Source organism: Panthera onca, chromosome A1 (assembly GCF_046562875.1).
Source record: "Panthera onca isolate mPanOnc1 chromosome A1, mPanOnc1 haplotype 2, whole genome shotgun sequence".
Taxonomy (NCBI): domain Eukaryota; kingdom Metazoa; phylum Chordata; class Mammalia; order Carnivora; family Felidae; genus Panthera; species Panthera onca.
In genome coordinates this window covers 10,886,584-10,958,672 of record NC_138339.1, presented here as the reverse complement: position 1 = coordinate 10,958,672, position 72,089 = coordinate 10,886,584, and the positions used below count along the sequence as shown (strand labels likewise).

At 39.8% G+C, this 72,089-nt stretch overlaps 2 long non-coding RNA genes across 2 annotated transcripts; both read left to right on the top strand.

Annotated features, from left to right (window-relative positions):
• The first annotated feature begins 23,640 nt into the window (after window positions 1-23,640).
• LOC132680686 (uncharacterized) lies at window positions 23,641-55,490 on the top strand. The gene is made up of 5 exons (XR_009610666.3): window positions 23,641-24,986; window positions 40,957-40,991; window positions 48,427-48,510; window positions 48,775-48,834; window positions 55,360-55,490. It is a non-coding gene; the product is annotated as an uncharacterized LOC132680686 (long non-coding RNA).
• Window positions 55,491-62,521: 7,031 nt separating this feature from the next.
• On the top strand, window positions 62,522-63,871 carry LOC132680097 (uncharacterized). The gene is made up of 2 exons (XR_009610510.3): window positions 62,522-62,597; window positions 63,348-63,871. It is a non-coding gene; the product is annotated as an uncharacterized LOC132680097 (long non-coding RNA).
• Window positions 63,872-72,089: the final 8,218 nt, after the last annotated feature.

Below are 72,089 nucleotides of genomic sequence, written 5' to 3'. Positions count from 1 at the left end.
AATCTACCAATATTACTAAAGGAAAGGGGCTGAGCAGGTGGGGAGGAGACCTGGCTCTTGATCTAGTCCTGTGGCTGGCATTGTGCTTATTCCAGACAGCCCTCTTTGAAGTGGTTGCCTCTTTGAAATGGATGCCTTGAATATCAAAGCTTAAGTCAGGCACCTGCATTATAAAAAAGAGAAACCAACTGTTACTGTTAACCAACAGGTTATACAACAATAATGTATGGTGTATAATATATATAATATATGAATAGAATAACTATATACACACTAAATTTTATGTATAAAGTCATGTATTTTACACACTCTTGTACCATTTGCTTTTTTCCATTCAAGAACTCCTTAGACAAATGACAAACTGGGAAAAATACTTATGGTTTAGTCACAGAAAATGTGTTAATATCCCTAAACATATTACTCTTCTAAAACTCGGGAAGAAAATACTCCACCACCATTTAGAAAAATGAGCAAGGAATATAAACTGAAGTTCCATAGAAAAAGAAGTGTTACTAACCATTAAATATGTAAATAGGCTCAACCTCATTCATTCTAAAGTGGATAAAAATATAAATTTACACTGTGACACTATTTCTCACTTATCAGGTGGACCAAATTCTACAAGTTTGACATATCCTCTGTTGGCAAGCAAGTGAGAAACAGGCATGTTCACACATTGCCGATGGGAATAAAACAATAGACAATCTTATGGAGAGCAGTTTGTCAATATCTAGTAAAAGTGCATATGCATTTACCCTTTGACTCTGCATTCATATCTATGAAATGTCACTTCAGTGTTTTGGAAGATACACTGGAAAAAAATACAAATTTATATCTGAGAAAAGGATTTATCGTAACAATAGTCATGAGCAAAAAACTGAAAATAATATAAAATTTTTATCAAAAAAGGAGTTGTTGAATAAGTGCACAATGCAGCTGTAAAGGGGAATGAGTAATATCTTCATGTACTGATATATTTGGTGTACATATATATGGACATATGGATCCGTGATACAAATTATGGGCATACCAAAACTATGCATATAAGTATATTGCTTTTTTTTAGGAGTCTCTATGCCCAATATGGGGCTCAAACTCACAACCCCAAGATCCAGAGTCGCATGCTCTATCAACTGAGCCAGCCATGCACCCCTAGAGTATATTGCTTTTAATTTTAGGAATCTTAGGAATATATATATATATATATACACACACCAAAACCCATGCCAATGGCAGTCACCTATTTGAGGAGAGGGATTGTTATGGACTTCATATTTTTTCCTTTAAAATTCATATATTGAAATCCTAACCCTTAATGTGATGCTATTAGAAAGTGGACCTTTGAGAGGTGCTTAGGTCATGAGGTGGAGCCTTCATGAATAGGATTAGTGCCCTTATAAAAGAGACCCCAGAGAGCTTCCCTCCAACCACGTGAAGATACTGTGAGAAGATGACCACCTTGAACCAGGAAAAGAGCCCCCGCTAGACACCAATGCTGGAGGCACCTTGATCTTGGACTTCCAGCCAAGTGTGAGAAATAAATGTTTGTTGTTTAAGCCACCAGTTTGTGGTATTTTTGTTATAGCGTCTGAACGGACTAAGACAGAAGAGAATAGAGAGGACCGTGGAAGAAAACTAGACTTCTCGGAATGTGTCTTTTTATTTTTTAAATAGTTTTGACTGTGGGAGCATGAGAATGTTTTACATAATTACAAATAAAAATTAATTAAAAATTCAAAAGGCTATCCTTAAAATAGAGGAAGAAAGGTAGAAAGAAAGAAATTTTGTTGTTTTTAAACAAATAGACACAATGGCAAAACAAATATATAATTATAGTAATGTCATTAGCACCCAACAATTTTGTCATAAGAAAAAAGATTCTCTCTGTAAAAAATTTTTTTAATTAAAAAAATTTAAAAGGGGTGGCTGAGGGTTCAGTCAGTTAAGCATCTGATTCTTGATTTCGACTCAGGTCATGACTTTAGGGTAAGGGGATCAAACCCCGAGTCGGGCTCTGCTTAAGATTCTCTCTCTCTCTCTCTCTCTCTCTCTCTCTCTCTCTCCCTCTGCCTCTCCCCCACTCTCTTTCTCTCAAAAATAAAAAAAGATACAATCATAAAATTAAAAGTATCACTATGAACTCATGATTTATTTTTCTTTGCCAATGTGTACGTTTCCAGAGAAAAGAAACAGAAGTTGTGAACAACTCAGTTTTCTTAGACTCCGTTTGTAAGAACTACATCATACTGAAGCTAACTAGAACAACTTGAGAATGTATAATTGATGGTCTGAGGACAGAAAATGCATAAGATATACCAAGAACATCTTGTTACATTAAAAAGTAAGGAAGGGGCCCCTGGGCGGCTCAGTTGATTAAGTGTCTGACTTTGGCTCAGCTCATGATCTTGCGGCTTGTGCGTCGGGCTCTGTGCTGACAGCTCAGAGCCTGGAGCCTGCTTCAGATTCTGTGCTTCCCTTTCTCTCTGCCCCTCCCCTACTTGTGCTCTATCTCTCTCTGTCTCTCAAAAATAAATAAACGTTAAAATTTTTTTTTTTTAAAGTAAGGAAGATATCGAGGACTGCTGGGGATTGTGTTACAGGAGAGAAACCGTCTTAAAAGGATGCATTTCAGTCAAAGTGGGGCAGTGTGTATACCAAAAAGAACAATGATGACAATGGATTGAAATAAGATTCACCTCGATGGATTGATATGCAATGGATTCAAGTAGGTTAAAAGTCTAGGGCATCATATTGTGCTATCACTACTTCCCCACCACAAAGCCTTATTGGTCATCATTGGAGTTTGCTAAGGCAACAACCCATTTTTCTGAAAGCTGGTATGTAAAGGAATAAGTCAAGTATTCATTGGCTTGTCCTGAAATACGGTATTTCAGGGGATTCAAATAGTTGATAAAAGAAAGGTTTTTGTTTTATTTTGTTTTGTTTTGAGAAGAATTTCATTCAACGTGTGAGACAGGAATAATAAAGTTGAAATGTCACTCTTTGGAATCTCCATTAAAAGGAAAGACCAGAAGCAAGGAGGTTAATTCAGACGCCAGAGAATGGCCAGATAGAACCAGGTAAGAGCCAAAGACAGCAGAACCTGATATTCTGAAAGGGAAAAAAAAAATTGGGGGTTTTGAACTTCTGGGTCCAGGTAATATGGGATAAAAGTACTTTATTGTGTGTTTCTTACTAGCAACAATGAGTAGCCCTCGACTAAAATGAATAAAACAACTATCAGAAGACTCTGGAAGGTAGAAGAAGTAGCCATATTGGGTAAAAATCTCTAGACCCACAGAATGACCTGGCAGTGTGTTCTTGGAACTGTTTTCTTTTGCTTCCCACTTATCTCTCCCTGAGTGCTAGAAAAGCCTGAAAACCAGAACTGCTATTGGGAGAAGACATTAAGAGCCCTAGGATGAGCCCATTCTTTCTAGTGAGATGACCAAGAGAAATATCTATGGAACAGAACCTTTTTGACTTTCTCCACCCTGCTTGAGGTGAAGCACAGCAAAGAAGTGATGCCTTGTCCCCCCCACCCCAAGTTTCAGCTTTGGATCCTACTGGGCAGAGTCCTGTGGACTCTCCCCACCCTGCTGCCAGGAGCCCCAAAGGTGTGTTCCTCCCCCTCCCCATGGGCATGGTGGACCCTGTAAGACAAAGCCCAGTTGACTCCACCCTATACCAGCACCTCCCCCTACCTGCCCCCACCACATTCCGCTCAACTTTAATAATTTATCTTTCGTCATGTGAAACATGAAAATTATTCTAAAAGTCAGAGGTATACAAAACAGAATGTTCAGAGAATATTACCCCACTTCTATTGTATCCTATTTCCATTCTCCCATTTTTCCACCCTGTTTTTACTCAAGTCACCAGTCACATTAGTTTCTGGTTTATTCTTTCACAAATGAGCAAGTATGTGTATATTTTCTTGTTTTCCTTTCTTGTGGTTTTTGAAGTCTTTTTGAGTAGAATAGAAGCACACCAATTCAATGGAATTGGCTGTTGATTGGTTAACTGGAAAAGAAAAGAAAAACAATGTTCAGAGACAACAGATATCATATTTGATTAGACACATTGTATTCTAACAATATACCCACAGGAATACATTTACAACTTTTGGTGTAGGGACAAGGCCTTTTTATGAGCATACCTCAACTATTTGGAGTTCCAAATTACTTATTTTTTACATAAAGCACTATGATCTGTAAGGTCAATAGAGAGAGAGGTCCATTTGAGAAGTACTCAAAAGTTCACATTCTTGGTTCAATTTATCAAGCTCACAATTCCCCGCCTTTTCACCAATTTACACTTTCATTTTATTATTGGCTTATGTTTTTATTTTGGTTCAGTTTTGGGGGAAGACTTTTTCTGGGTTCCTGACCTGAAGGCTTATAACTTAGGCTGGGCTCCCCGGCCGCAGAGCGTGAGGTGGCAATTCTTGTAAAGCTAGTTTGTTACAGAAGTGTTCACAAGAGCCTGCAGGGAGCGAGGTAGCAGGGAGGGAATGGGAGAGGTCTAAGTTCACCCAGCCTGACTCTCTGGGGAGCTCTGTAGCATAAATCAAGCAGGAATGGCACCATGGTCTGTCCTAACTTGTGACAAGGACGCAGGAACTTTGTGTCCCAACGTTACAGTGTAGTCCCTCCTTCTCTTTGGTTTCGCTTTCCAAGATTTCAGGTACCTGTGGTCAACCTTGGTTTAGAGGCAGATGATCATCCTCTGACAAACGATCAGAAGGTTAATAGAAGCCTAACGCTATGTCACATTGCCTACGTCATTTACCTCACTGCATCTTATCAGGTAGGCATTTGATCATCTCACATCGTCACAAGAAGAAGGGTGAGTACAGTACAATAAGACATTTTGAGTGAGAGAGACCATATTCACATAACTTTTATTATAGTATATTATTATGATTATTCTGAGTTATTGTGAATCTCCTACCGTGCCTAATTTACAAATTAAACCTTATCATAGGTGTGTACATATAGAAATAATATGTTATGTGTAGGGTTCAGTACTAACCATGGCTTTAGGCATTCACTGGGGGTCTTGGAACGCATACCCCACAAATAAGGGAGGATTACTATAGTCAGCCATTGGCTCCAATGGAGCCAGTGGGAGCTGGGACATACCTTCAGGCACCCGTGGGTGGGGAAATCATCTAAGGGGAGCCCACTGCAGACCCGTGCAGGGGTAGGTCATTAGCAGGAGCACATGCCACAGCTGATAGAGGGTCCCTGAGGATCTGGGCAGGGAACCCACAGACTCTGCTGCAGTTAGTTTACGCATTCCAGTCCTTGAACAATAAAGGCATTTAAAACTCTCCCCTGGCTGAGAACCGCTGGGATAAATAAAATATATTATTTAAAGAAAAACACTATGAGATTTTTCTGTTTATTTTTAACTGCCTCCCTTAGGTTTTGAAATTTGGTATTTTCATTTTTGTTACATTCTGAATGCTTCAGCACTTCCTGTAAGACAGACATTCGGTGAAATGCTTTATTTCCGTGATCTCATGTAACCCTCATAGTAGGTCTCCAGGTAAATACTATCCTCATTTGCATTCTTCATTTGAGAACACTGAGGCAGGCAGGGTGTTGGAGCCTGGATCCGATGAATTCAGGCATTCTGATTTCAGAGTCTTCCTCTCTCTCAACCTTGACCGCAGGACTTGCCCTCAGGTTCTCTGTGCAGGTGTTGTCTTAGTCCAATCTTAATGCCTGTGTTTTGGGTTCTCTTTGTGGGGACTTGTCATCAGCTTGATTGCATCCGTTTGAGAAATCTCTTTGAGAAATCTTTGTTTTGGTTTGCTGGTGAAGCCCTCTCTAACTCAGCTTTAATTGAGTCTCTGTTGTGTTTTACTTCAGTCACATCAGTGGGATATTGATTTCAAAGAGAGGTGAAAGCTTGTGATCTGTCAGCTCTCCAGAACTGGAAGTTACCCTATTTTTTCCCCCCAAAATATCTGAATTAAGTGCTGTCTTTAGGTTTTGGTGGGACTGGACATTATGCAGAAGACTTTCTCCTTGTGTGCTGTTTTGAAACCTATTTTCACCAAACTTTTTATTCGATTCCCGAAAGGTTTACATTTGATTGCTAATTTCTTATTATTGGTCCCAACTTCCAAAAGTCTGTAGTCTGGTTTCTGTCTTGTCAACACTCATCTCAAAACCAAAACTCATCTCTGAAGTAATTAGGAATCTAGAAAACAACTTTTATGCCCTAATTGGACACATTCTAGAAAGCAGCACGTTATGGAAAGTGGCAAATCTTTCTGCATTGTGAAGAACAAGCCCTTAACTTAATTGTTTACAAATCTTTTGGTCAATCAAGATTATCCCTGTTAGTGCTGTTGCTGTTGTTTAACAACAGAGATAGTGACAGTGACTCCTACTTACAAAACACAAACTAAATATGACAGAAAAGAATCTCTTTCTTCGCCTATATCTGCACTTTTCTACTTTAACAGGTTTACTTGATCATTAATCCATTACATTTTTTTTTCAATCTCCAATCTTGTTATGAATTTTTAAGCACTATGCATTCCCAAAAGTATTGGCCTAAATTTATATTGCCCATCTTTTCCCATGGGGACAGCTTTCATATAAAAGAAGATCTTGTCCTTTATCCTGCCATCATTTTGTGGCAATACTTGATTTTATGAAGTGCTCTATTGCTGTTAGATTTGGCTAAAAAGATTTTGATAAATAAAGAGGATTTCTCGGGGCGCCTGGGTGGCTCAGTCACTTAAGCCCCCGACTTCGGCTCAGGTCATGATCTCGGGTTGGTTTGTGAGTTGGAGCCCCACATTGGGCTCTATGCTGACAGCTCAGAGCCTGGCGCCTGCTTCGGATTCTGTGCCTCCCTCTCTCTCTTCCCCTCCCTTGCTTGCTCTCTGTCTCTCTCTCTCTCTTGAAAATAAATAAACATTAAAAAAATTCTTTTAAATAAAAAAAATCAAGAGAATTTCTCTTAAGCTCTTAAATGATTTAGAGACTTATATTTTTGCCTCCCCCCCCCCCCCCAAATGTCCTTGGTATGAAAACCTAGTGAAAATAATCCAAATCTAGACTAAACTTAATCAGGACCTCAGCAAAGAATGGGTACATCACTATTCTTTACTAAAGAATTCTTTACTTCTTTGTTCTGACTTTAGGGCATTTGATGGCAATTTCCTTCTACTGTACATTTTTCTTCTGCAATATTAATAGCTACAGCAGGTTGCCGTCTTCCCACTGCAGGGACTTGGCACCAAAAAGAGCTGTGATGGCAGATGTACTCTCTCTTCTCCCCACGTAGAGTTATTCTACTTTTTCACGGAAAAAGTTCTGGGATTCAAAATTAAAGAAGTAATGAGTTTTGAAGAACAAAGCTCATATCAGCTGCTTAACATCAACTCACCATTCTTTTTTTTTTTTTATGTTTATTTATTTATTTATTTAGAGAGCAAGCAAGCAGGGGAGGGGCAGAGAGAGAGAGGGAGAGAGAGAATCCCAAGCAGGTTCTGCACTGTCAGCACAGAGCCCGACGGGGGACCCGAACCCATGAATCATGAGATCATGACCTGAGACTAAATCAAGAGTCGGACACTTAACCGACTGACCCATCAACTCACCATTCTTTATAAGACTAATGGAAAAGTATCAACACTCCATTTAATACTGCTCATAATAAATAGTCATGTTGCTTTCCATTTGGATAGCACATTTTGGACAACGTGAACAGGGGAAGAATGCTGTTCCTGCTTTGCTCTTTGGTGCTTAAGCCTTCTGTGTAACGTTGTCACTGGCCCTTTACAAGCCAGGTGTATCAGTCAGAAGTCTGCAAGGAACAGAATTCTGCTCAAGATTGATCAACTGGAGAGACGCTAATGACAAGTGTAGAGCCCTGGCAAGATTGAGAAAACCAGAAGAGGATGTTGGGGCACCCAGGGTTAGCAGAGTGGGAATCATGAAGGACAAATGGAGGGAAGAATGTTCCTGAAGTCCTAAGAGAACTAGAGCAGTGGTGAAGCCTTCGTGATGGGGTTTTGGGGTGATGGTGGGTGTTGAGAGCCAATGGCCAAAAAAGAATTCTTGAAGACATCTTTGGTGCAGAAAAGGTGATTTTATGAAAGCACAGGGACAGGACCTGTGGGCAGAAAGAGCTGCCCTGGGATTGTGAAGAGTGACTGATTATATATCTTCAGGTTGGGAGGGGGTTAGGGACAGCATAAGTCTCTAAGGAATTTTGGAAGCAAGGTTTCCAGGACCTTGAGGGGCTAAGTGTTGTTAGGAAAATGTCATTTAATACTGTTTAGTAAAACTTCAGTCATGAGACCCTTCAGATGTATATCAGGGGTCATATGCTTGGCGTATATTGCCAACATGTACTTGGGGGTTAAAGATAAAGGAGGTTTGCAAAGGAATTTTTATGTGTTTAAGGAGACTCAGAGGATCCTGGGTGTGGGGGTCAGGATAATGTTAAGCCAGGATTCCTTTTTGCCCCTAGCAAAGTGTCATCACTGAAGCAGCTGAGCCCCTGGAGGGAGGTCACTCCTCCGGTTTCAAGGACTCGTCAGTGGGCCGTGGGCAGTAAGGGAATTTAATTTCTCATTTGCCTTTGTTTCCCACGTCACCATGGCAAGCACTTAAACCCCCTTCCATCTTGATGAGGGTGACATTAGGGCTCCAGGAAATGGAGTCTATGGTTTCTGGAGATTAGGCTAGGGGTAAGATTGTCTCTTTCAAGCAGTTTACTAAGTTCTCCATACACTGAGGGAGACTCCTGTGCTGCATGACAGTGATCTCTATCAGTCAGCCATTTGCTTTCTTTCCTTTCCCCTGATCTTCTGCAGCCGGGAGCGTCTGAGGAATATCACACATATCCTACCAGCGGCGGGGGGTGCGGGGGGTGGGGAGGGTGCTGTTAGCCTGTACTTTGCCCTCATCTTGCCCCATGCTCCCTCATCATTGGCATTGAGAAGATGCTGCCATTGTGGGAACCACAGAATGGAAGCAGGGAGAGAACAGAGAAGAAATGCGCCAGCCCCTGTCTTCTGGCCTCCCTCTCTGGCTGGTTGCCTCCCACTTCTAAGAAGCCAACAGCAAGGGAGCCCTTATGATTAAGTCTTTAAGGATCAGACTTCTGGGGCACAAAGCCTGTAGGCAGCCGTGGGAAGAGAAAGAATGGGAGATGGGGGAAGGGGAGGAGAATTGGCGACTACGCAGCACACAGGGTAGTATTTTAGATATTTTAAATAAGTTCCCTCTGTCATTTATCCCCAGAACAGCCTGGCAGGTTCTCTTGCCATTTATAAGTGAAGAAAGTAGAGATCGGACCCCTTCAAATGTGTTCAAGGTCACGCAGGTAAAGAGGAATGGAGCTGGAATGCTCACCTACATTTGTATGTCCTCAAAGATGGTGTTTTTATACTCTGTGTAATGCCAATTTTAATACATTTTGATCCCGGACCATACCATTTTCTGCTGTAAATTATTCAGCATAAATAATTGTCTCTGAGATAAAAATCAGACTCTTTAGCTTGGTATGAAAGGACCTTCAGTATCTGGCCCATTTCTCTTTAAAAAAATTTTTTTTAACATTTATTTATTTTCAAGAGACAGAGAGAGACACAATGAGAGGGGGTAGGTGCAGAGAGAGAGGGAGACACAGAATCCGAAGCAGGCTCCAGGCTCCGAGCTGTCAGTGCAGAGCCCGATGCGATGCAGGGCTCGAACCCACCAACAGTGAGATCATGACCTGAGTGGAAGTCAGACGCTCAACCGATTGAGCCATCCAGGTGCCCCAGTATCTGTCCCATTTCTTCTTTCCTAGCCTCCCCTTTCCCCTCATCCCAGCACATAAATCTGCTGGGCAAATAATGAGACCCTCAGGGGATTGGAGGAGCTATGACAAGTTTTCAGTTATTGGGATAGTGAGTAGAGAGAGACAAAAAATACTAACAGGTAAACCTGGAGATATTTGGGGAGAAAAAGGAACAAAGGCACAATACAAAAGTCTCTGGAACTTCAGTTAATAGCCCGAAGACAGACATTTGGCTTTCTCCCCTTTACTTCTTGCTTCTTTGTACATCCCCACTTCAGAAGAGAGAAGAAAAGGAATTGAGTGAAAAGAGAGAAGAGGAATTCAGTGAAGAGGTGAAAGACGAAAGAGGGCAGTGGGTTAAGTAGATAGAAAGGCACAAATGAGAAAAACCAAAATGCAAAACCAGGTGCCAGGAAGGGGAGCCAAGCAGGTGTTCAGAGAGGACCGAGGGGGTAAAGCTGCTGTCCTGTGGGAAGTTGGGTGGCGGAAAGAGGGGGGGGGGGGTGCAGACTTGCCCTGCTTTTCTAGCTCACCTTAACTCAGCTAAATGGACTGGAATAAAAGTTGTCGAGTGTTATGTAAATGAGGTCCGCCTACAAAAAGACCCAGTGAGAAGGCAAAACCTTCCTTGGAATAGAAGCTGATGCAGCAGTGAACCGAAAGATTGAATGAAAATAGCCAGCTTAGGCGATGGTTGAAAGGCCTAACACGTGTTACAAAATTTTGCTACTTAAATCTGCTTTTGGTTTCATGATTTCCCCAAGCATGTTAAAAATTAATATTGTGAACTTCCAGGTAAAAAAGAATTAGAAGTATGAAATTTTGCAAGTGTCTTCAAGTGTTGGGAACATTTTGTGATGCAGAATTAGTGAAGAGCTTTACTTGACTAATAATGTGAGAACAGTAACAGCATATTTGGCATATGTGGGTTTAAAAATATTATTCTTAGGTAGCATATGTCATGGGGGACTTCAGATATGAAGTAAAATTTTTTAAAAAATTGTGGCAGCATTTGAAGGAATTAAGATTTTCATTTAAACATGCAAACACCCCCAATCTTTTTCCCTAGTTATAGCATGAGGAGATTTGGTGTAATTATAGTCTGGGGCTGTTGTGGAAGGAAAAACAAATAACAGGCCTCTTTTTTTTTCCCCCTAAGAAGTGAAGGAAACATCTAGAAAGCTTTAGAGCTACTCGCTGTGCCAGCAGTAATAATGTATGTAAGTTTAAATAAAGTATTGAAAGCACCTTTTGCCCTCTAGTGATAAAGGATTTTGCTATGCATTTCAGCGTGGTATTTAACTTTTCATTTGGCAGTGGATAGAAAATCTCTTTTCCAATGTGTATGGAGCTTTGACAATTGTTTTTCAGAGGCTGTATTGTAGATTAGAAATTGGAGTCTAGGGAGTCTGGAGGAGGCCATATGCCAAGAACCTAAACTGCAAAGACTTTTTTTTAATTTATTTTTTTAACTTTTTTATGTTAACAGCAGATTTGGAGTCAGCACTTAAACTTGGTTTGAAAAGTGGTAAATTGAATCCTCGGGCCAGTCTGTTTACCTTTTTATGTGTGGAAATGGATACTAGAAGATTGTTTTTGTTTTGTTTTGTTTTTTCCTCCTACACTATCAACAGTTTTCGGAAAGAGAAAATAAGGGGCTACAAAAAGGCATATTCTTTAATTATTTGCATGATATTATTATTATGTTTTCCCATTTATTAGCATTTATCCATACCCTGAGCAAATAATGTGCAAGAAAATAAAGATGGAAACATACAGCAGAACATAGGAATATTGGAAATATTAACTATTATTTCTTTTCTCTGGGCAATTCCTGATTGCAGAGTAAGCCAATGGAGAGGTGAGCTTTGGACAAACAAGGTGGGCTTGGTTTTTCCTTTTCTGCATAACAGAGACCACGACTAGATTTGAATCTGAAGGTCAAATTGTACCGTAGCTGGTAATAATTCCCAAGGGTCCAAAACAAAGATATTACTGAAATAGTAATATCACATCCAAGACAAGATGAGCGATAGTGATTTACAGTGAGATGATTTCTTCAAATATTTGAGAAGCAATCAAGTAATTTTGGTTAATTTCTATATGGAACTTATTTTCTGACACAGGCATCGACTTTACTAGACCATAAACTTTGGGATTCAGAGTCTGTGTCTTATTCATTTTTGCATCTGTAGCTCTTAGCCCAATCCCTGACACGTGTGTATGCTTAATACACTTATTATATAGAAATCTATCTATATTATGCCTGGTCAGAGAGAAAAGGAAGCATGGACATATAACTGAGTGACACACAAGACCTCAAGACCTCAACACAAGACCTCAACACACACACAAGACCTCAACCTCCTGAAAAGATAATTTCACCCACTATATGCCAAGAGGGTAGCAGAGAGTCCCTGCTCAGCATCAGACATACAAGTTTGGTTTCCAGGAACTCTGGACACGTGGGGCAGTCCTGGAGGGAGATGGCGGGTGGAGTCCCACAAAGGCAGATGGTAGAAACAGTGCAAGTCACATATAACTGAGTGGACTGACTCATAGCTCCATGTGTAGTCATGCTCCCGAAATTCTTGGGAGTGAAATTTTAAGGAGACTGAGATATCCGAGTCGTTGATATCAACATAATTCTTTTGCACTCATGGATTGTGAGGTCTAGGAAAACTTCGTAATAGATTTGCTATTACCACCTAAGAGTTAGACCTCACCTATGGCATCAGTTCAGAGAAACTTTCAAAGGGCACGTAAGAATTTTCTTTTAGACAGCAGGTTAAGCCTGTTACAAAGAATGTGGTTACCACATATTGATACTGACTGGATTTATCTGCTCCTAATTGTAGAATCCTGGCTTCTGATTTACTTGGCCTCATTGACCTGGGGATGAATAGCCTTGTTAATGAGGATGGTTCTCATTGTCATATCCCTAATGTTCTTGTCATAGCACCTGCTTTCCATAAACAATTGTTGTTCCCTAACACTAATGCCACTAATTGCAATATTGAGGGTTAATAACAGTCATGAGTGTTAGTTGATTCGCACAAATTGATTTGTGTGCAAACTGTTGAGAGAAAACATTAATAGAAGAGCACAGGAGATTTTTTTATTTAAGAAAATCTGATCTGTGTACACGAAGCTTATAAAATAAATGATTGCTGAATAATTGATTATGAAAAGATCCTCCATGGTAATTTAAATGTTGATTACCAGATATATTAGAAATACAATCCAAAAAATTTTTATAGCATTTTCTACAAAAATAACCTCAAACTCTTATGGAGGTAGCCAAAGATGGATAAAAAAAGCAATGTTAAAAATTATGTAAAATATCTAGTGGTATTTTGAAAATATGTAAAGAAATGCTTCTATTATAAAGGCACAACATCTTCTCGACTCTAAAATGTTATGTACAATTTAATTATGGCACTTTGAAAAAACCCCGAAATACTATCATAAACATATACATGTGATATGTTAGGCATTCAGAAACAATAAGGTATGAAAATATGCACTTATTAGAATCTAGGACATGTAAATTAATTGCAGAAATTGTGGAGAACTTAAATAAATGGAGATCTCTTCCATATTCTGGAGGGAAAGACTAAATATAATAGTGATATCAATTTTTTTTCAAAATTAATCTAAAAACGAAGATCTAAAAATAAAGACTAAGGAAACTTGCATGGAGTCTGACAAATGAATGCCAAAGCTTATTGTAAACAATAGCCAAGAAAATTTGGAAATTTGGAAAAAAATATAATCCTAACAGATTATATTACAAAGGCCGACTTTGTAAAAAAGCAATAGTCACATGGATCCAAGAAACAAGACAAAGTGCAAATGTGTGTGTTTGTGTGTGTTTGGAATATGCCAATTTTGTGTATGATAATACTGGTATTTCAAATCAGCAGAGAAAATTCATATTATTTAATAAGTGGTTTAAGAGAGCTAGGCTCCTATTAGGAAAGAAAATGAAATTATTATATCACTATATTTACATATTAACTTCAAGTAAAATGTATAAATACAAAAAATGGAATTGTAAATATTCCAAAAGACAATAGAGACAGACAAATTTATAATCTTAGGTTGTGGAGGTCCTTCCTAAACATGACTGAGCACCAAAAAGATAAAATGAAAAGGGCCAATTGATATAAAAATTAAAAACTTGCCTACAGAAAAAGACACCATAAAAAAGTTAAAGTCAGAATGAGACAAAAAATACGCAATATATACCACCGGTAAAGATTAACATACTTAATAAAGTGCTCCTACATATAGAAAAATGAGAACAGAGTGCAAATAATACATTGTAAAAGAATTACAAAAGGCCAGAAAGCAAATGAAAAGAATATCAAATTCATTATCAATCAGAGAATTAGAAACTAATGCAATTAAATTCTATCTTTATTTTCCCTTTTGGCTTATCAGGATGCAAAAGATATTAAAAAAAAAAAAACCCTAAGTACATATAGTTGGTAAGGATATGGAAAAACAGGACATTATACTGCCTGTAAGTGTTATAAATCTACTTCTAGAAATTGGTTCCACATAAATACTTGCTGTCTTGTGGTTCCCCTCGGGAAGGACGTGTTCAACCCCCCGCTCAAATTTGCATCAGATGCCTAGATGCCACACATGTACTGAGAGAGTATGATAAAGTTTATTACTTACATAATAAGGCTTTCAGGGGATAGCAGGCAGGTTTCCAAGCAAGTCTGAAATGAATTGAGAGCAAAGTGAAGTCGTGGCTTGGGTTTTTATTGTGGTTAGTGGGTGGGACTGGGTAGAGGGTGCTTGTGTGGGAGACAGAGGATGCATATTTTGAATTTTCAACTAGCACCAAGGAAGGGAAAACATGGTTTTTACTATTAATTTCCCCAGAGGTGGACAAGAGAAGAGGGTGATGTGAGGCTTGAAAGCTGTCAGCAAACATCAAAAAATGGAGTTGGTCTCATTATACTTGTGTATACACTCATATATACATTTACTAGGACATTCGTTATGGTACTGTTTGTAATAATACAAACAGTGGGGCGACTGGGTGGCTCAGTCCGTTGAGCATCTGACTTCGGCTCAGGTCATGATCTCATGGTTGGTGGGTGTGAGCCCTGTGTTTGGACTCTGTGCTGACAGCTCAGAACCTAGAGCCTGCTTTGGATTCTGTTTCCCTCGCTGTCTGCCTCTCCCCTGCTTGTGCTCTCTCTGTGTCTCAAAAATAAATAAATAAACATTAAAAAAATAATACAAACAGTGACTAAGTGCTGGTCCACACATACTATGTAATATTATGCAATAAGAAAAAATATGTAATGGAGTACCTCTGTGAGTCTGGATGGGGAAGATGTCCATGGTATGTTATTGAGTTAAAAAAAAAAAGTATATATAGGCATATGTGTATAGCATAATCCTATTTATGCAAAAAATAAAAATGCACAATTTAATGTGATTTTTCATTATATGATTAATATAAGATCAGAATTACTTGGAGGCCCATCTAGGGATGCTGTGTGATTTAAAGAAACATGAAACCCAGCATGCAAAACAATTAAATAATTTATACCTTCACCATCACTATTGGATGTTAGTGATGCCTATTGGAGGGGAAAACAAAACAAAGCTTAAGAGTAGCTGGAGATGAGATGATGGATGATGCATTCATAGCATTAAGTAACAACAGAGCAAAATTATAGAAATTTTCTCAATACTTCATCTACTAATTTTCTCCTGACATTGCAGTGACATTCTAATTTTTTCTCCTGTCTCCTTCTCCTACCCCTCCAGGCTTCTCACAGCACAATGAAATTAGCCAGCCAGAATCATTTTAATCTCTCTGGGAGCTGCTTCTTCTTCTTCTTCTTCTTCTTCTTCTTCTTCTTCTTCTTTTTAACATTTATTTATTTATTTTGAGAAAGAGAAGGAGAGCAAGAGAGGTTGTGTGTGCACAAGTCGGGGAGGGGCAGAGAGAGAGGGAGAGAGAGAATCCCAAGCAGGCTCTGCACTGTTACATGGGGTCGATGCAGGGCTCAAACCCATGAGCCATGAGATCATGACCTGAGCCAAAATCAAGAGTCAGACACTTAACCAACTGAGGCACCCAGGCACCCCTAGAGCTTCTTATTTTTGTATGTATTATTTCCCTTCTCCCTTCAGAAGCTCACTTCGACTCCTTACGTGACAAGTCCACTGACATCTCTCTCCCTCACTCATGACTCCCAGCACCCAGACATAACTACCATTGTATTTCTTGCAAGATAGTTTAAAACAATTTTATAGGGGTGCCTGGGTGGCTCAGTTGGTTGGGCGTCCGACTTCGGCTCAGGTCATGATCTCACGGTCCGTGAGTCCCAGCCCTGCGTTGGGCTCTGTGCTGTCAGTTCAGAGCCTGGAGCGTGCTTCAGATTCTGTGTCTCCCTCTCTCTCTGCCCCTCCCCCACTCACGCTCTGTCTCTCTCTATCAAAAAATGAATAAACGTTAAAAAAATGAAAAAAAAAAACCAATTTTATAAATACATAAGATTATATATATAACTTGGTATCTGTTTTATATTTTGCATTTTTAACATTACAATATTTTTCTTTATATCATTAAATAGACCACCATAATTGAAAACAAGTTGTATGAGTGTATTTTCATAGCTATATTATCATGCTGCAATCATAATCAGATGAGAAGACTTAGTCAAACAGAATGTAAGTAACTTGCCCAAACTTGGGAAGTTGGTGAGCGTGGGAGTCATAGCTGACCTTATACAATCTGCCTTTAGGACAAGGTCCGAACCCCTGTACTCTTCTCTTCCCTGGGAACAAGCTACTATTGAGAAAATTCTCCTTCACTTGTGTTTGGGAATTAGTTAAGGGATTTTTAGAGAGTGTAACAAGATGTTTCGGTTACTCATGACACCCCTCAGTTATAATTGCACCCCTGCCTCAGGGCACCCATTGGCAGTGACATGTGGCCGACCTCTTTCAGCTCTTATAGTCTAAAAGACAGAGCATAGTGGGGCACTGACTGGCCTACTTTGTGCAAGACTCTGAAATCAGTATGGGAAATTCTTCTTGGCCAATAACAAGAAATCTAAATTCATATTGCCAATGAGAAGTATATGAATACTAATCCCAGAGTTGTGCCCTCCTAAGGGAGATGTGTTTTTATTGTTATTACTTTGTTTTTGCTTTTAAATATAGCCACCTGTGTTATCATTTTTTATGCAACTCAACAGCCACAGGACACTATTTGGAAAATATTAAATGTTGTAAAATGCTTGTACCGCACTGTCCTTTATTTGTCCTTTGGTATGTACTTAGTGAGTTATATTCATGGGATAGTATTTACTATCCTATGCATCTATAGGAAAACCAAAGTAGCTCTTTGTAAAGATTAATAATTTTCACAGATGATACACTCTTTGTTGCCCAGTGAACTAAAAACATGAACAAATAATTTTTGGTTCCTAGTTGTCATAATCGTTTTGTGCTACAGTACAGCTGTAGCTAACAACTTACCAAACTTTCCATTATAGCATTGTTTTTCTAAGGATATAACTCAGTTTGTCAAATTTCCCTCCAAGGCTGAAATGTAACTTATTGTACAAGCTATTAAGCCCGGAAGCAATTTTGTTTTGGAAAAAAATTAGTTTGACCATTTTTTTAAGCTCCAAGAGGGAAAAATAAATATGGAGGACTTTTTTTTTTTTATTGCTGTTCTTTAGCAGCCTTAAAGAATGGCTTTGTTACATCGTATGATTTATGCATCCATGTAGAGAACAAGAACAAGAAATTCTTTTTCACAAACAACTTTGTCTTTTTTGAAATAAAATACAGTGGAGGAAATCCGTCTGTAGTTGATAGCTAAAATCTTTTATTTGGATGCAGCTAGAGAGCACTAATTTTATCATAAGATTTAAAATATTATTAGAGTAAGTCACAGAGAGTTCAAAAGGTAACTAATATTACCTGCTGTGAATTACCATGTTAAACATAGGCAGAAAGACCTTTGATATCTGGGACTGAATGCAGCTAAGAACATGACAATTCATATTTCAAGACACTTTGTTTATGTTAGTTTACCGAACTGTTTTTATACGTATTAACTTCTAGGAGAGATTGCTTAGATAAAATGGACCCGGGGCAATACTCCATTCTTTTATCAAGTTAGACATAAGGGTCATATAGGGACTATTTAATACCTAGTGGGTTTCATTTAATTCTGTCCATCAAATCCTACTCTTAAGCTGAATTAATCAAAAGATTCGTTAAGAATAGAACTCATAAGCATAAAAATCTAAGCTGTGTATATTCACTTTCCTGGTTTAATCAACCCTGTGAAGGGATAACTGCTTTTTATTTTATTTTATTTTTTTAATTTACATCCAAATTAGTTACCATATTGTGCAACGATGATTTCAGGAGTAGATTCCTTAATGCCCCTTACCCATTTAGCCCATCCCCCCTCCCACAACCCCTCCAGTAACCCTCTGTTTGTTCTCCATATTTAAGAGTCTCTTATGTTTTGTCCCCCTCCCTGTTTTTATATTATTTTTGTTTCTCTTCCCTTATGTTCATCTGTTTTGTCTCTTAAAGTCCTCATAGGAGTGAAGTCATATGATTTTTGTCTTACTCTGACTGACTAATTTCACTTAGCATAATACCCTCCAGTTCCATCCATGTAGTTGCAAATGGCAAGATTTCATTCTTTTTGATTGCTGAGCAATACTCCATTGAATATATATGCCACATCTTCTTTATCCATTCATCCATCCATGGACATTTGGGCTCTTTCCATACTTTGGCTATTGTTGATAGTGTTGCTATAAACATGGGGGTGCATGTGTCCATTCAAAACAGCACACCTGTATCCCTTGGATAAATGCCTAGTAGTGCAATTGCTGGGTCATAGGGTAGTTCTATTTGTAGTTTTTTGAGGAATCTCCATACTGTTTTCCAGAGTGGCTGCACCAGCTTGCATTCCCACCAACAATGCAAAAGACATCCTCTTTCTCTGCATCCTCGCCAACATCTGTTGTTGCCTGAATTGTTAATGTTAGCCACTCTGACAGGTGTAAGGTGGTATCTCATTGTGGTTTTGATTTGTATTTCCCTGATGATGAGTGATGTTGCCCTTTTTTTCATGTGTTGGTTGGCCATCTGGATGTCTTCTTTAGAAAATTGTCTATTCATGTCTTTTGCCCATTTCTTCACTGGATTATTTGTTTCTTGAGTGTTGAGTTTGATAAGTTCTTTATAGATTTTGGATACTAACCTTTTATCTGATATGTCGTTTGCAGATATCTTCTCTCATTCTGCTGGTTGCCTTTTAATTTTGCTGATTGTTTCCTTTGCTGTGCAAAAGTGTTTTATTTTGATGAGGTCCCAGCAGTTCATTTTTGCTTTGTTTCCCTTGCCTCCAGGGATGTGTTGAGTAAGAAGTTGTCGCGGCCAAGATCAAAGAGGTTTTTGCCTGCTTTCACCTCGAGGATTTTGATGGCTTCCTGTCGTACATTGAGGTCTTTCATCCAGTTTGAGTTTACTTTTGTGTATGGTGTAAGAAAGTGGTCCAGGTTCATTCTTCTGCATGTCGCTGTCCAGTTTTCCCAGCACCACTTGCTGAAGAGACTGTCTTTCTTCCACTGGATATTCTTTCCTGCTTTGTCAAAGACTAGTTGGCCATACGTTTGTGGGTCCATTTCTGGGTTCTCTATTCTGTTCCATTGATCTGAGTGTCTGTTCTTGTGCCAGTACCATACTGTCTTGATGGGTTTTATTTGCAGCTTTGTAGTATAGCTTGAAGTCTGGGATTGTGATGCCTCCTGTGTTGGTTTTCTTTTTCAAGATTTCTTTGGCTATTCGGGGTCTTTTCTGGTTCCATACAAATTGTAGAATTATTTGTTCTAGCTCTGTGAAGAATGCTGGTGTTATTTTGATAGGGATTGCATTGAATATGTAGATTGCTTTGGGTAGTATCGAAATTTTAACAATATTTTTTCTTCTTATCCAGGAGCATGGAATCTTTTCCCATTTTTTGTGTCTTCTTCAATTTCTTTCATAAGCTTTCTATAGTTTTCAGTGTATAGATTTATCACCTCTTTGGTTAGATTTATTCCTATGTACTTTATGGTTTTTGGTGCAATTGTGAATGAAATTGATTCCTTGATTTCCCTTTCTGTTGCTTCATTGTTGGTGAATAGGAATGCAACCTATTTCTGTGCATTGATTTTATATCCAATGATTTGCTGAATTCATGAATCAGTTCTAGCAGGTTTTTGGTGGAATCTTTTGGGTTTCCCATATAGAGTATCATGTCATCTGCAAAGAGTGAAAGTTTGATCTCCTTTTGGCTGATTTGGATGCCTTTTATTTCTTTGTGTTGTCTGATTGCAGAGGCTAAGGCTTCCAATACTATGTTGAATAACAGTGGTGAGAGTGGATATCCCTGTCTTGTCCCTGACCTTAGGGGGAAAGCTCTCAGTTTTTCCCTATCGAGGATGATATTAGCATTGGGCTGTTCATATATGGCTTTTATGATCTCCAGGTATGCTCTTCTATCTCTACTTTCTTGAGGGTTTTTATCAAGAAAGGATTCTGTGTTTGGTCAAATGCTTTCTCTGCATCTATTGAGAGGATCATATGGTTCTTGTCTTTTCTTTTATTGATGTGATGAATCACGTTAATTGTTTTGTGGATATTGAACCATCCCTGCATCCCAGGTATAAATCCCACTTGGTCGTGGTGAATAATTTTTTTAATGTATTGTTGGATCTGGATGGCTAATGTCTTGTTGAGGATTTTTGCATCCATGTTCAAGAGGGAAATTGGTCTATACTTCTCCTTTTTAGAGGGGTCTCTGGCTGGTTTTGAAATCAAGGTAATGCTGGCCTCATAGAAAGAGTTTGGAAGTTTTCCTTCTATTTCTATTTTTTGGAACACCTTCAAGAGAATAGTTGTTAACTCTTCCTTAAATGTTTGGTAGAATTCCCCTGGAAAGCCATCTGGCCCTGGACTCTTGTATTTTGGGAGATTTTTGATTATTAATTCGATTTCTTTACTGGTTATGGGTCTGTTCAAATTTTCTATTTCTTCCTATTTCAGTTTGGTAGTGTATATGTTTCTAGGAATTTGTCCATTTCTTCCAGATTGCCCATTTTATTGGCATATAATTGTTCATAATATTCTCTTATTATTGTGTTTATTTCTGCTGTGTTAGTTGTGATTTCTCCTCTTTCATTCTTGATTTTATTTATTTGGGTCCTTTCCTTCTTTTTTATAAAACTGGCTACTGGTTTATCAATTTTGTTAATTCTTTCAACGAGCCAGCTTCTAGTTTTATTGATCTGTTCTACTGTTTTTTGGTTTCGATAGCATTAATTTCTGCTCTAATCTTTATTATTTCCTGTCTTCTGCTGGTTTGGGGTTTCATTTGCTGTTCTTTTCCCAGTTCTTTAAGGAGGAAGGTTAAGTTGTGTATCTGAGATCTTTCTTCCTTCTTTAGGAAAGCCTGGATTGCTATTTACTTTCCTCTTATGACCGCCTTTGCTGTGTCTCAGAGGTTTGGAGTTGTGGTATTATCATTTTCATTGGCTTTCATACACTTCTTAATTTCCTCTTTAACTTCTTGGTTAGCCCATTCATTCTTTAGTAGGAGGTTCTTTAGTCTCCAAGTATTTGTTACCTTTCCAAATTTTTTTCTTGTGGTTGATTTTGTGTTTCATAGCATTGTGGTCTGAAAACATGCATGGTATGATCTTGATCTTTTTGTACTTGCTGAGGGCTGATTTGTGTCCCAGTATGTGGTCTATTCTGGAGGATGTCCCATATGCACTGGAGAAGAATGTATATTCTGCTGCTTTAGGATGAAATGTTCTGAATATATGTGTTAAGTCCATCTGGTCCAGTGTGTCATTCAAAAGCATTGTTTCCTTGTTGATTTTTTGATTAGATGATCTGTCCATTGGTGTGAGTGGGGTGTTGAAGTCTTCTACAATTATGGTATTACTATTAATGTGTTTCTTTATGTTTGTGATTAATTGATTTATATATTTGGGTGCTGCCACATTTGGCGCATAAATGTTTATAATTGTTAGGTCTTCTTGGTGAATAGACCCCTTAATTATGTTATAATGCCCTTCTTCATCTCTTGATACGGTCTTTATTTTAAAGTCTAGATTGTCTGATATAAGTATGGCTACTCCGGCTTTCTTTTGTGGACCATTACTATGATAGATGGTTCTCCATCCCCTTATTTTCAATCTGAAGGTGTCTTTAGGTCTAAAGTGGGTCTCTTGTAAACAGCATATGGGTGGATCTTGTTTTCTTATCCATTCTGTTACCCTATGTCTTTTGATTGGAGTATTGAGTCCATTGACATTTAGAGTGAGTACTGAAAGATATGAATTTATTGCTATTATGTTGCTTGTAGAGTTAGAGTTTCTGGTGGTGTTCTCTGGTCCTTTCTAATCTTTGTTGCTTTTGGTATATATGTATGTATATATGTATGTATGTATGTATGTATGTATGTATTTAGTTAGTTTTTCATCTTTTCTCCCCTCAGAGAATCCCCCTTAAAATTTCTTGCAGGGCTGGTTTAGTGGTCACAAACTCCTTTAATTTTTGTTTGGGAAACTTTTTATCTCTCCTTCTATTTTGAATGACAACCTTGCTGGGTAAAGAATTCTTGGCTGCATATTTTTCTGATTCAGCACACTGAATATATCCTGCCACTGTTTTCTGGCCTGCCAAGTTTCTATGGATAGGTCTGCTGCAAACCTGATCTGTCTTCCCTTGTAGGTTAAGGTTTTTTTTTCCCCTTGCTGCTTTCATGATTCTCTCCTTGCCTGAGTATTTTGTGAATTTGACTATGATATGCCTTGTTGATGGTCGGTTTTTGTTGAATCTAATGGGAGTCCTCTGTGCATCCTGGATTTTGACATCTGTCTTTCCCCAGGTTAGGAAAGTTTTCTGCTATGATTTGCTCACACAACCCTTCCACCCCTATTTCTCTCTCTTCCTCTTCTGGAACCCCTGTGATTCTGATGTTATTCCTTTTTAATGAGTCACTGATTTCTCTAATTCTTAAATCATGCTCTTTTGCCTTAATCTCCCTTTTTTTTTCCTGCTTCATTATTCTCTATACATTTGTCCACTATATCACTGATTCTGTGTTCTGCCTCATCCACCCTTGCTGCCACGGCATCCATTCGAGATTGCAGCTCAGTTGTAGCATTTTTTATTTCACCCTGACTAGCTTTTACTTCTTTCATCTCCACAGAAAGGGATTCTAATCTATTTTCGGCTACCAGCTAGTATTCTTATTATTGAGATTCTAAATTCTGGTTCAGACATCTTGCTTGTATCTGTGTTGGTTAACTCCCTGGCTGTCGTTTCTTTCTGCTCTTTCTTTTGTGGTGAATTCCTTCGTTTTGACATTTTGAAGGGAGAAAAGGAGTTAGTGCAGTAGACAAAAATTAAAATAAAAACATTAAAATAAAAAAATTAAAATTAAAAAATTAAACACACACACAAAATATCAAATAAATGATGCTAGATCTTAGGTGTGTTTTGGTCTTGGTGTTGAAAGTGGCTTGATAGATTAGAGAAAAAAGGTGAAAAAAAGAAAAAAAAGGAAATCGTCTGAAAATTTTAAAGAATGATTACATCAGGTAGACTAAAATGAAATGATGGAAGTAAAATAGAATTGAAAAAATGTACACAAAAGTAAAAAATATAGTAGAAAAAAATAAAGAAAAATATTTTTAATAAAAATTGAAAATAAAAATGCATTTTTTTTCTCTTTCTATATTCAAGAAAAAGAAAAGAAACAAAAAAGAGAAAAGAAAAAAATAAGGAAGAAAATTGAACAGTTGGACCGGCCAACAGACTGAAACACAGCTGAAACCACTCCGCCCTCCCCTAGAAGTCAAACCCATGAAGCGCTCCACAGTCCACAGACCAAGCAGGCGGTGAGACCTGTGCTCCTGAAGAGCGAGGCTGGCCCAGCTCAGCGGGGCCCAGTGCAACGGCTCCACTCTTCACCAGATGGTGCTGCCAGCCCACTGGGGTGGATTGCTGCAGTGCCCATGCGCAGAGCCGTGAAACCACGTCACCCAGCCACCCAGTCTCCAGCATAAGAACCCTGTTCTCCCGATCAGCAATCGCACACCTGTCCTTTGTCCTCGGCCTCCGCCCAATCCCCACATCTACACTGTCAGTGACCAAGCCCCGGGCAGCACCCCTCTCCCGAGCCCTGCCCCAGATGCGGCTGCCTTCCCCTGCCCCCCACCTCTGAGGGTCTGTGGCCCTTACTGATCTGCCCCACTCCGGAGGGTCCCACCAAGCAATGGCCGGATGTCGGCTGTACCCAGGAACTCCGGGGACTGCACTGCTGCTGGTGCCCAGAGACCACTGCCAGGCGCCAGCCCACCCCAGAAAAAGTTTGCGAGGCAGTGTAGCAGCAGCGCCCTAGAGACCATGGAAAAATCACAACACATACCTGGCACCAGGCTTCACCCCCAATGACCCTGCTCCAGCACCAGCAAAGGAGGCCACCCTCTGGGGTCTGCTGGGCCCAGGTGGCCTCACAGCCTCCACCAAATGTCCCTCTAGCAGTGGAACTGCCTCTCCCCCTGTGGCCTGAGAACCTCCCAGATCCCACTTTATTCCCTGGGACCCACCTCTCCCACCAGAGCACCGCCAGGCATGGAGCTGCAGAGCCCCAGACTCCGTGCTCCTGCCTCCACTCCACCCACAGTCCCAACGGATTTCAAACCCTCTCCCTTCTCCCTCCCACCCCCAGGTCTGTCCCTGCAGCTATCTCCAATCCTCCACCCTCTGTCCAGCCTCCTGGGGAGGGGTGCCCTTCCCACACTCTTTCCTGCCCCTGCCATGCAAAAGTAGCCCCCGACATCTGCAGCTTCCCTCCCCCAAGTTCACCTCTCCATGACCCTCACTGCTGAAGTCCATGGCCCAGGCCATGCAGACTGCGGTGTCAATCCCCAGATCAGTTTCTAGGTGCAGCAGGATGGTCCAGTGTTGGTCTGGCCTCACTCCACGGACACAAGATACACAAAAAACCTCCATGCTGTTCTGCCATCCCAGCTTTCCACTCTCCCCCCTCCCCCCACAACTTCTAAACTTAATGTCATTTCATTCTGAACATGGTAAGTTTTTCTTCTCTTTTTATTTCATTTGTGCAAAGAAATATTACTTAAGATACAAAGTAATAAGGGAGGAAAGACCAATGTCTGTTCCAATCTAAACACTCTAGATTCAAGATTTCCAATTTATTTCTCATTCACACTGACATATGACCTTGACTTAATTGTCAGAACCAGTAGTGAACAGAGTGAAGTGGTCTGAAAGAAGTAGGGCTCTGGACACCCACCAGCAGGGACCAGGTCGCTAATTTGGGGTTGAGAGATTGCCATTAACAGGCAATTGTGCCATTTCTGTGCTCTGGGCAATCAAACGCTCTCAGAGGACAAAGGGAAAAAGAGAGATAAGGGACAGGATAGAAATATGGGTTGTGCAGAGAGGAAGGGGACTTAAGATCCTTCATCTTCCCTCCCTTCCTCTCCCCCTCCTTTCCTTCTTTCCCAGAAGTAGTATACCTTTTCCTCTAAGAGAAAGCGGGGGACATCTTTGGATGTTCAATGATAGGAAGGGAGAAATTAGACTCTGATCTGGGACTCATTTTATTGTTTGTATATCTGTTTATACCTAAAAATATTGAACTGATTTCTTAAGGTCTCTGTATTTCTGAATATACTTTATTAGCAGAAATTGTGATATAAAATAATATTTCTATTTTTTTTCAAACTTCAATTTTGTAGAGACATAGGTTTGAGAAGAGAAGACCATAGTTTTTCAATAATGAATACAAATGTCAGTAGTTCTTATTTCTTTCATTCACTCATCGAGTAACTTATTAAACAAACCTTTATTGTGTGCTTTTTATGTTTCAGCCACTGACTTAGGCTCCGGAGATTCAGCAATGATACTATGTCTGTAACATTTAAATTGTCTCATTGTTCCATAAAGGGGAAGGTTGATGTAATGGGGTGTATTTGCTAGGCATTCTTTGTATCAAGAAATAGTTTTAGTCATTCCTGCTCAGTGAACTCCGAAGGGTCAAACTATATCTATTGTCAGGGTACATGTTGCAATGAAGGAAGCTGGAATGCTTCAGGAACATCAGTACAGAAACCTTGTGCCTTAGCCCAATTGATAAAGGGTTAGAATCTGAGGCAGCACTAGGGATAAGCAGCTAGACTCATCTGATCTCCAGACTAATGTTCTGCCATTTATGTGCTCTATTGGTCTTCATGTCTTTGTGCATGTTCTTCTTCCTACTGTTTGTCATCAGCATCTTCTCTGTTTTATCCTTCCAATACCATTGGGCTTTCTTTTTTTAACAATTTATTGTCAAGTTAGCTAACATACAATGTGTACAGTGTAGTTTTGGCTTTGGGAGTAGATTCCTGTGATTCATCACTTACATACAACACCCAATACTCATCCCAACAAATGCCCTCCTCAATGCCCGTCATCCATTTTCCCCACCCCCCCCAATTCCCCATCCCCATCAACCCTTAGTTTGTTTTCTGTATTTAAGAATATCTTATGGTTTGCCTCCCTCTCTGTCTGTAACTTATTTTCTTTCCCTTCCCTGATGGTCTTCTGTTAAGTTTCTCAAATTCCACATATGAATGAAATCTGTCTACTTCTGAGTGACTCATTTCACTTAGCATAATACCCTCCAGTTCCATCCATGTTGTTGCAAATGGCAAGATTTCATTCTTTTACATTGCTGAGGAGTATTTCATTGTACATATATACCACACCTTCTTTATCCATTCATCCTATGGACATTTAGGCTCTTTCCATAATTTGGCTATTGTTGAGAGTGCTACTATAAACATTGGCATGCATGTGCTCCTATGAATTAGCACTCCTGTATCCTTTGGATAAATTCCTAGTAGTGCTATTGCTGGGTCGTAGGGTAATTCCATTTTTAATTTTTTCAGGAACCTCCATACTGCTTTCCAGAGTGGCTGTACCAGTTGGCATTTCCACCAGCAGTGCAACAGGGTTTCAGTTTCTCCACATCCTCACCAACATCTGTTGTTTCCTGGGTTGTTAATTTTAGCCACTCTGACTGGTTTGAGGTAGTATCTTAATGTGGTTTTGATTTTTATTTCCCTGATGATGAGCTATGTTGAGCATCTTTTCATGTGTCTGTTGGCCATCTGGATGTCTTCTTTGGACAAGTGTCTATTCATGTCTTCTGCCCATTTTTCACTAGGTTATTTGTTTTTTGGGTGTTGAGTTTGGTAACTTCTTTATAGATTTTGGATACTAACCCTTTATCTGATATGTCATTTGCAAATATCTTTTCCATTCAATTGGTTGCCTTTTAGTTTTGTTGATTGTTTCCTTTTCAATGCAGAAGCTTTTTATCTTGATGAGGTCCCAATAGTTCATTTTTGCTTTTAATTCCCTTACCTTTGGAGACGTGCCAAGCAAGAAATTGCTGTGGCTGAGGTCAAAGAGGTTGTTGCCCGTTTTCTCCTCTAGGGTTTTGATGGTTTCCTGTCTCACATTTAGGTCTTTCATCCATCTTGAATTTATTTTTGTCTGGTGTAAGAAAAGTGGTCCAGTTTCATTCTTCTGCATGTTGCTGTCCAGTTCTCCCAGCACCATTTGCTAAAGAGACTGTCTTTTTTCCACTGGATACTCTTCCCTGCTTTGTCAAAATTAGTTGGCCATACATTTGTGGGTCCATTTCTGGGTTCTCTATTTTATTCCATTGGTATATGTGTTTGTTTTTGTGCCAATACCATACTGTCTTGGTGAGGACAGCTTTGTAGTAGAGGCTAAAGTCTGGGGCTGTGATGCCTCTAGCTTTGGTTTCCTTTTTCAACATTACTTTGGCTATTTGGGGTCTCTTATGGTTCCATACAAATTTTAGGATTGTTTGCTCTAGCTCTGTGAAGAATACTGGTGCTATTTTGATTGAGATTGCATTGAATGTGCAGATTGCTTTGGGTAGTATTGACTTTTTAACAATATTTGTTCTTCCAATATGTGAATGTGGAATATTTTTCCATTTCTTTGGGTCTTCTTCAATTTCTTTCATAAGCTCTCTATAGTTTTCAGCATGCAGATCTTTTACATCTTTGGTTAGGTTTATTCCTAGGTATTTTATGGTTCTTGGTGCAATTGTAAGTGGGACTGATTCCTTGATATCTCCTTCTGTTGCTTCATTATTGATGTTTAGAAATGCAACCCATTTCTGTACGTTGATTTTACATCCTGTGATTTGCTGAATTCATGAATCAGTTCTAGCAGGTTTTGTGTAATCTTTCACATTTTCCATGTGGCGTCTCATGTTATCTGCAAAAAGTGAAAGTTTGACTTTGCCAATTTGAATGCCTTTTATTTCATTTTGTTGTCTGAATGCTGAGGCTAGGACTTCCAACACTGTGTTAAACAACAGTGGTGACAGTGGACATCCCTGTCGTGTTCCTGATCTCAGAGGGAAAGCTCTATGTTTTTCCCCTTTGAAAATGATATTAGCTGTGGGTCTTTCATCTATGGCTTTTATGATGTTAAGGTATGTTTCTTCTATCCTGAATTTCTTGAGAGTTTTTATTAAGGAACGATGCTGTATTTTGTCAAATGCTTTTTCTGAATCTGTTGACAGGATCACGTGGTTCTTACCATTTCTTCTATTAATGTGATATATCACATTGACTTATTTGTGAATACTGAACCTGCTCTATAGCCCAGGAATGAATCTCACTTGATCATGGTGAATAATTCTTTTAATATACTGTTGAATTCAATTTGCTAGTATCTTGTTGAGAATTTTTGCCTCTATGTTCATTACGGATATTGGCCTGTACTTCTCCTTTTCAGCGGGGTCTTTGTCTCATTTGGGAATCAAGGTAATGCTGGCTTCATAGAATGAGTTTGGAAGCTTTCCTTCCATTTCTACTTTTTGGAACAACTTGAAAAGAATAGGTATTAACTCCACTTTAAATGTGGTAGAATTCCTCTGTGAAGCCTTCTGGCCCAGGACTCTTATTTGTTGGGAGATTTTTGATAACTGATTCCATTTCTTCACTGGTTATGGGTCTGTTCAAATTTTCTATTTCTCCTCATTAGAGTTTTGGTAGTGTGTAGGTGTCTAGGAATTTTTCTATTTCTTCCAGGTTGTCCAGTTAGCTGGCATATACTTTTTTATAGTGTTTTCTAATACTTGTTTGTATTTCTTTGGTATTGGTTGTGATCTCTCTTCTTTCATTTTTGATTTTATCTATTTAGATCCCCTCTCTTTTCTTTTTGAGAAGTCTGGCTAGGAGTTTATCTGTTTTGTTTATTCTTTCAACAAACCAGCACTTAGATTCATTGATCTGTTCTACTGTTTTGTTTTTGTTTGTTTGTTTGTTTTGATTCTATACTGTTTATTTCTGCTATAATCTTTATTAATCCTCTTCTTCTGCTGGCTTTGGGCTTTCTTTGCTGCTGTGTTTCTAGTTCCTTTAGGTGGGAGGTTAGATTCTGTATTTGGGATTTTTCTTGCTTCTTGCGATAGGCCTGGATTGCAATGCATTTTCCTCTTAGAACTGCCTTTGCTGTGTCCCAAAGGGTTTGGACTGTCATGTTTCCATTTTCATTTACTTCCATATATTTTGTAATTTCTTATTTAATTTCCTGGTTGATCCATTCATTCTTTAGTAGGATATTCTCTAACTTCCATGCATTTGGAGGCTTTCCAAATTTTTTCTTGTGGTTGATTTCAAGTTTCATAGCATTGTGATCTGAAAATATGCGTGGTATAATCTCAATCCTTTTATATCAGTTGAGGGCTGTTTTGTTACCCAATATGTGATCTATTTTGGAGAATGTTCCATGTGCACTCAAGAAAAATGTATATTCTGCTGCTTTTGGATGAAAAGTTCTGAATATATCTGTGAAGTCTATCTGGTCCAGTGTATCATTCAAAGCCATTGTTTCCTTATTTATTCTATGTCTAGATGATCTGTCCATTGTTGTAAGTGGATTATAAAAGTCACCTATAATTACAGAATATTATCAGTAAGTTTGCTTATGTTTGTGATTAATTGATTTATATATTTGGGCACTGCACCTTGGGGGCATAAACAATTACAATTTATAATTGTTAGCTCTTCTTAATGGAAAGACCCTTTAATTATGATATAATGCCCTTCTTCATCTCTTGTTATAATCTTTGGTTTAAAACCCAGTTTGTCTGATATAAGTATGGCTACTCCAGCTTTCTTTTAACATCCAGTAGCCTGATAGATGGTTCTCCAGCCCCTCATTTTCAATCTGAAGGTGTCCTCAGGTCTAAAACGAGTCTCTTATAGGCAGCATATAGATGAATCTTGGTTTTTTATCCATTCTGATACTGTATGTCTTTTGATTGGGGCATTTAGTCCGTTTATATTCAGAGTGATTATTGAAAGATATGAATTTAGTGTCATTGTGTTATCTGTAAGTTTCACACTTGTGCTGATATTTCTGGTCCTTTGTAGTCTTTGCTGCTTTCCATTCACATAGTCCCCCTTTGGATCTCTTGCAGGGCTGTTTTAGTGGTCGTGAACTCCTTTAGTTTTTATTTGTCTGGAAAAGCCTTTATCTCTCCTTCTATTCTGAATGACAGTCTTGCTGGATAAAGCATTCTTGGTTGCATATTTTTCCTATTCATCACATTGAATATTTCCTGCCACTCCCTTCTGGCCTGCAAAGTTTCAATAGACAGGTCTGCTACTACCCTTATGTGTCTTCCCTTCCAGGTTAAGGTCTTGTTAACCTTGTGTTATCTGTAAGTTTCACACTTGTGCTGATATTTCTGGTCCTTTGTAGTCTTTGCTGCTTTCCATTCACATAGTCCCCCTTTGGATCTCTTGCAGGGCTGGCAAAGTGGCCTGCAAAGTTTCAATAGACAGGTCTGCTACTACCCTTATGTGTCTTCCCTTCCAGGTTAAGGTCCGTTTGTCCCTAGCTGCTTTCAGAATTCCCTATTTTTGTATTTTGCCAGTTTTACCATGTTATGTTGTGGTGTTGACCTGTGTTTGTTGATTTTGAAGGCAGTTCTCTGTGTCTCCTGGATTTGGATGTCTGCTTCCTTCCCCAGATTTGGAAAGTTAACCAGCTATAATTTGTTCAAATAAACCTTCTGCCCCTTTCTCTTTCTTTTCATCTTCTGGGATTGCTATTATACAGATATTATTTCATTTCATTGAATCACTTAGGTCTCTGAATCACTTGTGGTCTAGTAGCTTCCTATCCCTTTTTTTCTCAGTTTCATCATTTTCTGTAATTTTATCTTCTATTTCACCTATCCTCCCCTCTGTTTCTTCCATCCTTGCTGCCACTGCATCTAGTTTATTTTGCATCTAACTTACAGCGTTTCTTAATTTGTGTTAGGTCCTTGGTCTCTGCAGCAATAGATTCTCTGCTGTCTCCTATGCTTTTTTTCAAGCCTAGCTATTAGTCTTATGACTACTACTGTAAATTCATGTTCAAATATATGGTTTACATATGTTTTGAACAATTCTCTGGCTGTCATTTCTTCCTGGAATTTCTTTTGAGGAGAATTCTTCTGTTTTGTCATTTTTGCTAGTTTTCGGTCTTTATGTGTTTTAATAGTTTGTTATGTGCCCCGCATTTGCAAGTACTACTGTATTAAAAAGGGATCATACCCTGTCCAGGGCCTGGCACTTCAGGAAGTGTTTTTGGAGTGTGTTGCATGCCCTCTGTTGTTGTGTCTTTGGTTGCTTGATCTCACTGCTTGTAGTGGTGGATTGGACCTTCCACTAGGGGTGCTTTGATTTGTTCATTAAAGTAGCCTTGGCAAAAAGGAAACAGGTTGGGGCAGGGAGAAGTCTTTTCCCATACAAAGAGAGAAAGGACAGGGGCAGAAAAAAAAAAAAAAAAAAAAGACCAGGCAGAGAATCAAAGAAACTATAAGTCCTGGCACCTGGGTGGCTCAGTTGGTTAAGCTTCTGACTTCGGCTCAGGTCATGATCTCCTGGTTCATGAGTTCGAGCCCCACATTGGGCTCTGTGCTGACAGCTTAGACCCTGGAGCCTGCTTTGGATTCTGTGATTCCCTCTCTCTCTCTCCCCTTCCTCCACTCACTCTCTGACTCTCTGTCTCAAAAAATAAAACGTTAAACAAAAAGAAACTACAGGATTAATCCACAGAAAGTGAGAGGAAAATAAAGAAGGAGATACAGAAAAAGTGTAAAAAGAATAAAGTAAAAATGACTGTTTAAACAAACAACCAGAAAAGAGAAGGAAGAAAAGAAAGAAGGAAAAAAAGAAAGAAAGAAGAAAGAAAGAGAAGAAGAAGAAGAAGAAGAAGAAGAAGAAGAAGAAGAAGAAGAGGAAGAAGAAGAAGAAGAAGAAGAAGAAGAAGAAGAAGAAGAAGAAGAAGAAATATATATGATAAGAATTGATCAAAAATGAAATCAGAAATTATGAGGCTGATTCCAAAGGGGGAAGAAAAAAAAGATGGGAGTAGAAAGAAAGAGAAGAGAAGTAAAGAAAAGAAAGGAGAAAAAAATAATGATAGTTAAAAAAACAAAACAGATCAACATGTAAAACTCACAGTGCCTGGGATCGGCGGCTGTGCTGGTCTGGAGGAGAGGCTGTCTGGTTGCTCAGTGTCCTTCCAGTTCCAGTAGATACACAGTTACCAGCACGGAGGGGTGGGGTTTGGTGTAGGCGGGCCCCCCCTCCACTGGGGCTGCTGTCCTGTACCCTGAAGCCCCACCATGCTGGTGTTGGGGAGAAAAAAGGCGACTCCCCTACCTCTCCTCCCGGACTGGGTGTCCCAAACCACGCTGCGTAGGCAGCCCTCGAGAGCAGCGCGGCTTGTCCTGCCTCACAGTCTCCCATGCCTCCTGGGTGCTCGGCTGGATTTCAAACCCTGATGTTTTAAAGGATCCCGCACCTTGCGGACCTGTTTCTGGGTAGTGCCATTCCTCCCAGTCGACAAAGGGCCTCTAGCTGGTGCCTGCAGGGTCCTTTGTCTTTGGGGGGGGGGGGGCGATTTACCCTCTTCCCACAGTACTTAAGGGAGGGGACTGTTCTCTCTCAGTGTGCCTCTGAGCTCACTACTCACCACGCCGGCTCGCACACTGTGGTCTCCAGTCCGGGAGAAAGTCGTGCAAACCCTGACAACTCTGACCTTTAGGGCCTAAGGCTGCTTGCAAAGTAGAAACCGGTTCTCTCTGTATTTCTTCTTCTCCAGTCTGCGGTCCGTGGTTTTTCTCTTGTCCACATGCAATCCCATCCTTCCACAGCCTCTCTTTCTCTTCCTTTTGTTTCTCCACTGAAGGGTTTTCCCCCACTATGTGCCTATGCTGCCCATTTTCTCTCTCCCAATTCGCGTACATGCACCTCTGCCCTGCCAAGCTGTCTTTTTCCACCTGTGGAGGTTTTTCCATCACTCTGTAGCCTGGATTCCTGGTATTCCGTGTTCTGACCTCAGTACTGCTGGGTTTGAGGAACTAGGGAAATTCCAGTCCCCCTACTTCTCCGCCATCTGACTCTCTTCTGTACCTTAGGGCTTTGTTTCCTCCTTATTACTCTGGCTTTCCCACCTGCTTCCAACTTTAGCTCTCTACTTGATTTATTTATTTCCCGGTTTATTTCCAAGAGAGACTATCTGGCTGGCCCAACTGTCCAGCATTACTCTGCTTATAAACTGTCTTGGGCTATAATGGAAAGATCATTGAGATTTGTAGCTTTTTCCTGACTGTCAATATATTTGATGCGGGATCATTAAACCCAATGGTCAAGAAAGAATTCTTGAGATGTTTACGGTACAAATAGGTGTTTTTATTGAAGCATGGAGACAGGACCCGTGGGCAGGAAAGAGCTGCACTGGGATAGTAAGAAGTGACTGGTTATATACTTTTAAGTTGGGGGGTGAGGGAGAGAGATAACCTAAGTCTCTAAAAGGGTTTCTGCATGTTAAATTTTTTTTACGTTTATTTACTTTTGAGAAAGAGAGAGACAGAGTGTGAGCAGGCGAGGGGCAGAGAGAGAGGGAGACACAGAACTCGAAGTGGGCTCCAGGCTCTGTGCTGACAGCACAGAGTTTGTGAGGCTCAAACTCACAAGCCAGGAGATTGTGACCTGAGCTGAAGTCAGAGGCTCAATTGACTGAGCCACCCAGGTGCCCGTAAAAGAGTTTCTTCTCTGTGTTTAAGAAGAGTAACACGATCTTGGAGTTCTGGCCATTGTCAAGATAAGGTTGTTTTAGTTTCTAGCAAAGCATTCACATTAAGGCAGCCATGAGTTCCTTGAGGAATGTCATGCCCTGCTTGTCTCAGGTATTTATCAATGGGCTGCAAGTTGTAAGGAAATTTACTTTGGCCTACATTTCTCTTGCCTTTGTTGTCCTCATTATGTTGAAACACCTCCTTTTCTGTGTACATTCCTATGCGTTTGACTAAAATGTCTGTGAGTTTGGCTTGTGGCATCATCTGAGTGATGTCGGGAAGGCATGTAAATATCTTTTCAGGGAACAACCTGACTCTGAAATTATAATCATTATAGATGGTGTGCTGAGCCTAGTTTTAATTTCCCTTCTTATACAGAGCACCAAGGAAGGACAAGGTCCAACCTTGAAGATGCCAGCATCTGCCTGGAATGTTCTTTGCCAGCCTCATTGCATGGCTTGTTCATTGTTAACACTCAGATTTCAGAGCAGCCCTACCTGATCGCCCTGTTTAACTGGGTCCTCATCTTATTGTCCATTTCAGGTGGACAGCTTTCTTCCTAGAACTTGCCACAGTTTGTAGTTACTTTTTTATTTATCAGTCATGTGTTTGTTTATGTCTATACGACTAGAATATGATAAAGTGAGGGTGGGGCTCTTGACAGTCTTGTGAATGGGTCTATTCCAGCTGAATGCCTGGCACAAAATAGCATGTAGTCAATATTGGGTGGGTGAATGAATTGGAGAATCAATGTCAAGGAAGATTGGGTCTGATTCCCAGAGATTTGGGAGTACCTGGAGGTAGACAAAGACAGTTGAGTGAGAGGTGAAGGAGTGACTAGTCTCTTTGTGCCCAGTGTCCCAAGAGTGCCCCACCATTTTTCACATTTCTTCTATGCTATTCAAAAGTACTTGTCATGGCATAGGCCCCCCAAATTGTCGGTTGCTATTAAGTCATGAAGTCAGATTTCCTGGGAATGATTATAAAACCCTATACAGTCACTGTTCGTAGTCAAATGCCCTCCTGAGGACATGGTGAAATCCTTGCCTCATCTTTTACATTGTATAAGAGTATAAGAATATAAGAATATGCTTTTGTATAAGATACTTCTAATATACATGGAAAGAATATCCTTTTGACAAGCTGCTCAGTCACGCAATATGACTAATGATCATTTTAAGTAAAATTTTTGTAGAGAATGTAAATCTCATATAATTCAATTTATTGTGGACAAAATGCCTAGCATATGCTGGGACCCATGAAGGAAATGTTCAAAAAGAACTTATTACTGTCACTTCCTCTTGAAATACCTTAATTAAACAAGTATTATTTAGGAGAATCTGGAATTTAACATCAAAATGAGTATATATGTGATATACCAAAAACATCAACGTAGGTTAGAGTTGTTAATAGCAGTCATTTAAAGAATAAAGCTTAACTATTGTTTCAGTGGAAGGAGAGAATGAAAGAAGATGTGGGAATCCTGTTGAGGTTTGTAATGGTCAAACGGACCTACTGTGGGTTGAGATCAGGGTCTCCTCTGAAACAAGTTATTCCTGACACTGGCCATCTATTCTTAGTAAGGCTTATGGGACTCAGTCTCTCTTGTTTGTCCAGGGGCGTCAGATTAACTAAATTCATAGCATTCTCTGTTAATTTCCTTTTTTTTTTTTCTACTTAGATTCTAATAAAGTCTTTAATGCTTCAGCCTTGTTTTAGCTAGAAGCGAGAAAAAGGTGGCGTCATCTCCACTTTGGATGATAGTACATTGAGAGAATTGCTACTTCTATGCTCTGTATGATGACTTAGTTCTGATCTGGGAGAGATTCCCTTGGGGAATGTGATTCTTGGCTTTCATTCAGGTATTCCGATTGGCTGCCCTTTCCCATCTGGAGTGCTGTGTTTTGTTCATAGTATAGAAGTCAGTGATGCCTATAGACTCTGCTTATAACCAATTTGGTTCCTTTGCTTTCCCTTCTGGATATTTGTTTCAGCCAACATTGTTGTGTCTTCTTTCTTATGATATCTGGTGTCTCATATCATATTTCCCATCTGGTTACCACCTTCTGTCTGTTTGACTCCTGGGCTGCAACCCATGTCTCTCTTGGCTGGACCTACCAAGACCTGGTGTCTTGTCCCAGGAAAGTTGGCGAGCTGACCTATCTGCCTATCTGTAGCCTTGGATTTTAAGACCATGTAGATGGTGGAGAAGCATGGAAGAAGAAGGTTAATCTTTGTGGGAAGGTTGAATCTATAGGGTACCTCAGTATTTTACTTGTTGGTGAGTTGCATTTTTGTATTCTTACTTTGTTACTTATTTTATTACAATTCAGTGATAGTCTAGAACACATTTGCTACATTAATTTCATCCACAACACATCTGCTAACTAATTTCACTTTGCTTAAGAAACTTGTGGCAACAGTGCTTTAGGGAATGTGTATAACTGAGTGTATATGTCTGTACGTACAACACATATGCACACACACATATTTTGCCCATACTTAGAATAAAATCCCGTGTTTTTATTTTGTGATAATTAGAAAAATAACCTATATGGTTTTCAAAGAGTTTAATGTTCTTGCATTCCTTAACCACAAAATATTTTCTGAGGTTTTTATCTATAGACTTTTTGAAAATGATATGGTTCTCTCGATAATTCCCTGGCCCACTTGTTTATCAGTTTGCCATGAAGTAGATGGGCGTTATAATCGTAAACAAATTTGAAACTCTATATGAACAATGATAAGCTGTATGAAAGCACCACTGCTCATTTTTCCTTCTCTTCGAGATGGAATTAAATCAATACATTTTACACTATTGATTTAGGTGGGATGGTATTTTTAAATCTCCATGTATATATGATACCTATGACCTTGTATTTATATTTGCCACCAGGTTATTGAACAACCAAAGTGACACTTTAATATTTATGCTTGAAAGAGTTATAAGTATCACACTAATTCATAGAGTAAAAGAACTTAACTCTTGTTACTAAGTCAATAAAAGAATACATACTACAAGAACTTATTTAAGGGACTTTAAATACTTAATCAAACCATCGTAAATCAAATCAAACCATTTTTTTAATGTAGGTTTAGTTTATCTACATGTAACAATACTTCTATCAAGTACTTGATCAATTGCAAATTGGTTATTGTTTTAACTGACTAGCAGTTTCGCACATTTGCTTTAAAGATGAGTTTAAGTCAACCAAGGATGATCAGATAATATTTGATTTACTGACCATAAGACTTAGCTCCATATGAAATTTCAGTTTCTTTTCATGTATACCTCTTTTTCATAAATCTTTGGGTGACTTCCTCTTTGGCAATCCTTTTCTTCTTTTGTAAATCATTTGAATGTTGGTTTGTAAAACTAGATATAGTTCTATCTATGACATGACAGATCAAAGTTGTAAAGAAACACATCTGTCAAAAATGCTGATTTAATATTTTAAAGACCAATATGGGTGTTTGCTGAATTCTCTTCACAATTCTAAATTTAGCCCAAACCAATTTTATCTGGGCAAAGTCTAAATCTAAATTCACTTTGTTATTTCTGATATTCTTTATTGGCATGTTTAAATTCATTGGCTAAAACAGAACTCATGCATTTTTGCCCAAGAATGGAAGCTTCTTCTTGCCTTTGCCAAAGCCAATAGGTAAAGGGGTGTGTGTGTGTGTGTGTGTGTGTGTATGCGGCACATTGCCACATTTCAAAGGCAATCAGACATGTTTGAAAATGTCTTTTGTTTCTTTTTTTCTTTTATTTAAAAAATTTTTTTAAATGTTTATTTATTTTTGAGAGAGAGAGAGAGAGAGAGAAAGAAAGAGCATGAGTGGTGGAGGGGCAGAGAGAGAGGAAGACACAGAATCAGAAGCAGGCTCCAGGCTTCGAGCTGTCAGCACAGAGTCCAATGTGGGGCTAGAACTCACGAACCACAAGATCATGACCTGAGCCGAAGTCAGACACTTAAGCGACTGAGCCACCCAGGCGCCCTGAAAATGTCTTTTTAAAGTAGGTGGGAGCAGAAAAAAATGCTATGAATTTCATTAACAGTTTTTATTAATGCCATGAAATGATATAGTTGCTTATCAATACTGAAGACATTAAATTTCTATGAAAAACTTTTTATATAGGAGAACCAAGAGACGTCTTTTATGCTGATAGACATAAACTAGCTTTGGCATGAATTTGGCTTGGAATCAACCCCTGCTCCCTGAAGCGCCTTCTGATTTAGTCCTATGTGGTCTGTGAGAATCAACCCAGCATGAGAGAATTGACTCACCATCATTTTATTTGATCATGTTGATGATAGACATGGACTTGATCACTGTATGAACCTTGTTTAAACATTTTTCATTAAAATTTTTGAAGTAATTGTTATGACCAGCCTGGCTCTCTGCCTCAGAATAAGCTCTTTGCTCAGAGGTGGGATTTCAAGTCTTTTACTGGTAGTTATTAGTCTCATGCCAGCCTTGGTAAAAGTCTTATCCCTGCACAGAGTTTTTGGAGACTTTTTTCAGTAGCTTAGATGGTCTCATCCTTATATTGTGTCCCCCTTCAGATAAATAAGTGCCTCTTTTGTTTCTGTGATGACATCCTCTCATTGTAATTCGCCATTCTGGTTATGAAGTCTTACGCACCCACTCAAGAAGCTCTCCTGCAAAAAGATCCCATGACCGAAGCTGTATGCCTGCTTATCAGCATAGAGCTTGTAATGCAACCAGTGCCTAGACTGCTCACTACAGTGCTCTGGTATTCAGACATCACCTGTTACTCTTTTCTGGAACATTCCTGATATCAGCGGCCTGCCTGAGGGTCATTTTTACTCCTAGCGTTTGCTGTCCGTGTAAGGCTAGGTTATACTGCAGCGAATTAATTTAGTATCTCAGTTGGTAATACAGATTTTTTTCTTGCTTATGCTGTAACCAGTGTAGGTTGTTGGTGGTAGTCAGAGACCCAGACTCACAGAAGTGCCATCATGTTGGGAGCCTGGCATCTCAGAATGTAGATCACTGCAGCAGGGGACACATGCATGAAAAATTCACATCCACCCTTATACACCTCAGATCAGAAGGAGCACACTTCACTCCTACACATAGTCACAAAGCCCCTGCCAATGCAAGAGAACTGGGACATGGGGAGAAGCACATGGATGCTGGTGACCAGTACATGTCTCTCTCCCTGTGCCCCCAAGACCGTGCCTCACGTGGGTGGGTGATCTCATCCCATCATTAGACTATCCACAGTAGTTGTTTCTACTGGAAAGGGTTGATTTTGCTTTAGGACCCAGCCCATCCTGGAAGGGCCTGTACTGTGTTCTGTTTAGTATATTTGCATTAGTGTCTATAAATACTGATCGCCTCACAAGTCATTTACATGTATGGATTTTTATGCCTTGTTTCCGTACTCACTATATAGATCCTGGTAACCCTAAAAAACAAAATAATTGCTTATACTTGCTAAAAGTATGGAAACGCCAGTGTTAATGCCTCAATCTTCAAAGTTCTTATTGGTAAGAGGTATCACTTGCTCTTGCAGCTTAGCTAAGCAAGTTTTCATTATTACAAACATCCAGGCTCACAGTTCTTTATGCCAGGCAGACTTACAGGTTAAATAGTTTCTGATGGAGGGTGCCAAGTTTTGAGGTTTGTCAGTCTTGGCAGTGATGGATTCAAGACCAGGGAGACTCATTAAAATGGAGCCTCAGTCCTCAATCAGGTGTCAGTTTTCCAGCATGCGTGGCAAAACCTAAAATGTCTTCTGGGCTTGGCTGGATTTCTGATGGATTGGGTGGCCCCAAAGTGGAGCCAAGGTACATGGTTTTTACATGGTACATGGCACTGGAAACCATCGATCATTCCAAATGGATGCTGTATGTAGTAATCAACAACATTTGGGGTAGAATTATTCCCAGGAAAGCTGTGGCCAATCTGTGATCAGTTAGGGACATAATATGATAACAATAGCGGTGGCCATGAGGTTGAATGTCTTTATTGTTCTAAGCCACAGACATTTTGAAATAAATGCCCAATTCATTGCACTTCAGATTGGCTAACAGGCACATGCAGGAGTGAAGGAGCAATATTTATTAGATCTAATTCTTAAATACAGTTTATTCAACAAACAGAAAGTAATCATCTAAATTTTCCCAAAGACCGTTCAAGTATTATTGTTACAGCAGCTGTTCTGGGAACATCTGTGCATCATCCATCTGTCGGTTATCTAAATCTAATTTTGCTTTGTGTTGTATTAGTTTATCATTGCTTTAGAGTCTGAAGTTATACCTATAATATTTGGCTTAAAGAACTCTGTCTCTTCCCTTAGAGTTGTTAATAAAAGGAGGACGATATTTTCACACCCTTTGGTATACAATTTATTTTCTCCTATTCTGTTAATCTCCATTGTTTATTTCTTGTTACTGATGCCAACAGGAATGATTACTAGGATGTATATAGAGATTTATCCCACAAATTTCAAAATTGGTGACTTTCGGAAAATATAAAGCATAATACTTCCAATGTTTATTGGAGGTGTTATTTCTAAATGAAAAAACAAACAAACAAGCAAACAAACAAAAAACCAAAGAGATGAAATAGTAGCAATAGGAGAACAAATGAAAGAATTACTATTGAGCTTTAGGAGGACTTTATGTTTTTGTTAAATTGAGGGTGAGTACTAAATTTATTTGTTTTTGTAGTCTCTTATAGAAGGACATATTCAATTAACCAAAATCTAAATTCTAACATTTGTCCTGCAACCCCCCCCCACTATTTTCTAATATACAAGTCAGTAAACTTAAAAAAATGTACAATTTATTAAATGGAAATTTATAAATTCACTGTCTCCTTTCGTATCACAGTGATTCAACATGAGAAAAAGAAAAAATAAGCTCAGGTAAGATATATTTACTCAAAAATTTATTTTACACAAAAAACAGCTGTAAACAAATTAAGAGCAAAGGAATTAATTTTGGATGTACATTGGTATATATGGAATATCCTTGTTTTCATGGTCCAGGATATCTTTTAGGTCCCTGAAATTTAGAGCTTAAATAGAATTTAATATAATTTTAATGCCTAAATATCCTGTGTAGGTGTTTCCCTTAGATGTGAGGGACATTACTATTGTTATTGAATTAGTTATCTCATAAAACGAAATACCAGTTAAGATATAACATGCAGTTGTTTATTTCACATAAGTTTAGTGAGTGCTTCGTGAATCTCTCAGTGTACTATTCAGGGGCCTTTTATTCTTATCCTTGAGTGAGAACACACAAAGATTGGGAAGAGGATATTATTTCTCTGTTTCAAATAAGTGTGTGAGATGTGTAATACCATTGGTGAGAGAATGACCTTTTAATGAAATGGCTGTGGTCTGTTGTTATTGAGTTTAATGTTTACCATTTCAGGGCAAAAGATTGGTGCACGTTTTTTCCCTCTTTAGAAGTGCATTAGTTACTATGGCAACAATTTTACTGGCAGAAACAGAGTTTTCAAAGACTCACACTTACAATGTGAAATTAATTTAAGCATTGGATTGGAATTTATACTCTTTGTAGTTAGAAATAAAGACAATCACCTAGAAGTGCTTCTTTATATGGAGCTGGGGCAATGGCCAGATCATTGCATATTTATAAATCCATGCATCCAAAACAAGGGCCTAATTGTGACCTACACAAGGGAATTTGGGTTTAAGTTGTGAAAATTTCTTCTTTATCTCTTACATCACATTAAAATTTTGGGTGTCCATTCTAATTTCTCTTTTTAACCTGACCGACTTTAATATTTTATTCTGATCTAAACTATGACCAATATTAATCCTTTTAATATTTTTTCTTTGAGAACCTGTATGGAATTATAATTTTCTGTTATTGGCAAACTTTCCTTAGCTAGAAGAATTGTATCCAGTGTATTCTTCATGGCTGGATGAGACATTCTGCATTGCCAGTAATGGCTGGCCATTCGTTAGAGCACTGCACAGTCTTGACTCTCAGATTAAGCTCATGACATACATCATGAAGTGGGGATGGAAAAGAACAAGGAAGACTTTAAGTGGAATTCTTTCATGGATTCAGTTTGTAGCTGAAATAAACCAGAAGCGTTCCAGACGTCAGGAGGTTTCAGTAAGCTATGACAATTTCCTGGAAGGTTCAGTAAAAACTTTTCTTTCTCCTCCCTTCTAAGTGGCAGTTGGAGGGTATAATGATTGATAACAGCTAAGTTGGAGGATGTAGCTTAGTGTAAAAGTCAGATGAACCAGAACCCCGGGACTGGCTACAATTACCTGCCCAGTTATGGAAAATGCCCAATACCAGTTGTGCCCATGTGTCCATGGAATAGCAGTTGAGAAGGTGTTTTTCCAAAGGGGACCTTGCACCTTAGAGGGAGATGTAAAATCCAAGCTAAACTCTCTCAGGTGTTTCTTCCTAATTCAGCGATCAGGAAATTCACACCACCTCTGTGGGGCAGAGTGGAGAGATCACCTGAAGGGCAATATCCAGAGTTGGGCAGAAGTGGTCTCCTTAACTGTGGCTACCCGCACAGAAAGGGCAGCTTTCTTGGTCTTTGAGATTGCTCATAATTCTGAGCTTTCTTTGCATCTCTCTGTTCCACCAACATAAGGGACTTCGACAGTTTCCTTCAGGACTCAACTTTTTGATTCTTATCTGTCACCTTTCCATCTCCATCTGCCATCCCTGTGGATTTCACCATTCCCTTACCTTACTACTTCTTATTGTGTTTTTGCATGACCAGTGGTCAGCCTTAAAGACTGCTGTCTCTTCATGCTGGATGCTCTCCCCACCCTGACCTACATCAACAACTGCTTTGCCAAGGGCCTGCCCAGGGTACTATCTTGTTTCTCTGATCTTGGATTGGCAAGTGCTTCTGGAGGAAGTCACAACCCAATGCCAATTAGTTGACCTGGAAGAAAAATGACATTAATAATGGAGTGAGTGGTGAGGAAGAGTTTGGTTTCAGTTAAACCCTCCATTTGGAATAGCAATTCTTTCTCAATGTCTAATTGATTCTCTTAAAAATTCCATCCCACATATGGGGCTCCCGGGTGGCTCAGTCGGTTAAGCAGCCAACTTTGGCTCAGGTCATGATCTCAGTCTGTGGTTTCAAGCCCTGCATTGGGTTCTGTACTGACAGCTCAGAGCCTGGAGTCTGCTTCGAATTCTGTGTCTCCCCCTCTCTCTCTCTCTGCCCCTCCCCGACTCATGCTTTCTCTCTCTCTCTCTCTCTCTCTCTCAAAAATGAATAAACATTAAAAAAATTCAAAAAAATTCCATCCCACATAGTGATCGCTTCAAAACTTTTTGCTGTTTGCAAGAAACCACCCCCTACCCTGTCTTCTTAAAATGACCTCACTTTTTCTACTTTATTGCGAGCTTAAAACCCTCTAATTTGGTGTCTCCCAACGTTCCCCTCCTGCACCTGAGGCTTTCTGTCATATTCTCTTTCCTTTCCTTTAGGAGAGGTGTAAGAGAAGTGCTTATGTGTCATTTTCCTGTGCCTGTCCTGTCTCCTGCATGTCTCTGGGGACTCTGATTCCCTGGTGACTCCCTTAGCTTATGCTTCTTTGAATCACTTTCTGTTCACTGGCTCTTCCTCCTCTTCCTACAAACATGTCCAATTGCATCGATTTTAAGTCCCCAAGGCGTGCCTGAGTGGCTCAGTGGGTTGAGTTCCGACTCTTGATTTCAGCTCAGGTCAGGATCGTGGAATCGAGCCCCATGTTGGGCTCCATGCTGAGTGTGGAGCCTGCTTGGGATTTTCCCTCCCTCCCCTGCTCATGCTCTCTCTCTCTCTCTCTCTCTCTCTCTCAAAAATGAAAATAAAAAAAATTCAAAATGTTCCCTAGAGAGGTCTCCTCTTGTTCACAAATTCCCCCAAATTATTCTATGCTCATTGCCTCCACTTCTTAACTGGTTTCAGTTTCCAACTCCTGAGATGTGGGCTTAGTTTCAGCAACTCCAGGAAACATCTCTGCTGATGGACGTCTTCCTGAGGCCATATTTAGTACTTTCTTTCTTATCCTGTCTTCATCTTTTGACTCTCATCAAAGATCTGTCTTTTCCTGTGTTTCCACTTTCCTGAATGTTCTTACCATCTGTATGGGGGAGATTTTCCTCTTTTTCTCTGTCATTTTCTACTGTTACATACTTTTAATGTCAATCTTACGACTACTGTGGGTTCAGTGCTTGCCTGTCTGCAGATGATACTGGGCTTTCGTTCTGAATTCTGAAGCCCATTTTGCAATTCCCTGCTGCTCATTTCTGGCTGGTATGGGAATGATGCCTAAAGGGCCCCATGCTTGATCATCCCATTTCCCTTCAAAAGCACTCCTTCTGAATTCTGGCTTCTGTCATTGATCAGACTTTCCTTCCAGCTCTCAAGCCCCTTTTTCTGTTTCCATTCTTTTGGTTCCTGTTGCTCTATCTCTGCCAGGCATCTTGAGACAATCTTCCCATTTTCATTCCCACAACAACTGCCCCGGTTCATATTTCACTTGTCTATAGTGTAGATTACTCAATCACTGCTTATTAAGTTTCTCTCCTTCAGTGCCTTCACACTCAATCTCGCCTACACACACCAGATGAACCCCCCTAAGCAAGACTCTGTTCATGCTGTAACTTGATGTTCAAATGGAAGTTTCAGCAGCAAGAGTTTTTAGGCCATGAACAGATTTTCAAGGGAAATAACAGAGAATCAGCTTCATAGCTCTGAAATCCTCCACTCATAAGGGAGATTTTGATGAGTTCAGAGATGGAGGTTGGGGCTGATTCTGAAGATGGGAGCTGTGCCATGGGCCCCACTTTCCTGCAGTAGGTGGGGATGGGGATGTCTTCAAGATTAAAGAATGAAGCTTCTGTGGGGCCCCTAAGAGGCCTCAGTTCTGTTGTAGTTGGAGAACACAGCAGGACGGTTACTCCCGTGCAAGGAAGCTAAAGCAGCCTGTCACTGCAGAATAGAGGGCTGAGTGTGGCTGCCACTGCCCCTCTGAGCCGGAGTGTTAGCCTGGCATGGTTCAAAAGGGGGTCTGACTGAGGGAGCAGGTGTTAGGTTCCTGCTTGGGGTCAAGTAAAATGGTGTGAGATGATTGCCAGGGATAGATCTGACTTGAGAGAGGGAGGCTGACAAAAGGTGAAGTCTAGCTCCTGACATAGATTTTGTAGGTAGAAGGGCCCATGGGAGACTGGAGAAAGTGCTCTGAGAGGAAATCAACTTTAAGTAGCTGTTAGGTCCAGCAATGACTGGGCTACCTCACAACAGTGCTTAGACAAGAATGGATTCTTCCAGTCATCAAGCCTTTCTTCACACCCCAACCCCCTCAACCCTGGCAGGAATAGAGACATCAGCTATTGGTGGGGGCTGCGGCCCATGGGATAGAGAGAAACGTCAGGTGCATGCTGGCCTCAGGCACCAGGCAGTCCACTGGCAGCTGGGGAGAAGGGCAAGGCATTACTTCTGGATGAAGGCGGAAGGGTTGATCGATATTACACTGGAGATTTTGCATCACTAAGTTAAGATTGTGTCTGGACAAAGTAGGTGTTTTTATTACCCAGGAGCTGGCCAAAAATGTATGAGACTTGGCAGAGTTGTCTTTCTGTAGCAGAAGGACAGCCCTGCTGAGCAGGTATAAGGACACAGTACGAGCCCCCACACCCCGACCGCCAAGAAAGGGAAAAAAGTTGCTTTTATGATGAAACACCGCGAGCCTTCCTCGTGTAGTGAACTGGCTAAGATCACCTGTTTTCTCAGGGTCTGCTGCAATAGGACAGAGCTTGCACGGTGGTTTCAGAGCACTCTCTTTCTTCAGTTTTATCTTTTGTTTAGCTCGAGCTTTTTCAGCAAACATTTGAATGCCACTTTTGCTACTCACTATGAACTTTTGGATAGGTTACATAATCTGCTGAGGCTTTCTTTTCTTTTTTTCTTTTTTCTTTTTTCTTTTATTTATTTTATTTTATTTTATTTTTTTATTTTTATTTTTTCCAATATATGAAATTTATTGTCAAATTGGTTTCCATACAACACCCAGTGCTCATCCCAAAAGGTGCCCTCCTCAATACCCATCACCCACCCTCCCCTTCCTCCCACCCCCCATCAACCCTCAGTTTGTTCTCAGTTTTTAAGAGTCTCTTATGCTTTGGCTCTCTCCCACTCTAACCTCTTTTTTTTTTTTCCTTCCCCTCCCCCATGGGTTTCTGTTAAGTTTCTCAGGATCCACATAAGAGTGAAACCATATGGTATCTGTCTTTCTTTGTATGGCTTATTTCACTTAGCATCACACTCTCCAGTTCCATCCACGTTGCTACAAAGGGCCATATTTCGTTCTTTCTCATTGCCACGTAGTACTCCATTGTGTATATAAACCACAATTTCTTTATCCATTCATCAGTTGATGGACATTTAGGCTCTTTCCATAATTTGGCTATTGTTGAGAGTGCTGCTATGGGGTACAAGTGCTCCTATGCATCAGTACTCCTGTATCCCTTGGGTAAATTCCTAGCAGTGCTATTGCTGGGTCATAGGTTAACATAGTGTTGGAAGTTCTAGCATCAGCAATCAGACAACAAAAGGAAATCAAAGGCATCAAAACTGGCAAAGATAAAGTCAAGCTTTCACTTTTTGCAGATGACATGATATTATACATGGAAAATCCGATAGACTCCACCAAAAGTCTGCTAGAACTGATACATGAATTCAGCAAAGTTGCAGGATCAAAATCAATGTACAGAAATCAGTTGCATTCTTATACACTAACAATGAAGCAACAGAAAGGCAAATAAAGAAACTGATCCCATTCACAATTGCACCAAGAAGCATAAAATACCTAGGAATAAATCTAACCAAAGATGTAAAAGATCTGTATGCTGAAAACTATAGAAAGCTTATGAAGGAAATTGAAGAAGATATAAAGAAATGGAAAAACATTCCGTGCTCATGGATTGGAAGAATAAATATTGTCAAAATGTCAATACTACCCAAAGCTATCTACACATTCAATGAGGCTTTATTTTCTTATCAGGAAAGTTGTCAGTAACATGTACTCTGTAGGTTTATTGTGAAGATTGAATGAGAAGTGTACTTAAAACACTCAACACAATTACGGTAGTTAACTATTGTGCTATAACACATTCGGTCAAAATTTAGCAGTTTGAAACAATGCATACTTTTTTTTTTAATCTCACGGTTTCTATGAGTCATAAATCCAGCCACAACTCAGCTGGGAGCTCAGATCCCCTGATGAGTCTGCATCAAAGGGTCAACCGGAGCTGTGGTCTTCCCACAGCTCCCAATGTGTCAGCTAACTTCTCCCAGAGTGACCAAGGGAGACAGGGAGTGAGATGAAAGGCACAGTATTCTTGTAAGCTAAACGTGGAAGAGAAATCTCATCACGTTTGTTGTGTTTTACTCAATGGAAGTGAGTAATTATGTCCTGCCAATAAACAAGAGGAAGGGCTTGCACGGGGCATAAAAACCAGGAGGTGGGGATCATCGTGGGTTATGCTGGAGGCCGCTTGTCACACACAGGGTCTCGAATAGGTGCTCTTTCCTCCTTTACATACCGCATGTCAATACCAGCTTCCTATGCAACTTTCTCTTGTTCTTCCATTTGAATGAGGACTTCCTCTGAGTTCGTGCAGCACATTGTTGCCCTACATATGTTTTTCTCATCACTTAATTTTTTATTTTTTTATTCTTTAATTAGATAATGGCATTCTGCTATGTACAAAGATACCGCGATGGAGGAGGTATTTTTCCTTCTCCAAGGAGGAATGCCATGTGTTGCTTAGTTAACTCCAAGGGAACGGGCCACTTTGTGCACAGTACACATTTAGCTGGACGACAGAGGTGGCCCCTTCTCAAGGAACTCAGTGGGTAGTAAACAATGGTAGATTTGGAAACTAATAGCCATAATAGCCTAGTGCAAGAAAGAGAGAATTAATTGTATATGGTGAAGCTGAGAATGACTTCATGACAGAAGGACGTATGAGCTGGGCTTGTAAAATGAGAAGAAATCAGTCAGAGAAGGAAGCAAAAAAACATTCTAGACCTCAGAGTGACCAGTCTCTGCCATCTCCATTCTCTCTCCCACTCTCCCTGTTTATGATACTGGCTGGCAAACTGCAGTCCACTGGCCAAATCTGACTTGATGTACTTGATACCTGTGTATAAATAAAGTTTTATTGGAACATACCACGCTCATTCATTTATTTATTTTCTGTAGCTGCTTTCATGCTTCAAGAGAGTTGAGTAAACGTGACAGATTATTTAAGCCTCGCCGAAGTCTGAAATATTTGTTCTCTGCCCCTTTACAGGAATTAACTGATTTCTCTCTGATACACCCACAGTATAAAGGAGCTGCTCAGATGTTTGCTAAATGAAGTGGCTGAATAATCAGGGTAGGGGCTATAATTGCTCTGTACGTGGCTACATAAAGAATCAATCTGCATTCAGTCCGTGGCTTAGATGATTCTTTATCAGTGATTCTTGACAAATGTTTTAACTGACACATAGCTGTCCATAGTAATGAAAAAGTCTTTTGAAGCAAAAAATCAAACAGCAAGTGTGCTATTCTCTAGATCTGAGAGAAAATGATGTAGTTTTTCTAGTTTAGAATATGTTATTTAAATGTTTTAATGAACTTTCTTTCTTTCAAAATATAGACCAACCAAATCAAGGAAGACACATGACAGATGTAATAATAGACATCTTGCAAATAAAAGGTAAGTCCAATGATATTAAGAAAATAGCCAGGAGAATTTTACAGAATGTTCTCTCCACTGCGGCTGAGGAAGAGCTCTTATATAACTTACAATGATACAAGAACCTCAAGGCATCAACCACAAACTCAGCCTCAAGTGACTTAAACAGTGTTTGCCACCCTACATGTATTATCATTCATAAACGTGAAGTATTAGCACAGACACATCAACTGTAATGAAATACAAGAAATTGTAGATATTAACATCAACTAGATAATAGAAATCTGTTGGAACATTTCTTTTTAAGTCTTTTGGATATCTAGTAAATAAGCTGTATTATCATAAATATTTGCATTGTATCAAAACTACCTGGTGATTAAAATTTCAGCATTTTGTCCAGTCCCTTAAAATGAAACACAGGTGTAGAAAATGAACTGAAATGTTCTAAGGAAACCAAACTTCTGATCTTATATAGGCTTGAATCATACTTCTGCACATTCCATTTTAATTTGTCATGTTTGAAGACCAGAAATTATTAACCTGCTAATGCTCCAAGTGGTTGAGAATGCAAATAGTGTCACAAATACTCCATAAACTCTTTTTTAATGATGTTTCTGACTTATCTTTGCCCACAAAAGCGTGTTCACTTTCTTGAGTTCTGTGGGACATCACTGCAATGGGTACCTCTCAGACTGGTTCTTAGAAACCCCACCTTTGGGGCACCTGGCTGGCTCAGTGGGTGGAGCACGCAGTTCTTGAACTTGGGGTTGTGAGTTCAAGTCCCAAATTAGGTGTAGAGATTACTTAAATAAACTTAAAGAAAAAGAAAAGAAAAGAAACCCACCTTTATCTCAACCATGAGTATCACAGATGAAAATAGATTCCACTGTAGAGATGACGGGGAGAGGGTGGTGGTAAATAAAATGCCTGAATTTGAACCAGTTGAGAAAGATTAGGATAAAATGGGGAATAAAAAATATTTTTTTATCAATTTTAATGCTAATATTTTAAAAAATAAACTTTATGTTTTAAACGGTTTTCATTTTACAGAAAAATTCAAAGAGAGTATGGAGAATTCCCACATACCCACACTTAAATTCTATTACTAACAGATCAGAAAGGTACATTTGTTACAATTAATGAACTAATATGATACATCATTCTCAACTGAAAGTTATTACTTTATTTATATTTCCTTAGTTTTTACTCTAATGCCCATTTTCCATTCTAGGATCCCCTCTAAAATATATTACATTTAGTTGCTATGTTTTCTTAGGCTTCTCTTGCTTATGACAGTTTTTCAGGCTTTATCTAGTTTCGATGGCCTTGATGAGGTTGAGAAGTAGTGGCCAGGCATCTCGTAAGATGTTCCATTATTGAGATTTGTCTGTTTTATTAGTTTGGGTATGTTTTGTTGGTTTGTTTTTTGAGAAGACCTCAGAAGTGAAGTGCCTTTTTCTATCACATCATATATCAAGAGCATGTATTCTCAAGTGTGTATTCATCCCATTTATCACTGTTGATGTTTACTTTGGTTATCTGACAAAGGTGGCATTTTTTAGGCTTCTCCACTGTAAATTTACTTTTTCCTCCATTTCCATACTACATATACTCTTTGGAAAGAAGCCACCATGTGAAGGTCACCCTTAAGGAGTGGGGAGTTATGTTCCAAGTCTTGAAGTTGGAGTATCTCCGTAGATTATTTTAAAATTTTTTGCATAGATTTGTCTATTCTATTGTATTTGCTTATTCAATCATTTATTTAAATAAATATGGACTCATAGATATTTATTTTATTTGGAAGGGTTATATATAGTATTTTTAATATTTATTTTATTGAGATATGTTGACATAGTATATAAGTTTATGGTATACAATGTGTTGCTTTGATATGTTTGTATATTATGATTACCAACTTAGCACTAGCTAAAAGCACCATCACATCATATAAATATTATTTTTTTGTTGTGCAAGCAATTAAGATCTATTGTTTTAGCACTTTTGATGTTTATAATACAGTATTGTTGATTATAATCACCACGCTGTGCGTTAGATCTCTAGGACTTATTTTTCTATTGGTTGCAAGTTTGTATTCTTAAAAAACATCTCCCTAATCCCTCCACCCCACAGCCTCTGTAAACATCATTCTATTCTCTTTTTTAATTAGTTCAGCTTTTTTAGATTCCACATTGATATCATAACAACATTTGTATCACTCTTTCTGACTTTTCTCACTTAGCATAATGCCCTCAAGGTCCATCCATGTTGTTGCAATGGCAGGATTTTCTTCTTTCTCATGGGTAAATAATAGTCCATTGCGTATATATACACCATATATTCTTTATCCACTCATCTGTTGATGCACACTTTGGTTGTTTCTCTATCTTGGCTACTGTGAATAATGCTACAATAAACATGGGAGTGCATGTGTCTTTTCAGTATTGTGTTTTAATTTCCTTTAGGTAATACACCCAGGAGTGGGATTGTTGGATCATATAGTAATTTCATTTTCTGAGGAACATACAGTTTTCCATCCACAGTGGCTGCACCTGATGACCATTTGGATGTCTTCTTTGGGGAAAAGAAAATGTGTATTTAGTTCTTCTTAGCCCACTTTTTAGTTGGATTATTTGTGGGTTGTTGTTGTTATTGGGTTGTATGCGTTCTTTATATATTTTGGATATTTAACCTCTTATCCGATATATGGTTTGCAATTATATTTCTCCCATTCTGTAGGTTGAATTTACACTTTTTTTTATTGTTTCTTTTGCTGTGCAAAATCTGTTTTCATTTATTTTGTTACTTGAATTTTACCTGCTTTGGCCACTGGGAGCTTTTATGTTGGCTCCTATGCCCCTTTGCATACCCCATCATTGTATGCCATGTATTTTGTTTGTTTGTTTGTTTCCTCTTCTTTGTTTTGTCTCCGCCTCTTCCTCCACCTCCTCTTTCTTCTAGCACTGCCCCTACTTTCTAAGACCAGAAGACACTTCAGTCTCACCATGTGTATTTCTACTCCAGTACTAGCATCAGTCATTTCTTTCAAAAACCCTGGTTCTTTTCATTGGAAAATTGTATGAGAAACCAAGATGTGAGCATTAGGTGTGCTCATGGTTACTGGGATATCATTACTTCTAGGGAAATATATGTGTATATACTAACTGGTATATGTATGTATCTCTAGAAATACTTTTAGGTGTAACAATCTGTGTTTCTATTAAGCTAAACATGAGTTTATACTAATGCTTCTGACTCTAATTCATCACCACATGTATCATACTAGCCTCTTGTCTTTGTGTATCTGTAACTTCCACTCCGACAGTGAGAAAGCTGACTTCCATCATCTGCCATTTATTCATTTAATTTTCCAATTCCATCATACATGTATAGAAATAGCAGACTTTTGAATGTGTATCTGCCAAAGGAGACAAACTTTATCAATTAGAGTGCAGTGTTTATGTATAGTTTCCTTTATTTTTAGTCTTATAGGCTCAATACTTTTCCATCATTACATTGGTCTGTGCTTTTGCCCCCACTCTGATCAGTAAGGTTGTTTTATACATTTGTAATATAGTTCGACGGTTTTGTCAAATTTTGCATTCCATCCTGGGATCCCCAATCTCCTAACTGATGCTTGAAAAATTTGCATATGATTAAGATTTATTCTTTGTGCTGATAAAGGTCTATGGGTTTTTGACAAATACATAGTACCATGGATATGCCCTTATAGTATTTTACAGACTAGTTTCACCACCCTAAAAAATGTCCTACGCTTCATCCATTTAACCCTCTCACCATCCCCTTAAATCCCTGAAAATCACTCATCTTTTTACCATCTCCATAGTTTTGCCTTTTCCAGAATGCCATCTAATTGGAATCATATGGTGGTATTAGCCTTTTCAGGCTGAATTATTTCATTTAGCAATATACATTGAAGATTCATCCATGTCTATTCATGGCCTCATAGATCATTGCTTTTGATCACTGAATAATATTCCATTGTACTGATGTACCAGAGTCTGTTTATCAATTTACCTGTTAAAGAGCACCTTGTTTTATTCTGGTTTTGGGTGATTATGAATAAAGCTGCTATAAACATTCACCTTCAGGTTTTTGTGTGGACATAAGTTTTGAACTCATTTGAGTAAATATCTAGGAGTTTAATTGCTGGATCGTATGGTGAAACTATGTTTGGCTTTGTCAGAAGCTAACAACAAATGACACTCCATCCCCGGGGAACAAAACAAAATTCTTCTCCGTTTACAGTTTCCTACAATGATAGTCATGGGTAAAAATAGCAATCCAATTAGTGTTTTCTGCAGGTAACTGGGATGGACAGGAACTCAACAAATACTACATGCTTTAAAAGTGAGAAAAGAAGGTCATATCGTTGGTGAGCAGCTAACAGTCAAAGAACTTAAGGAAACAGATTTATAGGGGCTAGTTATACCTGAAAATTATGTGGTTCACTTCTAACTGATTGCTATCTGTATGTGTTGTGTAATTTATATAATGACAGCTTATTCAGACAAATGCTGTTTTTCCCCCTACAATTCTATTGAAACCAAATGGAAGGGTAAATAGGCAGCATATATATAGGTCAGTATACTGGGTAATGAGAGAAAGTACAGTAAAACCTTAGATTGTGAGTAACTTGTTCTGAGAGTGTTCCACAAGACAAGGAAACATTTCTAATAAATTTTGACTTGATAAACGAGCGATGTCTTGCAATCCAAGTAGTACATGACAATGAATGTCACATGATCACAACTGAGCCAATGGCTCTCGAAATTCACTTCGATATACGAGTGCTTTGGATTACAAGCATGTTCTCAGAATGAATTATGCTCACCATCAAAGGTTTTACTGTGCTGTTTCATTGCCAAGAAGCTGGATCCACAGCACTACACAACACACACACACACACACACACACACACACGTCATTAGACATATTGGCTAATTTGATGAATGGAGCAAATGAGGACTAGGCTGCTTCATCTACTGTTTTCTATGGAAGTAGACATTAGGCAACGTAGAGAAAGCTGGCAACCATATGTCAAGGCATTGTAATCATAGTTAAGAGACAAGAATTCCAGGTGTTGTTATGCCATGGCAATGAGTAATTCCAAGCAGATTAATCAAAAACAACTTTACCCACAACTGTATTTACCCACAACTGTACCATTTCCTTTTTTGTGGACTCCAGAGTGACTCCATAATAGTTTTGCACTAGAACAATCTGTACAGCAGCATCCTGACTGTTAGACACATTGACTCTTTCAACCTACAGTGAAACATGTTATTTCCATGGAGTATCATGATGACCACATACACAGCTTCCTTACACACTTTTGGCAGGTCCCCTCCTTAGTCAACTCCAGGAACAGCAACTTCTTCTTACTCATAACCATCTAGATTAAGACTCCTGTTATTTGACTGAGCTCCAAGTATAGTCCTGTGAATTATGACCATTTTCTACCTTGTGAGTGAAAGTGCGTCAGAGCTTCCAGTGAAAGAGTGTGCCGAAGGGTAGTGACTGGACTTGGGCTATCCACCCAGTCCTAGGATTTGCATGGATACAGATAGGGTTCCCACTGCATCTCCTGATGTACGTGTGCTTCAAGAATTGAGCGGTGACCGTCACATGGCAAGACAGAGCTCTAAAGCTGGCGGAAGAGTGCGCGTTTGGGTCAGTGGGACATAGAGTATGGAAATAAAGGCATACTCGTGTTAATGCACGCATTCCTGAGTGGCTAGGTACTTTCCACAGTTTCTTTGGTTGTTTTTCCCAGAACTTCTTTGCTGGGAAGCCCTTGGAATTTTGTTGTGACATGGAACTTTGTTGTTACAAGGCAAGAAGTAACACTAAGTCTTTTTAAGGATTTAGTGTTTCTGTTTCTTAGTTGACCAAGAACTACATGTCATTGTATATAATACTCAAATTCAGAGATCAAACTGGTTTGTTTGAGAGGCAGAAAGTAAAGTGAACTTTTGCCAAATTCAATTTGAATGTAAAATAATTTCACTGTGAGCCACTATGCAACACATTGAGATTAGTTGGCATTTGGGATGAAAAACTGTGGAGAACTTTCAGGCTGATGGTTAGAGAAATACAGAACTGTCATATGTTTATTAACTTCCTTGACTGCCTCAGACACAGAGTGGGGCGTTGTCATTCAGAAGTGAATAAATGAAAGTCATTGTGCACGGGGCCCCTCCGAGAGTTGCGTGGGGAACAGAGGGGCTGGTAAGTGCTAGAGTGAAGGATGCAGGGTGAGAGGCCAGTTAAGAGGGGCCAGCCAGATCTGACATACGGCCAGAACACAGATCGAAAATCAAGTCATGCCGAAGCTGGTTCTTCAGGAATATCTGAGTGTGGTACGCAACATCACGCCCTCAGAAATGTCTGCATCGTCATCCCTGTTAGTGTCAGTTAATATGACAAAATGGATTTTGTGTGAATGATTAAATGAAGGATATTGAGACGGGGAGATTATCCTGGATTATGTGGTTGGGTCCAACATTACCACAAGGGTGTTTATAGGTGACAGGAAGAAGAGAGTCATACAAGGTGATAATGGTGGTGGAAGCAGAGGTCTAAGTGATGCCGTTGCGGGCTCTAAAAAATGGAAGGAGGCCAGAAGCCAAGGAATGTGGGCACCTTCTAGAAGCTGGAAAAGGTAAGAAACAGATTCTCCCTTCGGGCCTCCAGAAAGAATGCAGTTCTGCTGATTTTAGCCCCATAAGACCTATTTTAAACTTCTGACCTCCCGAACCTGAAGATAATACAGTTGTGTGGTTCAAAGCCATTGAGTTTGTGGTATTTCTTCCAGGGCAGTAGAAAATGGATACAATGTATGGGGCTCCAGATCCGGTGGGGGGGTGCAGGCGGTGAAAGAATTCACCTGGGGTGGAACAAAGGCGACAGAAGTTTACTGAATACACTGCAAGGGATCCGCGGGCAAGACCGCTGAGGACAGACTGTGCGCCAGAGGCAGTGGTGATGGGGGGGGGGGGCACAGTCATAAATAGGGTGCAGTGAGAAGGTATGGGGACCAGTGGCATTTCCCCTTTTTTGGTAACTGTGCCGGGTTATAAGCGGCCCGTTGGTCAGCCACGGCCAAGGGCTGTTTCGAGGTGGGTCGCTTAATGAGCCTGTCTGCGTTCAGCTCTGTGGTCGCCGTGGGCCCTTTTGCCTTGTTCAACACGTGTCCACTGCTCAAGCCTGTTGCCTAAAAGCAGCCTCTACACAGTGGACATTGGATGGTCCCAACTGGTGGTGGGAAATGAGAGTCGGGGAGGGGGCATGAAAGAAAGTGCAGGGAGAAAACAGCGGCGAGGGAGGGTGTGTGCTGTTTCGGGAGCTCACAGTCGCCCGGGTCTGAGTGGAGGACGTATTCAGAGGCGGTGCGGCGAGGCTGGGCGAGGCCGCAGCCTGCAGGCCAGTGCGGGCGTTGCAGGCCTCTGGGAGGCGGTGGGAACCACCCAGCGGTGACGCCGCTGACTCACATGCACATTTTAGAGGAAGCACTGGCGGCTCCATTAAAGTTGTAGCTAAATGAGCAGTGGCAGGAAGAACCGATTGTGGGGATCTGGGAAGGCCCGGGTGTGAGGGAGCAGCAGGGGGAACGCAGGGAGAGGATGGCTGTGAATTAGATTGCAGAGAGAGAAGTGACGGTGTTGGTGGACCTTTGCGAGCACCGCAGACATAGGTGTCTCGCCCGCCTGATGTCAGGTTTGGGAACTGGGTGAGTGCCTTTAGCCAAAGGAGGGGTAGTCGGCGTCTGTTGATGCCTGGCATCCCCTTGCTCTACTCCAGCAGCGGCTCGGATTTCCCTGCGAGCTTCTGTTCCTCCTTCCTCTGCTCTCAGTCCAGCGGGAGGCGCCCGGGGACCCTGGGAAGAGTGAGACCCCGCCCACTGCACCTCTGGCCAAATGTGATTGGTTCAGTGCCGAGCATGTGACCGAAGCCAGTCCACCTGCGTGCCTCCGAGGGCTCTGTTGAGGATCCTGGGTAGATAACGAGAACAGAAGCTGCCCGGTCTGTTTACTCTTTTCTGCCTGTTTAGGACCTAGAAGGCTATGCTTTGGGAAGCGTATAGTTTGGGGAGTTGGGGAGATCAGTCTGAAGTTGCAATTTAAAAAAAAAAAGGAAAGAAAAAGGAACTAGTACAACAAAGAGGGGGCAAGGATCAGTCAGACTTTGTATCACTGCTGGGGCTTCTGCAGGCAGCCAGTCCTATCCTGGAGGCAATACGTTATTTTTAGTTTTATTTTTATTTAAGACACATTTAACTTTGGTGTTCTTTTACGTGAACCAAACTAATCTTAGGAGAATACGGAAGAAAGGGAAGGCTTGGATGCTTAAGTTTAAAGACATTCGGTTGGAGTTACCCAGTAAGGAAATGAAAAAAGAAAATGGATTTAATGATCGGAAAGTTGTGTAAATAGAAGACATTTATCTGGGACTTACCAGCTTATAGATGGGATAAAGCCAGGCATATTGATCACATGAACCAGAGGGTATGTTGACTGAAATTAAAAGGGATTGAAGGGCAGAAGTTGAAGACTACCAGAGTTTACTAGGCACTGTAAGAAAACACAGCCAAAGACAGAGAGAAATCTAAATTTGTAAGTTTTGAAAAATGTAGAGACTAACACAAGGAGAAAAGACTTGAAAGAGGATTTATCAAATTATGAATTAGTGCTGTGTGTCTTTGGGTATTAGGGATATGAGTGGTTATTTTATGTAAAAATAAACTAAGCTTAAAGATATACTTTTTATGGGTTTTTCTTCCCTTGAGAAGAATGACTGATCAAGAATTTTCCAACGTCATTGGGTGAAAAGGGGTACAGATAAAAATTTAAAAAAACCCTGGAAATAGGACACATTCTAAAAAACTTATAGTCTCTAAGTCCAGACAAGCAATGAGTTAAATAAAAGAGAAGTTTCTCTCTTTTAAGAAGCTTAGTGTTCAAACTGACTGATACTCAGTCTACTGATTTGGTGATGTGGCTGTGTTTTCCTTTTTTAATTTAATTTATTTTTAAAAAAATTTTTAGCAGAAGACTTAATAAAGTAAGTGAAACATTATTCATGATTCTAACATATAAATATGGTAGGTTCACTGAGTGGGTTTTTCAGGCTATGCAAACAGTCATTGTTTGATAAAAAAATAAAAAAATAAAAAGCTTTATTCTTTGGGGGAATGCCTAAGCTCTTCTGTAGGGCATCAGTTTGAAAAACACTGATCTCAGGCTCCCAATGACTATTCATTTTTTCTAATTCCATTGTAGTTTTTTTTTTAATTTTTTTTTCCATTGTAGTTTATAACTATATATGGTACAGTGTGTGGCAAAGGGAATTCTATGAAAATTCAAAAGTGCAACAGAGAATAAAGAAGCAATGATGTACAGAGATCAAAAGAAAGCTTTGTCTAGGAGAAGACTTCAGAATAAATTGTTTTCTTAAAAATGATAGAACTTGATTTAAACGTACCTCAGGAGGTCAACTTCTCCAAGCTTCTCCCTGTACTCAGGTACGTGTGCTGTCATTTTTGGCAACTTAGACAAGATGTCTAAGCTCCTTTCTTTAAAGACGTGGACAGTAATTAGTATATGGAAGCCTCCCGGCAAGCCCCAGAGCTGCTCAGTAATGAGGTTCTTGTAGCCTTGCAATAACTGAACTAACTGGGACAGAACTCAAGCTGAAGTTTCTATTGTCTTTCCCATAGTAGAGGAGTCATGATGAACTCTGTAGGGTCTTTTTCATAGGTGGGGTTTGATCCAGTCTAGCAGAATTAGAGTAGTAAACTGATCACCCTGTAGGCTTTCATTTTCAAACACCTTGGCTACGTTGGATTGCCAACGTAGGCTTTATTACAGTAGGCTCGAAATGAAGGGTCAAAAGGACATGCATGTGGGGCCAGGTTTTAGGATCTCTGGGAGGGAATGCACAGGTTCCACTGTCCTGGCTGCACCTGCCAGGCTCTGTGTGCTTCCCTCTCCTTATGGCAGGTCCCAAGCCCAGGACTTAATGCCACCCTGGGGCTGTCCACAGCTAGTCTGGGCCATCGTTGCTTCCCAACTACTGCAGGGAGGAGAAAGATACTCCATTTATAGCTTAGTGAAAGGTGGGGTGTTTGCTGTTACTTACTGAAAGGAGTTTCTCGTCCAGGAAAGACTCCACTAGAGGAGGTGGTCAGGATTTTCTTGGATCCTGCAGAACTCACCTGTGACACTACCGGTCTCTCGAGGGACAATGTCTTCACCAAAATGCACAAAGCCAAAACTCCCATTGTTGGTGTTGCAGCCTGAATAATTCTTAACTAGGAGGCAGTGCGGCCCCTTCCCGGACTTGGAAGCTGGAGAATAGTCCCACTTTGACATGAAGGATGGAAGCTGATAACCCATGGTCAGGGACAGGTTCTTGGGGAGGTAGGATGGGGCACACTCAGGTGCTAAGTCTTTTCCTGCAAAAGAGCTTCTCTGATGCCTTGGACTCAAGCAAACCTGAGTAAAACAGACGACCTGGGAAAGAAAAATGAACTGATCATGGCACCCTTTTACAAGCCCACTGTTTAACCCCTTAATTTTAATTAGTTAACTCGTTTTAACCTACTCTGTTGGCAATAAACTAGATGCTTACAAATGTCTGGAAGACTAATATTTTGAAAAGTGTTTCTAAGTTTAGTTTTACATGTTAATAATTTTTTTTGTCCCACACCGTCTCCTCCAGTTCTAATAATCCATCCAAAATAATGTTTGGACTCTGCTCAGTTTTCATAGCGGGAGACTGATTATTTCAATAGCTAAGGCAATAGGACCTAGAACATGAATAATGTGCGCCTGGGTGCCTCAGTTGGTTAAGTGTCTGACTTTGGCGCAGGTCATGATCTCGCGGTTTGTGGGTTTGAGCCCCGCGTCGGGCTCTGTGCTGACAGCTCAGAGCCTGGAGCCTGTTTTGGATTCTGTGTCTCCTCCTCTCTCTGCCCCTCCCATGCTCATGCTCTGTCTCTCTCTGTCTCTTAATAATAAATAAACGTTTAAAAAATTAAAAAAATAAATAAATCTTCCCAAAGCCCTCAGCAGATTTGGCCTCCTGTTTGAGCGCTCAGAATGGTATCATAGGTCCCCAGCTAAACAAAGCACTCACTGGAGAGAGAAATGATTGGCTTCTTTCTCAGATTGGATAGCCCAGGGCCAGTAACATTAGCATCACATGGGACTTGTTAGCAATGCATATTCTCGGCCCCCACTCAGACCTGCTGGGTCAGAAACTCTGGGGGCAGGCCCAGCAAACTGTTCCACAAGCCCTGGAGGTGAAGCTGATGATAGATCAAGATTGAGAATCTCTGGCTGAGACTGGTTGCTGTTCACCTGGGGTCCTGGGGAGACACACAGCTTTCCCCAAACGCATAGGCGCAAAACAGGATTTGGTTTACACAGAAGGAATGAGCAGTGATTGATGGGTAAGCAACCCACGTGGGAGGCCTCAATATTTGATTTTATGTTTGGGATGCAACACAGTAGTCCATTTTACAAGCAGGCTTTTAGAGGTTTTTCTTTCTAGCGTGATGGTGAGAGACATTTTAAGCACCGAGCCATTATTAAACTGTGTGGTCAAATGCCTCTCAGAACGGTACCTCACTTATTTGGGAGCTCCATTTAACTTTTTAAAACCTTCCGATATTATTAGTTTTGCTTAAAAGAAGTCTTCTAATAAAAGTGCTCATTTTGTAATGGAAGCAATTAGCTAAAGGCTAAACCCCTGGATGACTTTTACTTGTTGACGGTGAACTAAAGAGAATTGCAACAGTTTCACTGGAGTTTAGTTTTAAGATACCTTAATGAAGAATAATTTCCGGGGTTATAATTAGCTATCTGTAATACGGACAGTTGTATTTCTCCTGTGGGAGGCAGGGTTCCTCTGTACACGTAAAAGCCGTTCAGTCTATGTTGAAGTTTTTATTGGGATGTTTTCAGATGGCAGGTGTCGTAATGGAAACAGATTTATCACAGCCAGTGACTGGAGCTCTCACTGAGCCTAAGCATTGCTCACTGCATGCCCTCTTTGACTATTTCAACGAATTAGAAGAAATCGTTTGGAATCCTGTGATGTTGCCACAGCAACATTCATCGTTATAAAAAAAAAAAAAAAATGGCACGGGGACAAAAGGAGTAAGACACTCACCAGATCCCCAGATGTGTATCTCTTGACCCAGGCTGTACGAAGCCGGCCGTATAGTGGGAAATTTTAAGGCAGAGCGGAGGAGGAAGGAGAACCCTCTCTGTTGATTAACTTTTCCTTCCCCTCTCCTCCAGGACCTCTGACTTCTGTTACTGCCTCTGTACTTTGTCTAATGTTGCATATCAAATACCACAAACTGAGGGGCTTCGGGCAGCATACATTTGTTGCCTCACACAGTTTCCAGGTGTCAGGAGGCCAGACACAGATTAACTGGGTGCTAGGCCCAGAGTCCTTCCAGGCTGAAATCAAGGTGTCACGGGGGGTTCATTCTGATCTGAGGCTCAGGGTCCTTCTCCAGGCTCCTAGGTTGTTGGCAGAACAACAACCTTATAAAGGGGGGGGGGGGGGGCGGGGGGCGGGGAAATCACTTGGCTGCAGTTGTGGGACTGAGGACTCCTCCTTCCTGCTGGCCGTGAGCTGAGGTTCATTCTCAGCTCCTAGAGGCCTGCCACCGTTCTCAGCCATGTGACCCTCTCACAGACCCTCTCTACCACATGGCAGTCGCTCCCTCAGAACCAGGAGGAGAATCTCATTCTTAGGCTTCAAAGGAAGAGCCCAGTCCCGTTTGAGGGCTCATCTTATTACGTCAGACCACCCAGGATAATCTCCCACTTGATGAACTCAAAGCCAACTGATAGGCGACCTTTATTATGTCTATAAGGATGCCTTCACCTTTGCCCTGGAAGGTAACCTAACTATGGAGGTGATGTCCATTCATATTCATGAGTCCTGCCCACGCTCAAGGAGGGGGGATTGTATGGGCTGTGTCCACCAGTCCTGGGAACCTTATCTGCCTTCTCAGAATTTTGCCTCCCCTTCCCTTCCCTCCCATCTCATCCTTTCGGTGCTATAAACATATAAATATAAGGCCACTCGTCTATAAAATAGGAGAGTCCCAATAGATGTTGTTTAAGGCCTCTTGAGCACCAGTGAAATCACCTGCCCCATTTCCTATTATGAGTCCTAAACAGATGTCAAAATCTCTTTTTAGAGGGGTGCTGTTCATCCAGATCCATGGGGACAAATTAAACCACTTGGCCACTCACTTCTTTGTGTTTGTAAAATAATTGCTGAGATAAAGACAGAACAGAGATCCTGAATTTTCAAAACCTATTTTTGGAACTGCTGAGAGTTTGTCCATGAAAAAAAATCGTAAGGTTCAGCTGGCTATCAAAAAGAAGGAAAGTTTCATGATAGGCTGTACATGCACTTTTCTGAATTAATAACTTGTCAGCAGCATGTCCTATAGGTGGTGAAACTAGTAAGTAAAAATAGTACAAAGTGTCTTAGGTTGTTGCTCCAAAACCTCCTTTTGGGGACTTGTGCTTGGTTTGGGTCATTAAATAATCTGACACAGACAATGTGCTGGTTCTGTGATATGATACTTTCAATGAAATGGTACTGAAATGCCACGGGTATGCACCTGATTCCCCTTTTTTTCTTTATGGAATTTCACAGGAGTGAGCATGGTCAACTTCCAGTATCTGTGAATGTGACCTTATTTGTAAATGGGGTCTCTGCAGACAGTCCGGGTAAGATGAAGTCATTAAAGTGGGTCCCGATCCTATATGACTGTGTCCTTATAAAGGGGGGGGGGATTTGGACACAGAGACAGACACACATATAGGGAAGGTGACCTGAAGACCCAGGAGAACACCCTCTATAAGTCAAGAATGGCTTACGCCGCCAGAAGCTAGGGGAGAAGCTTAGGACGCACTCTCCCTCATCGCCCTCAGAAAGAGCCCAGGCTGCCCACACATTGATCCCAGCCTTTTAGGCTCCAGAGCTGTGAAACAATACATTTCTGCTGTTAAAATTGTCCAGTCTGTAGGACTTTGTTATGGCAGCCCCAGGAAACTGGTACATGTGGGTTCTTGGAATTTTTTAATTCTTTGCACTTGTGGTTCCCCACAATTGTTACATTAATCTTGTATGGTGTGATTACAGTGTTTCCTTTTGCAGATTTTTAAGTGGTTCTTAATCATTCCTCCTTGTTATATATGGAGTTCTATGTGATCCAAGAACTGCCCAAGCTTCTGCTCCTAAGAGTTCACTTACTGTTGCTTTTAAGATACCACTTACCATGATTTGAGAGTTTTGCACACAGAGGATTTTCTCCTTCTCTGGGCATTTATTGTTGTTAGGAGCATCATTTCCTTCTGTTTATCAGCACACACCCTGAAAACAAGTCGAACTGTGCTGGAAAATTTCCTTTCATATACAATTACTTTGAAGATGTTTGGAGAGAGAATATAAACATGCATTTTTTTTTTTTTTTTTAGATGAATCCATAGGGGATGGTATCTGGTGGTTTTCCATGGAGAGGAAGGCCTGAGAGATTGACCTCACCCAGCATGATGCCAGGCCTGAAGAAATAACATTTTTATTGTAGGGTGTTTCTAAAAAAGGGAACTTTCAACCACACAGCATGAGCTCTGTAATACCGGTCTGCTGTGGCACGCAGAGTGACTCTGGAAAGTAAATTTTTTACTCTTGGAATAATTGTAGACCATCTGCTGGGGCGATCTTTAGAGAGCACCTAATTGTGACTTGCCAGTACGTGTCACACTGTAAGACGCTACATGTACTCCACGTTGACACAAATGGACAACCGTGCGCATAATGAGGAAAAATTGCAACACACTGGCAGTAATGACATCAGAGTGGGAATTTTTATTCTTCCTCCGTTTTCTAACTTATCCAATACATACTCTAGTCAAGTTGGAAATAGTACATACTTAAAGACTTTAAATTAAAGAAACGTAAAAGAATGTAAATACCCAATAAACATCAGCCCAGTGTGTAATTTACGTAGTGTTTTCCCTTTTTAAAAGCTTGACTGATCAGTCATGTGTGGGACTTGACCAACCCAAAATCCTAACCCATCACGCCTCTGGGGGGGTCAGCCAGCTTTGCAGGGGACAAGGGACTGTCAGGCCTGGTGTAAACTGAGCCAAGACCACACAAGGAGATGCCTGGTTTTACTGCTGATCTATGCACTGCGTTGTCTGGGTTCAAAATGGACTTAGGACAAACTGAGTTTTCTATACTATACCGGTCGTGTGTTGCAAGAGAAATTTAAGATTAGCATAACTTTAAAATTCAGAAGTACTCTTCTTAGGCACATGATCCCTCAAAATAGCTTAAGAATTTATATTTTAACAATTTTCTCACAAAATTAGTTATCTTGATTGAAGCTACTGGGACAGATGGATGTAGTTTCGGTAATCAAGACCGAGGAGAAGGAAACCGTGTTTTGTCGTCGTCATTGTTGTTATTTTGCAGTTGTGTGTGTGTGTGTGTGTGTGTGTGTGTGTGTTAATATGAAGCTGTAAGCAGAAATCTCTTAGACTCACAATAATGAGAAAGAAACTAATAATAAGGGGGTTCTTGTGAACATCCTATTTGTTTTCTCATTTTTTTTCTCTCTTGCTTTCAGTTCAAACCTCTGACAATTGCAAACACCTTTATATGAAAAGGAGGGTTTTATGTTCGTGTTGTATGTGCATGTGTGTGTGTGTGTGTGTGGGGGGGGGGGGATGAGTGGGTGGTGGTCTGTTATATTACATTAACATTTTCCCATAATGTCCAAAAAGGAAGATATCAGAGTAACTTAACACTATCATTATTTGGCCAAATTAATTGTAATCATTTTTGAAGGATTCCTCTTAAAACCAGGTGGGAGAAGGGGTTGGGAAAGTGAGGGGCACGGGTGATATTGTGATGATTCTTTACTGAGTGCCTGCAGTATGCAGGAAACCCAGCTGCCGGGTTTTATATGTTACCTCATCTGCTCTCACAGCAATGCTCCAGGGTGGATTTTACTGTCTCTGCATCACGGGTCAGGAAATTGAGAGTAGACACTTGTGTTCCCTTTCAAAATCTCTCAGTTGGGGTAACACCAGTTGCTGTAAGAAACAATCCCTAAGATTTCAGAGACTTAACATACTGGAAGTAGGTTTCTCATTGTCCAATGAATCAACATTGGTGCTCCTGGTCAGTTATCTTCTTGCTGGGATTCAGGGACCCGGATTTATTTCATCTTGTGGCCCAATCATCCCCTACAGACTCAGAGTCTTGTGAGTTTATCTGGCATAGAGGGGAAGAGGGTGCCAAAGGCAGAAGTGCTTCTTAGACACGCTTGTCTAAGAGCAACGTGTAGAACGTGGGTTCATATTCCATAGACAAGAGCAACTTCTTTACGCAAAATGGCCATCGGGGTGTAAGGGGAGCTGGGATTCACAGTTCCAGTTGTAGGGACATGGTGGTGGCAACTTCTCGATGCCTGTGGGGAGGCATACATTTTGGTAGATTGAAAATTATCTCTACCTCCCTAGTTCATCACTATGACATTACCCACAACATCTGTGTTTTTCATATCACTGTATTTTCATTAAAAAGCTTTACAGGGGCGCCTGGGTGGCACAGTCGGTTAAGCGTCCGACTTCAGCCAGGTCACGATCTCGCGGTCCGTGAGTTCGAGTCCCGCGTCAGGCTCTGGGCTGACGGCTTGGAGCCTGGAGCCTGTTTCCGATTCTGTGTCTCCCTCTCTCTCTGCCTCTCCCCCGTTCATGCTCTGTCTCTCTCTGTCCCAAAAATAAATAAATAAAAAAACGTTGAAAAAAAAAAAAAAAGCTTTACATGAAATGACTATTAGGGAAAAGGGTGAGATGTCAATGCAGTGATTCCTCACCGTGATAACAGAATGATGTTAATTAAATTATCTTGTGCTTTAATATCAGTGCGAGGTAAAAGAATAAATGAAAGATGAATAGCAAGCCAACAACTACTCCACAGGGAAAGTAGACACAATTAAGGGATATGTCTGTGTAGAATAACTGTAATTTTTGCTGGATAGTTAGATATGTCTTCTAGGGTTTCTCACTGTGTTTACAAAAATTTGCTTCTGAAAGGAGAGATTTCAAGACTACCAGAAATACAACTCTGAAGTTTTCGTTTCACGACAGCAAAGTGGTTTTTGATGTCTCCCTCTAGAGAAGAGGGGTCGTTGGGTTCACCTGGGTTGTGGTTCATGGCAGTGCAAGTGGGGTCTGACACAGAACCCACGGTAGTCATTCCCTCCCACATGACTTTGAGATTAGGTTGTCTTAAATTTTGTGAGATATGAGCATTTTGATTGAGGGTCATTTTCAGTACTTCGTTTTCACTCAAATTTTAACCAAAACTCAAGGGCATAGCATCGTCAGATGAGTTAGTACTAAAGGAGATATTAGAAGGTCTTGCTTTACTTTATGATTTTACACATAGATTAACAGCCTCAAAACCTTTCTCATAGCTCTGGACTAGAATTAAAATTCAGGTCTCCTGTGTCTCTGCTCATCATACACATGACCAGTTCCCTTCCTTTTACATTTACCCAGTTCAACAGAAGTTATCGTGTGTTTTCTGGGTACCAGGCACTGTGCTAAGTTCTAGGGATATAGTGGAGTCCAAGGTAGACGACGCCCTCTTCCACACTTCCTGAGACATTAACTCTGGACTCTGGCAGCCAAGGCTCACTTATTTTGAACAATGAATAGAATTGTGGCAATTCTTGCTTGGATCCTTGCTGTCAAATTACCACATTTCCTATTGTCTTTGTGGAACTCAAGATGAGTTCCAATCTGGTACCATTTGGCATCCTTGTCTGATCTGATATATGTTAGAAGTTCTGTGAAAATACATCGATACATTTGTTCAATATGAATCCACCATCATTTTATTGACTACCACCAAACCCTTTTCTAGAAACTCATATTTCAAGGCACAGTTTTGATTTCTAACTGGTGTCTCAGACTCTAAAGAGGGGTAGCGGCACTAGACTGGCTGAGTGATATACAGAGAAGTTTTTACAATTGGTCAGTGGCGATCTGCCATGAAGGTGGGAGATAGGGCAGTCTTTACTTCCCAAAGGTGCACATGTTCTCCAGGGTACCAGTGAGCAGCAGTCACGCAAGGAGGTGGGGTAGTTATTGGAGAATAAAAACTCTCTCTCTTTGGACCAGTCTCCCTATGAGTTTCTGCAGGGATTTCCTTTTGGCTAGTTAGCAAGTTTCTGCTGGTTGTTTCAAGACAAAAATGTAATTTTACTTGATTTCTGATCTTGATGCAAATATGGCTGGGGATTGGGAAGGAGGTTGTATGTCTCATGTGTCCTCAGTTCTGTCTTGGAGCACATTTCCTCAAAAACACATCTTATTAATTTTGGGTAGGTTCCCAGTTCATTCCATTTCTACCCCAAATGGAAGACCAAACAAAGCCTTATACTCATAAAGTAGGTGAAATGAAATCTTATGCATCTGGGTTGTGTGGGACAGTGTGGGAACCATCTTTATTTATTATCATTTCTATTGGTGAACCCATTTCAAAAAATGCTTTTTAAAAATTTTTTTAATGTTTATTTTTGAGAGAGAGAGAGAGAGAGAGCGCGCGCGCAGGGGAGGGACAGAGAGAGAGAGAGGGAGACACAGAATCCGAAGCAGGCTCCAGGCTCTGAGCTTGTCAGCACAGAGCCTTACGCAGGGCTCAAACCCACGAACAATGAGATCGTGGCCAGAGCCGAAGTCAGATGCTTAACCAACTGAGCCACCTAGACAACTCTCAAAAAATGGTTTTGATAGGGGCACCTGGGTGGCTCGATCAGTTGAGTGTCCAACCTCAGCTCAGGTCATGATCTCACAGTCTGTGGGTTCGAGCCCCACATTGGGCTCTGTGCTGACAGCTCAGAGCCTGGAGCCTGCTTCGAATTCTGTGTCTCCCTCTCTCTCTGTCCCTCCCCTGCTCACACTCTCTCTCTGTCTCTCTCAAAAATAAATAAACATTAAACAAAAAAATTTTTAAATGGTTTTGATATGCCAGCTTTCATAGGTAAAGTTATATAACAAAAGTCAGTAAAAGGAAAACAACAAAAACTGGCAGCATTAGAAGGGAATTCATAGGTTTTTAATGATCAAGTGCTTCATTTTACAGATAAGAAAACTGAGGCCCAGAGAGGTGAATGGCATGACCATGGTTACATAATAAATGGAAGAAGACTAGAATCATATCTTAGCATAAATTTAGTTCACTTTCTATTCGTTTTCATTAGACTAATTGCAGAACTATCAGCATGAGGGTCAGATCGGATTCAGGATCCTTCTGAAAAAAAGTTCAAATACAGCTGAGGTGGTATGGACATTCAGGTCTTATTTCAACAAATACTGAATGTCCACTATTACTATTTTTTTTCTTTCAGATACTATTTTTTATAATTCCCCTACTATGTGCTAGTCATTCTATTGTCTATCACATATTGACCGACTTATTTTGATGTTAGTTGTTTAAAAACCAGTTTAACTGTACTGTTCTGGCTAAAGTGAATCACTTGATCGTTTAAAGCAATCAAACAGATGGTGTGGGTTCAAGACCCAGCCACGCTTCTGGGAATGTCCAAGCAATATGTGTTTGATGTATGGTTAATAAACATAGAACTCGGTTATTTTTTGGTACTTGTTTTTGTAATCACAGCAATGGAAAATAATTAGTAGGGAATTGATAGTGGTGAACAGTGTTGGTTTTTAATCAACAATCAATCAAATCTAGCAAAAGATTCCCTAATATTTATTGATCCCACTCATAGATGGATTAATGTCCGTTTTCCTTGAAGCTGGGTGATCTTGTGACCACTTTGACCAGTAAAGTTTAGAGGAAATAATTCCATGTTACTTCTGAGGTAAATCATAAAAGCTCATAAAGCTTTTGTCTTGTTTGCTAGAATGTTCTCTCTTTGAATGCTGTGCAGCCATATAGGAAACCATGAAGCTGCCACACTGTGAAAGAAGCCCCTTCATATCATTCCAGCCTAGGCACAAGATTTGTAAGTGTAGAAGCTTCTGGATGACTTCTACCCCCAACTTTGTATGGCACCTCCTGTCATATGGGTCTTTGCTGCTGAATCCCCAGACCTCATAGAGCAGACACAATCATTGCCACCATATACCGTTTGAATTCTGACCCCCAGGATACATGTGCATATCAAAGGTGTTAATTTTTCACATGACTAAGATTTGGGATAATTTTTGCAGCAATAGATAACTGGAATAAGACTAGAAACTGACAAACTGGCAGCCAGTTGATTCCTATAGGTTTTATTCCTTGAGAAGAAAAAAAAAAATTCCTCCCAGGCAATTTAGAGATATCTAATAATAGTTTGCTTTCTCACTCCAAAAAAGTTAATTTTTTAGACTTTCCTTATATTAGCTGAGAGCGTGTTAATCAGAAAAACAAATAGATTGCAAACAAATGTTAGCACAGAAAAGCTGACTTTCCATGGCAACTGAGATGAAGTCTTGCTTTTAAAGTTCATGTGGAAAGCAAAAAACCTTGCAGCAAAGCCTCATAATCTTGAATTAATTAATACAGTTTCCTTCCTTTTACTCCTTTCTCTTCTTGTAAATTTTTTTTTCAGAAATTAATGTTTATGTATGGTGACTCCTTCATTTTTTTTTAATATGAAATTTATGGTCAAATTGGTTTCCATACAACACCCAGTGCTCATCCCAACAGGTGCCCTCCTCAATGCCCATCATTTACCCACCTCTCCCTCCCATCCCCCATCAACCCTCAGTTTATTCTTAGTTTTTAAGAGTCTCTTATGGTTTGGCTCTCTCCCTGTCTAACTTTTTTTTTCCTTCCCCTTCCCCATGGTCTTCTGTTAAGTTTCTCAGGATCCAAGCTATAATCATCAAAACAGCATGGTATTGGCTCAAACACAGACACATAGACCAATGGAATAGAATAGAGACTCCAGAAATGGACCCACAAGAGTATGGCCAACTATACCTTGATTTTTTTAAAGAAAATTTGAATAGCCATAGCAAAATTTCTGTGAAGTATTTTATGTGCAAAAACATTTTGAGTGATTTTATTGATAAAGAAATTTGTATATTTCCTATGATAATATTTTAATGTTTTCTTAATGGCCTGATACTAGATTACTATAAAAAAAAGAAGATGATTTGTCATCTAAAAAAAAAAAAAAAAAAAAGAAAGACAATTCACCTATAAAACTACCTTCAAATACCTAAAGTGGGTTGGGTGCAGTCAAAGCCCTGAAATAATAAAATAATAAAACAGTTTGATGTTGAACACCAAATATGAGCTAGGTTAACATGTAAAAATAAAATAGCGGTATGACTTCTTCTGCCTAATGTATATACTTTAGAAAAGAGATAAGAATTTGAGTGGTAAATAGATAGAAAGATCCTTAATACATTGACTTATCCTTGAGTTTAGCCTTGAAAATAAACATATGCATATATGTATATTGTCTATGTAAATTTGTTCATGACACCCATAATTTAAAAACTGCACACTTTTAATGTTCTGTTAAAAGTTTGTGTTTTGTGGGAAGTAATGGATTCTCTTTACATATTAAACACGTATTCCCTATAAAAGAATGCATTTTATGACTCAAAAATATTTATTCTCCTGAAAAAAACAGGATCACAGTTTCTGAATATTTGAATATTTTGAATACATACACACCCCCAAATTTACTCTTACATACTTGTACTAAAAGCTCTCAACTACTATAATCCTTGTAAGGAAACTATTTAGATGAGAAGGAAATTTTTGGTTGAAAGAAGAGTGATCTTATCCTTAGAAATGAAATTATTATTTGAGATCTCATGTCCACAAAGCTCTTTTGCCCTCTGATATTTTATCATTTTTATCTACGGAACCATCATGGTGCTTAGCTACAAATCTTGTACTGAAAAACCATTTCCAGTATGAAGATTACTTTTTGAGATTCAGAAAATAAAATCTAAAAAGTCAAAAGAGAAAAAGAATTGCACTCTGATGTATGTATACATACATGTGTACTGAACTTCTGTTTTTCTCCTGGAATCCTAATGGTTGTTGTGATAGGAAGAATTCTAAGATGGCTTCCCCCAATTCTCCTTCCTGTTGTGTATATGCCCTTCATAATCTTCAGGATTATGATTTTGATGGATTTTCCTCCTTTGACTAGATTGTTATATGGCATAATTGACAATTCTCTGGATGGGCCTGCTGGGGCAGGTGTCAGCCTATATGGACAGACAGTGAGTGGCACCCCCTAACTGCCAACAAGGAAATGTGGAGACCAACCCATCAACCCAACATCCCTGAATGATGACAACAAGAATGAGCTTGGAAGCAGATCTTTCTATAGCTTCTACAGATGAGAACTCAACCCCTCTGATTTCAGCCCAGAGCAGAGAACCCACTCATACCATGCTAGACCTTCTACAGAACCGTGAATTAATACATGGGTGCTTTTTACATGTCTAAATTTATGGTAATTTGTTTTGCAGTCCTAGAAAACTAAAATCAAAGTGTATTTATCAAGGGCCTCTTTCTAATGTCAGTGTTCATGTCTCAAGTCCATCCACCAATGTTCTATCTATCTATCTATCATCTATGTATCTATCTATCTATCTATCTATCATCTATCCATCTATCATCTATCTATCATCTATGTATCTATCATCTATGTATCTATCTATCTATCTATCATCTATCTATGTTCCTTTGCTTTTCTTTCTCATGAGCAGGTGAAGATTTGGCTGAGAAGCAGTATCTCAGCAAATCTCTCACCCAGTGATGTCAGTGTGTGGGATGTTTTCCAGCAAAGATTGAAAAAATTCATTAAATTCTCTTCTTCATTAAAGTCTGTAGGATTGAGTCTTGTGAAACTGTTATAATGAACACTTTCTTGCTGTCTCAATTGCCATCTAAGTGTTTAGGATAATTTGGTAGAAAGTTCCTCTGAGATTCTTGAAACAAAATTTAGAGCAAAAGATAGTCCTGGCTAAGAACTCACCCTTGATGAGCAATGCTGTGCAAAAAAGCTGAGAAAGACGTGAATCTGTGAGGTGACATATTTTTTGTTCGAATTCCTCCACAATGAGATTGTTGCCCCTGTGTTTTTTGATTGCTTTATCTGTATAATCGGTAAATATAAAAACGAATTTTAACTAAAACAGAAAGAATTCCATATA